The following is a 70,842-nucleotide window of genomic DNA, read 5'->3' on the forward strand; positions in this document are numbered from 1 at the left end:
TATTTCTGAAAAATTTAGAGACCAGATAAGACATAGTGATGACTTTGAAGAATATCCTGTTATTGGAATCAAAATTAAGGGAGCAACTGTTAGGCACAGCAAAGTTGTAAACAGGCAAGCCTTAATATCTTTCGCTATTAATGATGTACAGTATAACCAAGGATGCTTTGTAGTACCTGATCTCAATGAGAATATTTTGTTTGGAATGAATTGGATACAAGGAGTAAATGCAGATTTTGACTGGAATAACAAAAAGTTAAAGCTCACCAAGCCAAAGGCAGATGGAACACATGTGACTGAACTAATTATCCAAAATTGCCTAGAGAATAATTTTCAGATTAGAAGAGTGATTTTTACAGATGAGAAGATCGACATTAACAAGGAAGACAATGAAGAAGACTGCAGTGAAGACAAGTATGCCGAATTAGTGGCCACCAAACTAAAAGAAGCTGGTAATTTAAATGAAGAACAGACAGATCAACTAGGCAGTTTGTTGTGGGAATACAAAGATGTGTTTAGTGAGAAACCTGGGAAAGTGAAGAACAATGAATGTAGACTTAAACTAAAACCTCACGAACCATTTTTCATCAAACCCTATGGAGTACCCATTTCAAAAAGAAAAGCTGTGGAGGAAGAACTACAAAAGATGGAAGAGTGGAGAGTAATTGAAAGATGTAATAGTGCATACAATAACCCGTTGGTGGTGGTTTCCAAACGTGATGGTGGAGTAAGACTTGTGCTCGATTCAAGACATTTAAACAAATACCTTGAGAGGGAAACTGATCACCCTGAAAATATAGATGAGTTATTACATAAGTTTGAACATATGAAGTACATGTCTAGCTTAGACTTAACAGCTGGTTTCCATCAGATACCATTAGAGATTCAGTCTAGAAAATATACTGCGTTTTTATATAGAGGAAGATGTTATTGCTATTGTGTTGTACCATTTGGCCTTAATGTATCAATTGCAGAATTTATTCGAGCATTGGATTTTGTTCTAGGAAAAGAACTGTTAAGAAAACTAATCCTTTATGTTGATGACATACTTGTAACAGGAAAAAGTTGGGAAGAACATATACATTTGTTGGGTGAAGTGTGTTACAAATTAAGACAGGGAGGCATGTCATTAAAACTAGAGAAGTGCAAATTCGGAGTTAAACAGCTCAAATTTTTAGGCCATACCATATCAGAAGAAGGAATCTTACCTGATGAAGAAAAACTTGAAGCCATTGCAAAATTTCCTGCACCCAAGACTAAGAAACAACTTAAATCATTCTATGGAATTTGTGGCTACTACCGGAAGTTTGTTAGCAATCAAGCTTTAAATGTACCGTGTTTGAACAACTTGTTGAAGAAGAAGAACACCATTTGGGTATGGGACAAGGATTGTCAGGAAGCATTCGACAACATCAAGAAACAGATGTGCAACAGTAAAATGTTATACAGACCTGACCTTACAGAACCATTTTGTATCATGACCGACAGCAGTGACTATGGACTGGGAGCTCATTTGTTCCAAGAAAAGATTGTAGATGGTGTGACGGAGCACAGGTCAATAGCTTTTGCCAGTAGAACTTTACAGAAACATGAGAAGTCATACACTGTCACCGAAAAAGAATTGTTAGCAGTCTATTGGGCTTTCATCAAGTTCAAGAATTACCTATTAGGACATCAAGTGGTAGTATACACAGACCATAAGGCTTTGATCTACATACAAGAGTGTACTTTGCATCACAGCAGGATAACCAGGTGGGCACTATTCCTCCAGCAGTTCGACTATACAGTAAAATATATAAAAGGTGAAGAGAATCAAATCGCAGATGCTCTATCAAGGTTGCCAATGGGAGGAGAAGGTGAAAATAACAGTGATGAGTGTGAAAGGGAGTTTCGGATTATGTATCTAAAAGGGGTGAAAGATGAGAATGAAATCAGGAAAATTTGTAATGACATCCGTAGATATCAAAACCATGATTCCAACTGGAAGTTAGTTAAAAGTTATCTAGGTAAAAGAGGATATGAGAAAGTAGAGCAGTATTATAAAGTGCATAAGGGTATACTATTCAGAAGATACAGTGCAGACAGTGACACTTGGAGATTGTGTTGGCCAGAACAGTATATTGAAGTGTTGATAAAGTATGTACATGAAAGTTTCGGGCATTGTGGGACACTGAAATGTATCCAAAAGATTCAAGAAAATGTGTACTTCTACAACATTGCTAGGAGAGTGAGAAAGCAAATATCTACATGTGACAGGTGTCAGAGAGTAAAAGTTAGCAATCAAACTTGCAGAGGATATATGCAAAACATCTTGCCAAAGGAACAACTACAACTTGTAGCAGTTGACCTTTATGGATCATTGCCTAAGGCTAAAGGAGGATTTTGTTACATATTTGTCATGGTGGATCTTTTTTCAAAATTCATTAAACTATATCCATTGAAGAAAGCAACAAGTAAGAACATCATTTTGAAAATTAGAAGAGACTATTTCACAAAGGTGGGAAAACCAAAGAGCATGCTCTCTGACAATGGAGCACAATTTACTTCTAAAATTTGGAAAACATTTGTGGAGGATGAGAACATAAACCATATTCTGATCTCTGCGTATCACCCGTCCAGCAATCCGGCTGAACGTTACATGAGAGAAATAGGGAGATTATTTAGAACTTATTGCAACAAAAATCATGTGAGTTGGATAGAGTACGTAGACAGCTTTGAAGATATACTGAACAGCTTACAACATTCGTCTACTGGGTTCTGCCCATATGAAATACTGTATCATAAGAAACCGCCAAATCTGATCAACGAATTAATTGAATTCCCAGCATGTAAAGCTATGAGTCCACAGGAAAGAGAAGAAATAGTCAAGAAAGTAATGGAACAACAGGGGAAACTAAGAAAAAACAAACATGACAAGAAGTTGAAACCTACAAATTTTAAAATTGATGATCTGGTCCTGGTGAAAACACATGAAAAATCCAAAGCGATAAGCAATGAATTAAAGAAATTCTTTGACATCTATATTGGCCCATTCAAAATTCAGTCTATGCCACACCCAAATGCATATAGATTAGTGTACCCAAAGTCAGGAAGACTATTTGGTTTACGTAACATAACTGAACTGAAACCTTATAAACAAGTGTCAAATACCAAGAAAAAATAAGATAATGTAAAAGCCCTGAGGAGGATACATCCTGTATCAAGTGCGTGCCGAGTACTAGGTCTCCGAGCTATGTAGCATTCTATTTTCTTCTTTTCGTTTTCGGATGCTACATCTTTTACTCATCTATAAACCTATAACGAAGTTATCTCTCACTGAAAATACTAGCCATTCTTTTAGTATAAGTTTTTTTTGTATGTCATATGATTATTGAGTGACATTGTTTGAAAATAAATAAATAAATTTAACTGTGTATAAAATTTGAATCCTCCCTTGACTAATGACTAATAATTCTTTAAGCATTTCAGGCAATAGTTATTACTATAATTCCTGATTAATATGTGGTGTAAAACTTTTCCAGATCCATATGTGTGTGTACTCTATGTTATGTAATATTGTAAATAAATTACTGTTAGCATTTTCATTACAGAATAGAATCCAAGGGGATATAAGATAATGGAGGTCATTGTGGTTATGGTCTGTAGAGTATGTATTTGATTTGTGGGTGGTTCTTTGAAGATTATAGGCTTGGTCATGATTTTATTAGTTTGCCAATGAGATATACAAATGGACAATGTTAAGGATGTACACGTGTTACTAAATGGACAAGTTGTACTGTGAAAAATGAGTAAGTTTGTCATTACAAGGTGGTGTGCTAATGAACAATCAGTGAGTTTGTGTTTGATATGATAAAGAGCTAAAGGATATCTGGGACATTTAATATGCTGTATAGTGTATTATGCTGAAATATTAATCAAAAAGAAAGGATACATAAATAATTCATTTTTGTTCATTAACTTTAAGTTGTATATAGCTAAATCCTTACAGTTTAGAGATGCTTAATTTTGTGTGATTTTGTCTATAAATATACTAATAGTGTAGGATAGTATGTTAATGATTTTGATACATTTATACCTGATGTGACCTTAATTGTAACCTGCACGAGTACCTTGCGAAATGAGTTCATCCCTGTTCCTACCTAGAGAACTGTATCAAAGATCCTTACCTGACATGAAAAAAAAAAAAAAAAAAAAAAAAAAAAATTAAGAAACTGAAAAACTAATAGTGGACTGTGCTATTGCAGTGTAGAGACTGCCAGAAGCAGAGGGGCTGCAGACACAAGATGGACAGCGCATTGGGACGGATGATTGCGAGCTGCCAATTCATTAAGATATGCAACATGCACCAGTGACTGGAGTAACAGCTAAGAAAAAAGAAATTCTATTTTGGAGGGTATTTAGCAGCCATTCATACAAGTTACACTTGTAAGAGTGGCTGGGGGGGTGTATAACAATACAGCCCGACCCGTGGGTTAACTGAAATGACTGATACCAACTGTTTTTTGATATGTAACTGTGTAGTTATTGGACAATTCAGTGCCCTATGGATTTGTATGTGTACCTATGTGTATTTATATATTAGTCTGTCGCATTTACTAGTAATATTCTGTATTCGTTGTGAAAAGACTTTTATTGTCGTCATTGTTGTCATTAACGGAATTACATAATAAATGCCAAATTAAATGATTCATCAGCAGGGTGAGCTAAGAAATGTAAAGTAACGGATAATAAGATACTGTAGAAGTATTGGTATAAGTGGTCAGAGCCACTAATTACGATCATTTGGAACAAGAAATGTATTAGTATAGAAAAAGCTTCATTATCTTGAGAAACAGTTTTTTAAGTGATTACCAAGCAATGTATTCGTACTTGTTATTCATTTTATATCCTATTTTGAAATTAATGTACTTTGTAAACACATTTTGATTAACTCTCCAATTGTTTGCATCACACAATATTCAGATTTTTCGTATTTCAGGGCGTATTTGTAACTTCCTTGTATACAGTCTGATAGAAAGCAGAATTTGTGATGTCATTAAATGTTAGTATCTGAAACCGAACTGTAATTAATTAAATAACTCAAAATTCACAAAAGACATTATTGTAATTAGAACCATATCGATTTTTAATATTTAAACCTAGTGATGACACTACAAAAATTACGTCAATTAATATTGTTAATTTTTCCTTATTCGGATGTAATGTCTGTTCGCAAACATTTTGTACATTTTAATTGTAACTTTGAAATTCTTCAGAATTAATAATGCAATATTTTGTGAGTGATTGTTAAAATTCTATATAAGCAGAGATGATGCGAGGTCAGAGTCAGTCAGTTGTTTGTGATGATTTCGGCTGGAGAGTCTGTACAAGTGACGCCTGTAAATAAATAATGTGAAGTGTGAAGAATTCTCCGATTTCTTCATCTAAAAATGAACCCCCAAAAGTTAAGTTTATAAATATAAAGCTGCTCGACGAACAAGTAGCTTTATAAGCTGTTGTCATAGGAAATCTGGACAGGAACAGAAACGATTAACAACCCCCCCCCCCCCCCCCAATTCAACCATGCCCCACTCAGACCCTATGTCACAACGATTCTCAAAACACTATGAATAACGATGTTTTTCTGCCTGTTGTTAAAATAATAATTGTGAGCTACTCACCGTATTCCATTATGGTCAAACTTTCTAATGGCTTGGAGGACTTCAAGTGTTGAAGTATCTGCCTGTTGTTAAAATAATAATTGTGAGCTACTCACCGTATTCCATTATGGTCAAACTTTCTAATGGCTTGGAGGACTTCAAGTGTTGAAGTATGTATGCAAATTTCCACTTCTTTTCTGAGATGACTTACATGAGGTACATGCTCAACCCTCCTTGCTGGTTAGCCTGCTGCTGCAAACTCTCTTTCACTTATTTTCCGAAGTATGTTGCTAGGTACAGGAATTTGTAAAGACACTTTCTACTTATAGAAATAAGTAGACATGCCAAGTTTCATTTGCTTCAATTAATGATGTATATTTTAATTTCAGACATATTACAAATTGCACGGTTCACATAAATAAATACTGTTTTTTAAGCCTCTCATGTCTCCAAGCATTGGAAACAAAATAAGTTACATATGAGAGAAAGCTGGCTTAAAAACCATGCCCATTCTCAGCATGAAACGGAATATGTGTCTTCCCTTCACCAAGACTAAGACAAAATTTTTAATGGTTAATTAGAACAGAGTAGCATAAACACGCAATGGTTCTTCTGTCCACTTCCACTGAACTTCCATGGATCGATTGAGAAGTACTTGTGGGTGCAGTTACTCTGCTGCATCTACATTCTGCTTCCAACTCATTTCCAACCAGCTCACACAAACATGTGACACACAGTAGGTAGGATTCCATTCTCTTTCACTCATATCTAAAATATTGTGTGTTCAAGGTGGTAGAAGGTCGAGTGGTTATATGATTTACACAGAAATTCTTGAATCACTACAACTTCTGGAGCACTATTTTGTGATTCACAGAATCAAATGCCTTAGTTAAATGAAAAACAAAGCCTAGCATTCAAAACTTTTTGTTTAATCCATCTAGTACCTCACAGAGAAAAGAGAATATAGCAATTTCACTTATTTAACAACTTTTAAAACTTACCTGTACATCTGAGTGCAAATTATGTGACATGAAATTATCAATTACCCTCACAATCACAGCCCTTTCAATGACTTTAGCAAACACTGTTGGAATAGTAATAGGGCTAAAATTGTCTGCATTATACCTGTCTCCCCTTTTTATAAAGCGGCTTTACTATGGAGTAGTTGGATCATTCAGGAAACTGACTATTCGTCATGGAAAAATTACGAATATGCCTAAGTACAAGGCTAAAATGTGTAGCACAGAACTGTAATATTCTGCAAGGCACTACATCATATCTGTGAGAGTACTCAGTCTTCAGTGATTTAATTATTGACCCAAACTCCCTCTTGTCTGTGTCAGAATGGAGTGTTTTGGACATGAATCTCAGAAAGGCATTTTCCAAAAGAGTTATTTGAGTCCCTGTAGAAACTAAGTTTTTATTTAATCCACCAGCAATGCTCAGAAAGTGATTGTTAAATAGTGTACATATATCTGACTTATCAGTAACAGAAATATTTTTACTGTGAACTGATTTTATGTCATCGACCTTGTGCTGCTACCTAGACACTTCCTTCATGACAGACCATACAATATTAATTTTAACCTGTGAATTAACTGTTCTATTTGTGTAGCACATACACTTTGCCTTCCTAATAACATTTATAAGCACCTTACAATACTGTTTGTAATGGACTACTGTAGTTTGATTGTGACTACTTACAACATTCCCAATGTCCTACATGGAATCCTTAGGCTACTAGTCAGACACACAGGCTGCCTTTTATTGCTAGTACCCTATTTGAATGTTTTGAGGGAAAGGAACTATCAAAGATAATGAGAAATGAGTTAAGGAAAGCATTATAATTGTTCACATGGTTCAAATGGCTTTGACCACTATGGGACTTAACTTCTGAGGTCATCAGTATCCTATAACTTAGAACTACTCAAACCTAACTAACCTAAGGACATCACACACATCCATGACTGAGGCAAGATTTGAACCTGCGACTGCAGCGGTCTCGCGGTTCCAGACTGTATTGCTTAGAACCGCTCGGCCACCCAAACAGGCATTATATTTGTCATATACATTGTTGACACTCTAAACATCCTGCCAATCTTATTATGTAATGATGTTTAAGAAACCTTAAAGTACTGTTGCCTTAGCTTTTATACATAGTTTGTAATTATATATAATCTTTGTTTGAGTACAAAAACCCTTTAGTGTTAAAATTCATGCATCGTGGTCTGGAGAGATTTCCAGAACATCATGACCACCAGCTGAGAACTTTAGTTTCACTCTGCTACACATTCACCGTGATGCCTTATCAGGAGTTCCAGCCAAAAGCAATAGCCACATACAGTTATGCTTCTCCCCCAATGGATAGGCACCTAAATTTCAGCATCCATGGAGATGACAGTTTGGGTATCGGTTGCATTCTCCCTGTGTTGTCAGAATTGCCTTCCTAGCAGCATTAAGTGTAAGACTCCATTTTCAGAAGTTTTCTGTCATTGCAGAAACTGAGAGGGCAGGGTTTCTATCACTATTTCCAAAAACAAAAAACTGTGCCTTTTTTTCCTATGGCTCAATGGTCAACAAAACCAAATTTCTCACAAATTGTTTCTGGCTCCTCCAAAGTGAAAAGAGTGAAGAGCAGTGGCTCTGATATTGAGCCTTGGGGTAAACCATTTTAGGGGAATTACTTGCAGCTCATTTTATATAGGATGATGACCTGAAACCTGCTGTTAAGTCAGTTTTCAACAAGCTTTGTTACTTTCTGGCTGTAGATTGTCTTCATTGGTTTACAGAGTAGGCCTTGTATCCAGATGGTATCATGGGCCGATGAAAGCCTAAGACATTTACACTTTCTTCTGGAAACACAGTTATGCATGTGACATGAGGGCCTGTACTTGGTCTCCACAGCTTCATTTGGAGCAAAAGCTGGCTTGTTCTGTAGCATTGTTTGACTGATCCTTTTAAGGAGTACTAATTTCAAAAATTTGTTCAGGATGTCCCAGAAATGTTGTGTCAAACTTGGAGGGGCTGTAAAGGATGTCCAGAGGAACAAACGGAGGATAGGAACCTGTGTCCAGAAATATCTTTCAGTGATGCTACAGGACATCGAAGTTACAGGCACTGGAACCCGTCACTAGGCCACCCCTTATGGCAGCAAATAAGACTTTGTACACAGCCAAACCATACGTGGAATGCCCCACAATATTGTTTGTTATTCAGTGATTGCAACTGATTGCCACTATCGCTAGTGGATAAGATGGACTGGGCTGGTCCACAGACAGGCATCCTGAGACTGCAATCTGTGATTATCTTTTCCCTCAGTAGATGACAGTTTCAGACACTGGTTTCCATCTGTAGTTGAGATTTTAGAAGGTTCCAGAGAATAATGAACTACAGATGGATAATTGTGTCCAAAACAGTCACCCACTGAGGCAACAGATAGTTGCATTTGTAGGAAACTAGGCCATTCTATGTTGCACGTACCTCGACCTTCTCCACTGATGATCATGGCAATCGGACACAATCACTGAAAATGGTTGTCAGTGCACAGAATCTATATTAAATTGAATCGTAGCAACAAAGAAAGAAATAGCAAATGAGTGCAGTACTTGTTTAGCAACATAAGTGAACAATTAATCACTGAAATCGAACCTTGCAATACAAACTGCCCATTATCATCTGTAAGTACCATCATCCTCCTTCACTGTTTGTCTTTCCAACAACCCAGAAAGAAGCCCTGTCAGTTATCAGAACTTTAAAAATGAATTGTTCCACTGGAATAGACGGCATCCCAGACAGCCTTAGTAAAATATGTGGAGATCTCATTACTGACTAATTAGCTCACCTTTCTAATAGTTCCTTTCGAAACAGAATTTTCCCATCATGCCTAAAAACAGTTAAGCTCAAACCACTATTCAAAAAGGTAAAAAGAATGAAGCAGGTAACTACAGGCCACTATCTGTACCCTCAAAAATAAAAAAAAAATAAAAAAATTCAAGGAAGAATAGTAGATTTTCTGGAACAGCACAAAATACTATCCACAGCATGACATGGTTTCTGGAAAGGCCAATCAACTGATACAGCAATTTTTGAACTACACTCCTGGAAATTGAAATAAGAACACCATGAATATATTGTTCCAGGAAGGGGAAACTTTATTGACACATTCCTGGTGTCAGATACATCACATGATCACACTGACAGAACCACTGGCACATAGACACAGCCAACAGAGCATGCACAATGTCGGCACTAGTACAGTGTATATCCACCTTTTGCAGCAATGCAGGCTGCTATTCTCCCATGGATACGACCATACAGATGCTGGATGTAGTCCTGTGGAATGGCTTGCCATGCCATTTCCACCTGGTGCCTCAGTTGGACCAGCGTTCGTGCTGGACGTGCAGACCGCGTTAGACGATGCTTCATCCAGTTCCAAACGTGCTCAATGGGGGACAGATCCGGAGATCTTGCTGGCCAGGGTAGTTGACTTACACATTCCAGAGCACGTTGGGTGGCATGGGATACATGCGGACATGCATTGTCCTGGTGGAACAGCAAGTTCCCTTGCCGGTCTAGGAATGGTAGAACTATGGGTTCGAAGACGGTTTGGATGTACCGTGCACTATTCAGTGTCCCCTCGACGATCACCAGAGGTGTACGGCCAGTGTAGGAGATCGCTCCCCACACCATGATGCCGGGTGTTGGCCCTGTGTGCCTCGGTCGTATGCAGTCCTGATTGTGGCGCTCACCTGCATGGCGCCAAACACGCATACGACCATCATTGGCACCAAGGCAGAAGCGACTCTCATCGCTGAAGACGACACGTCTCCATTCGTCCCTCCATTCACGCCTGTTGCGACACTACTGGAGGCGGGCTGCACGATGTTGGGGCGTGAGCGGAAGACGGCCTAACGGTGTATGGGACCGTAGCCCAGCTTCATGGAGACGGTCGCGAATGGTCCTCGCCGATACCCCAGGAGCAACAGTGTCCCTAATTTGCTGGTAAGTGGCTGTGCGGTCCCCTACGGCACTTTGTAGGATCCTACGGTCTTGGCGTGCATCCGTGCGTCGCTGCGGTCCGGTCCCAGGTTGACGGGCATGTGCACCTTCCGCCGACCACTGGGGACAACATCGATGTACTGTGGAGACCTCACGCCCCACGTGTTGGGCAATTCAGCGGTTCGTCCACCCGGCCTCCCGCATGCCCACTATTTGCCCTTGCTCAAAGTCCGTCAACTGCACATATGGTTCACGTCCACGCTGTCGCGGCATGCTGTCAGTGTTAAAGACAGCGATGGAGCTCCGTATGCCACGGCAAACTGGCTGACACTAACGGCGGCGGTGCACAAATGCTGAGCAACTAGCGCCATTCGGCAGCCAACACCACGGTTCCTGGTGTGTCCGCTGTGCCGTGCGTGTGATCATTGCTTGTACAGCCCTCTCGCAGTGTCCGGAGCAAGTATGGTGGGTCTGACACACCGGTGTCAATGTGTTCTTTTTTCCATTTCCAGGAGTGTATTAAGTGAAGTACTTCAGAAACTAGATGAGGCGAAAATGTCATAGGAATATTGCAGATCTGTCTAAGACTTTGGATATCATATATCACACAAAACTATTGCCTAAGCTTGACAACATGTGTATTATAGGGACATCTAACAACTGGATGAAGTCATACATAAGTGGCAAAATCAAGTGGTTGAAGTGCAACATCAAACATCAGAATTATTCAGACAATGAAACTATTGAATATGGAGTGCCACAAGGTTCAGTTCTGTGACTTCTTCTATTTCTGTTAAATGTGAATGACCTAAACAAATTCTGCAAGAACGTCATCCAGTTTACTGATGATACAAGTGTGCTAGTGAGTGGGAATGAATTGGAAATGCTTCATAGGTCTACCACGGAGACACTAAACAATAATGAAAACTGGTTAAGTCATAACAAATTGGAAATAAATGGAAGTAATACAGTGGAACTATACTTCTATACTGTGAAGTAAGGTGAGCAAACTGTTCAGACTAAGATATCTGACAGACCTTCAGAATGTAGACAACATTAAGTTCTTGTGAGTATAGCTCCAAGATAATCTTTAATGGGGATGCATATTAAAAAAGTCTGTAAGAAATTAAGCACTGCATGCTACTTAATGAGAATATTGGAGGAATGCTGCAACAAAGATTCTATGAAAACTGTGTAGTATGCCTATAATTGCTCATAACTGAAATATGGAATTATTTTCTGGGGTAACTATTATTTTAGCCAAAAGCTGTTTAGGCTACAAAAAAGAATTTTAACAATAATGGAAGTGTAAAATGGAACAAAACCTGTAGACCACTCTTTAAATAGGTAGAAAACCTCACAGTGCCATGCATTTATGTGTATGAGATAACTGTGTTTGTGAAATACTACTCAATGGAAAATCTCACTCTCTTCCAGAAAAATGAAAATATTCACTCCTGTAACACCAGATATAAAGGAAACATTCATTTAGAGCCCACCAACACCACCCTGAATAAAAAAGCAACCTTGTGTTATGGGAAAGTTATTTATAATGAACTCCGCCTGCAAATTAAATCAATAAATTTACTGGTAAATTACAAGTCAACTCATCAACTACTAAGGCATACTTGACTCATCACTGATTCTATAGCCTCCACGAGTTCCTTCAGGAAGTTCGTTAATTATTTGTATCTTGGCCTTAAAAATACATCATACAAATGTTACTAGAACTGCTTTTTCCCTTACTGCTCTTTCCATTACTGCTCTTTCCCTGTACTGCTGTTTCCCTTACTGCTGTTTCCCTCTACTGCAGTTTCCCTGTCCTGCTGTTTCCCTGTCCTGCTGTTTCCCTGTCCCGCTGTCTCCCTGTACCGCTGTCTCCCTGTCCCGCTGTCTCCCTGTCCCGCTGTCTCCCCGTCCCGCTGTCTCCCGCTCTCGCTGTCTCTCCGTCCCACTGCCTCCCGGTCCCGCTGTCTCTCCGTCCCGCTGTCTACCCGTCCCGCTGTCTCAGCGTCCCGCTGTCTCCCCGTCCCGCTCTCTCCCAGTCCTGCTGTCTCCATGTCCTGCTGTCTCCCTGTATTGCTGTCTCCCTGTCCTGCTGTCTCCCTGTCCAACTGTCTGCCTGTCCTGCTGCCTGCCTGTCCTGCTGTCTGCCTGTCCTGCTGTCTGCCGGTCCCGCTGTCTCCCTGTCCTGCTGTCTCCCTGTCCCGCTGCCTCCCTGTCCCGCTGTCTCCCTGTACCGCTGTCTCCCTGTCCCGCTGTCTCCCTGTCCCGATGTCTCCCCGTCCCGCTGTCTCCCGCTCTCGCTGTCTCTCCGTCCCACTGCCTCCCGGTCCCGCTGTCTCTCCGTCCCGCTGTCTCCCCGTCCCGCTCTCTCAGCGTCCCGCTCTCTCCCCGTCCCGCTCTCTCCCAGTCCTGCTGTCTCCCAGTCTTGCTGTCTCCCTGTCGTGCTGTCTCCCTGTCCTGCTGTCTCCCTGTCCTGCTGTCTTCCTGTCCTGCTGGTTCCCTGTCCTGCTGTCTCCCTGTCCCGCTGTCTCCCCGTCCCGCTGTCTCCCGCTCTCACTGTCTCTCCGTCCCACTGTCTCCCGGTCCCGCTGTCTCCCCGTCCCTCTGTCTCCCCTTCCCCCTGTTTCCCAGTCTCGCTGTCTCCCCGTCCCGCTGTCTCCCCGTCCCGCTGTCTCCCTGTCCCGCAGTTTCCCCGTCCCTCTGTCTCCCCGTCCTGCTGCCTCCCTGTCATGCTGTCTCCCCGTCCCGCTGTCTCACCGTCCTGCTGTCTCCCTGTCCCGCTCTCTCCCAGTCCTGCTGTCTCCCCGTCCTGCTGTTTTCCTGTCGTGCTGTCTCCCTGTCCTGCTGTCTCCTTGTCCCGCTGTCTCCCTGTCCCGCTGTCTCCCTGTCCCGCTGTCTCCCGGTCCGCTGTCTCCCCCTCTCACTGTCTCCCCATCCCGCTGTCTCCCCATCCCGCTGTCACCCTGTCCCACTGTCTCCCGGTCTCGCAGTTTCCCCGTCCCGCTGTCTCCCCATCCCGTTGTCTCCCCGCCCTGCTAATTCCCTGTCCTGCTGTCTCCCCGTCCCGCTGTCTCCCCATCCCACCATCTCCCTGTACTGCTGTCTCCCTGTCCCACTATATGCCCGTCCCGCTGTCTCCCTGTCCCGCTGTCTCCCCGTCCTGCTGTCTCCCTGTCGTGCTGTCTCCCTGTCCTGCTGTCTCCCTGTCCTGCTGTCTTTCTGTCCTGCTGGATCCCTGTCCTGCTGTCTCCCTGTCCCGCTGTCTCCCCTTCCCCCTGTCTCACAGTCACGCTGTCTCCCCGTCCCGCTGTCTCCCCGTCCCACTGTCTCCCCGTCCCGCTGTCTCCCCGTCCCGCTGTCTCCCCGTTCCGCTGTCTCCCAGTCCCGCAGTCTCCCCGTCCCGCTGTCCCCCGTCCTGCTGTCTCCCTGTCCTGCTGTCTCCCTGTCCTGCTGGCTCCCTGTCCTGGTGTCTCCCTGTCCTGCTGTCTCCCTGTCCTGCTGTCTCTCTGTCCCCCTGTCTCCCTGTCCCGCTGTCCCGCTGTCTCCCTGTCCCGCTGTCTCCCGGTCCGCTGTCTCCCCCTCTCACTGTCTCCCCGTCCCGCTGTCTCCCCGTCCCGCTGTCACCCTGTCCCGCAGTCTCCCGGTCTCGCAGTTTCCCCGTCCGCTGTCTCCCCATCCCGTTGTCTCCCCGTCCTGCTGCTCCCCGTTGCTGTCTCCCTGTCCCGCTGTCCCCCTGTCCCTTGGATGCATGTCCTGCTCTCTCCCTGTCACGCTGTCTCCCCGTCCCGCTGTCGCCCCATCCCGCTGTCTCCCCGTCCCGCTGTCTCCCTGTCCTGCTGTCTCCTTGTCCTGCTGTCTTCCTGTCCTGCTGGTTCCCTGTCCTGCTGTCTCCCTGCCCAGCTGTCTCCCTGTCCTACTGTCTCCCTGTTCTGCTGTCTCCTGGTCCTGCTGTCTCCCTGTCCTGCTGTCTCCCTGCCCAGCTGTCTCACTAACCCGCTGTCTCCCTGTCCCACTGTCTCTTCGTCCCGCTGTCTCCCCGTCCCACAGTCTCACTGTCCTGCTGTCTCCCCGTCCCTCTGTCTCCCCATCCCGCCGTCTGCCTGTCCTGCTGTCTCCTTGTCGTGCTGTCTCCCTCTCCTGCTGGCTCACTGTCCTGCTGTCTCCCCGTCCTGATGTCTCTTTGTCCTGCTCTCTCTTTGTCCTGTTCTCTCCCTGTCCCGCTGTCCCCCTATCCCTTGGGTGAATGTCCTGCTGTCACCCTGTCCCGCTGTCTCCCCATCTGGCTGTCTCCCCTATCCTGCTGTCTCCCCGTCCCGCTGTCTCCCCGTCCTGCTCTCTCCCAGTCCTGCTGTCTCCCCGTCCTGCTGTCTCCTTGTCGTGCTGCCTCCCTGTCCTGCGGTCTCCCTGTCCTGCTGGCTCCCTGTCCTGCTGTCTCCATGCCCCGCTGTCTCCCGGTCCCACTATCTCCCCGACCCACTGTCTCCCTGTCCCGCTGTCTCCCCGTCCCGTTGTCTTCCCGTTCCCGCTGTCTCCTGGTCCTGCTGTCTCCCCGTCCCACTGGCTCCCCGTGCTGCTGTCTCCCCGTGCCGCTGTCTCCCTGTCCCGCTGTCCCCCTGACCCTTGTCTGCCTGTCCTGCTGTTTCCCTGCCCACTGTCTCCCCGTCCCGCTGTCTCCCCGTCCCACTCTCTCCCCGTCCCGCTGTCTCCCTGTCCTGCTGTCTCTCTGTCGTGCTGTCTCCCTGTCCTGCTGTCCCCATCCCTCTGTCTACCCGTCCCGCTGTCTCTCCGTCCCGCTGTCTCCCCGTCCCGCTGTCTCCCCGTCCCGCTGTCTCCCCTTTCCGCTATCTCACCGTCCCTCTGTCTCCCCGTCCTGCCGTCTCCCCGTCCTGCTGTCTCCCCTTCCTGCTGTCTCCCTGTCCTGCTGTCTCCCTGTCCTGCTGTCTTCCTGTCCTGCTGGTTCCCTGTCCTGCTGTCTCCCTGTCCTGCTGTCTCTCTGTCCTGCTGGCTCCCTGTCCTTATGTCTCCATGTCCCGCTATCTCCCTGTCCCGCTGTCTCCCCGTCCAACTGTCTCCCCGTCTTGCTGTCTCCCCGTCCCGCTGTCTCCCCGTCCCGCTGTCTCCCCGGTCCCGCCGTCTACCAGTCCTGCTGTTCCTGGTCCCGCTTTCTCCCCGTCCCGCTGGCTCCCCGTGCTGCTGTCTCCCCATACCGCTGTCTCCCTGTCCCGCTGTCCCCCTGTCCCTTGTCTGCCTGTCCTGCTGTCTCCCTGTCCCACAGTCTCCCTGTCCCGCTGTCTCCCCGTCCCACTGTCTCCCTGTCCCGCTGTCTCCCCGTCCCGCTGTCTCCGCGTCCCGCTGTCTCCCTGGTCCTGCTGTCTCCTGGTCCCGCAATTCCTGGTCCCTCTGTCTCCCCGTCCCGCTGTCTCCCCATGCTGCTGTCTCCCCGTCCCGCTGTCTCCCTGTCCCCCTGTCACCCTGTCCCTTCTCTGCCTGTCCTGCTGTCTCCCTGTCCCACTGTCTCCCTGTCCCGCTGTCTCCCCATCCCATTGTCTCCCCGTCCCGCTGTCTCCCCGTTCCGCTGTCTACCCGTCCCGCTGTCTCCCCTTCCCGCTATCTCCCCGTCAAGCTGTATCCCCGTCCCGCTGTCTCCCCGTCCTGCTGTCTCCCTGTCCTGCTGTCTCTCTGTCCTGCTGGCTCCCTGTCCTGCTGTCTCCTTGTCCCGCTGTCTCCCTGTCCTGCTTTCCCCCTGTCCCGCTGTCTCCCGGTCCGCTGTCTCCCCCTCTCACTGTCTCTCCGTCCCGCTGTCTCCCCGTCCCGCTGTCACCCTGTCCCGCTGTCTCCCGGTCTCGCTGTTTCCCCGTCCCGCTGTCTCACCATCCCGTTGTCTCCCCGTCCTGCTTATTCCCTGTCATGCTGTCTCCCCGTCCTGCCGTCTCACTGTCCTGCTGTCTACCCGTCCCGCTGTCTCCCCATCCCACCGTCTCCCTGTACTGCTGTCTCCCTGTCCCACTATATGCCCGTCCCGCTGTCTCCCTGTCCCGCTGTCTCCCCGTCCCGCTGTCTCCCCATCCCGCTCTCTCCCAGTCCTGCTGTCTCCCCGTTTTGCCGTCTCCCTGTCGTGCTGTCTCCCTGTCCTGCTGTCTCCCTGTCCTGCTGTCTCCCTGTCCCGCTGTCTCCCCTTCCCCCTGTCTCCCAGTCACGCTGTCTCCCCGTCCCGCTGTCTCCCCGTCCCGCTGTCTCCCCGTCACGCTGTCTCCCCGTCCCGCTGTCTCCCCGTTCCGCTGTCTCCCAGTCCCGCAGTCTCCCCGTCCCGCTGTCTCCCCGTCCTGCTGTCTCCCTGTCCTGCTGTCTCCCTGTCCTGCTGGCTTCCTGTCCTGCTGTATCCCTGTCCTGCTGTCTCCCTGTCCTGCTGTCTCTCTGTCCCCCTGTCTCCCTGTCCCGCTGTCCCGCTGTCTCCCTGTCCCGCTGTCTCCCGGTCCGCTGTCTCCCCCTCTCACTGTCTCCCCGTCCCGCAGTCTCCCCGTCCCGCTGTCACCCTGTCCCGCTGTCTCCCGGTCTCGCAGTTTCCCCGTCCGCTGTCTCCCCATCCTGTTGTCTCCCCGTCCTGCTGCCTCCCTGTCATGCTGCCTTTCCGTCCTGCCCTCAGCCTGTCCGGCTGTCTCCCTGTCGTGCTGTCTCCCTCTCCTGCTGGCTCACTGTCCTGCTGTCTCCCCGTCCTGATGTCTCTTTGTCCTGCTGTCTCTTTGTACTGCTGTCTCCCTGTCCCACTGTCTCCCCGTCCCTCTGTCTCCCCATCCCGCTGTCTCCCAATCCTGCTGTCTCCCCATTGCCGTCCTCCTGTCCCGCTGTCCCCCTGTCCCTTGGGTGCATGTCCTGCTCTTTCCCTGTCCCGCTGTCTCCCCGTCCTGCTGTCTCCCCATCCCGCTGTCTCCCCGTCCCGCTGTCTCCCCGGTCCCGCCGTCTCCCGGTCCTGCTGTTCCTGGTCCCGCTGTCTCCCCGTCTCGCTGTCTCCCCGTGCTGCTGTCTCCCCGTCCCGCCGTCTCCCTGTCCTGCTGTCCATCTGTCCCTTGTCTGCCTGTCCTGCTGTCTCCCGGTGCCACTGTCTCCCTGTCCCTCTGTCTCCCCGTCCTGCCGTCTCACTGTCCTGCTGTCTCCCTGTCCTGCTGTCTCCCTGTCCTGCTGTCTTCCTGTCCTGCTGGTTCCCTGTCCTGCTGTCTCCCTGTCCTGCTGTCTCTCTGTCCTGCTGGCTCCCTGTCCTTATGTCTCCATGTCCCGCTATCTCCCTGTCCCGCTGTCTCCCCGTCCAACTGTCTCCCCGTCTTGCTGTCTCCCCGTCCCGCTGTCTCCCCGTCCCGCTGTCTCCCCGGTCCCGCCGTCTACCAGTCCTGCTGTTCCTGGTCCCGCTGTCTCCCCGTCCCGCTGGCTCCCCGTGCTGCTGTCTCCCCATCCCGCTGTCTCCCTGTCCCGCTGTCCCCCTGTCCCTTGTCTGCCTGTCCTGCTGTCTCCCTGTCCCACAGTCTCCCTGTCCCGCTGTCTCCCCGTCCCACTGTCTCCCTGTCCCGCTGTCTCCCCGTCCCGCTGTCTCCGCGTCCCGCTGTCTCCCTGGTCCTGCTGTCTCCTGGTCCTGCAATTCCTGGTCCCTCTGTCTCCCCGTCCCGCTGTCTCCCCATGCTGCTGTCTCCCCGTCCCGCTGTCTCCCTGTCCCCCTGTCCCCCTGTCCCTTCTCTGCCTGTCCTGCTGTCTCCCTGTCCCACTGTCTCCCTGTCCCGCTGTCTCCCCATCCCATTGTCTCCCCGTCCCACTGTCTCCCTGTCCTGCTGTCTCCCTGTCCTGCTGTCTCCCCATCCCATTTTCTACCCATCCCGCTGTCTCTCCGTCCTGCTGTCTCCAAGTTCCGCTGTCTCCCCGTCCCGCTGTCTCCCCTTCCCGCTATCTCCCCGTCAAGCTGTATCCCCGTCCCGCTGTCTCCCCGTCCTGCTGTCTCCCTGTCCTGCTGTCTCCCTGTCCTGCTGTCTTCCTGTCCTGCTGGTTCCCTGTCCTGCTGTCTCCCTCTCCTGCTGTCTCTCTGTCCTGCTGGCTCCCTGTCCTGCTGTCTCCTTGTCCCGCTGTCTCCCTGTCCTGCTTTCTCCCTGTCCCGCTGTCTCCCGGTCCGCTGTCTCCCCCTCTCACTGTCTCTCCGTCCCGCTGTCTCCCCGTCCCGCTGTCACCCTGTCCCACTGTCTCCCGGTCTCGCAGTTTCCCCGTCCCGCTGTCTCACCATCCCGTTGTCTCCCCGTCCTGCTTATTCCCTGTCATGCTGTCTCCCCGTCCTGCGGTCTCCCTGTCCTGCTGTCTACCCGTCCCGCTGTCTCCCCATCCCACCGTCTCCCTGTACTGCTGTCTCCCTGTCCCACTATATGCCCGTCCCGCTGTCTCCCTGTCCCGCTGTCTCCCCGTCCCGCTGTCTCCCCATCCCGCTCTCTCCCAGTCCTACTGTCTCCCCGTTCTGCCGTCTCCCTGTCGTGCTGTCTCCCTGTCCTGCTGTCTCCCTGTCCTGCTGTCTTTCTGTCCTGCTGGATCCTTGTCCTGCTGTCTCCCTGTCCCGCTGTCTCCCCTTCCCCCTGTCTCCCAGTCACGCTGTCTCCCCGTCCCGCTGTCTCCCCGTCCCGCTGTCTCCCCGTCACGCTGTCTCCCCGTCCCGCTGTCTCCCCGTTCCGCTGTCTCCCAGTCCCGCAGTCTCCCCGTCCCGCTGTCTCCCCGTCCTGCTGTCTCCCTGTCCTGATGTCTCCCTGTCCTGCTGGCTTCCTGTCCTGCTGTCTCCCTGTCCTGCTGTCTCCCTGTCCTGCTGTCTCTCTGTCCCCCTGTCTCCCTGTCCCGCTGTCCCGCTGTCTCCCTGTCCCGCTGTCTCCCGGTCCGCTGTCTCCCCCTCTCACTGTCTCCCCGTCCCGCAGTCTCCCCGTCCCGCTGTCACCCTGTCCCGCTGTCTCCCGGTCTCGCAGTTTCCCCGTCCGCTGTCTCCCCATCCTGTTGTCTCCCCGTCCTGCTGCCACCCTGTCATGCTGCCTTTCCGTCCTGCCCTCAGCCTGTCCGGCTGTCTCCCTGTCGTGCTGTCTCCCTCTCCTGCTGACTCACTGTCCTGCTGTCTCCCCGTCCTGATGTCTCTTTGTCCTGCTGTCTCTTTGTCCTGCTGTCTCCCTGTCCCACTGTCTCCCCGTCCCTCTGTCTCCCCATCCCGCTCTCTCCCAATCCTGCTGTCTCCCCATTGCCGTCCTCCTGTCCCGCTTTCCCCCTGTCCCTTGGGTGCATGTCCTGCTCTCTCCCTGTCCCGCTGTCTCCCCGTCCTGCTGTCTCCCCGTCCCGCTGTCTCCCCGTCCTGCTGTCTCCCCGTCCCGCTGTCTCCCAGTCCTGCTGTTCCTGCTCCCGCTGTCTCACCGGTCCCGCCGTCTCCCGGTCCTGCTGTTCCTGGTCCCGCTGTCTCCCCGTCTCGCTGTCTCCCCGTGCTGCTGTCTCCCCGTCCCGCCGTCTCCCTGTCCTGCTGTCCATCTGTCCCTTGTCTGCCTGTCCTGCTGTCTCCCTGTGCCACTGTCTCCCTGTCCCGCTGTCTCCCCGTCCCACTGTCTCCCCGTCCCGCTGTCTCCCTGTCCTGCTGTCTCCCTGTCCTTCTGTCTCCCTGTCCTGCTGTCTTCCTGTCCTGCTGGTTCCCTGTCCTGCTGTCTCCCTGTCCTGGTGTCTCTCTGTCCTGCTGGCTCCCTGTCTTATGTCCCCATGTCCCGCTATCTCCCGGTCCCGCTGTCTCCCCATCCCACTGTCTCCCCATCCTGCTGTCTCCCCGTTTCGCTCTCTCCCCGTCCCGCTGTCTCCCCGGTCCCGCCGTCTCCCAGTCCTGCTGTTCCTGCTCCCGCTGTCTCCCCGTCCCGCTGTCTCCCCGTGCTGCTGTCTCCCCGTCCCGCTGTCTCCCTGTCCCGCTGTCCCCCTGTCCCTTGTCTGCCTGTCCTGCTGTCTCCCTGTCCCACTGTCTCCCTGTCCCGCTGTCTCCCCATCCCATTGTCTCCCCGTCCCACTGTCTCCCTGTCCTGCTGTCTCCCTGTCCTGCTGTCTCCCCATCCCACTTTCTACCCATCCCGCTGTCTCTCCGTCCTGCTGTCTCCAAGTTCCGCTGTCTCCCCGTCCCGCTGTCTCCCCTTCCCGCTATCTCCCCGTCAAGCTGTATCCCCGTCCCGCTGTCTCCCCGTCCTGCTGTCTCCCTGTCCTGCTGTCTCCCTGTCCTGCTGTCTTCCTGTCCTGCTGGTTCCCTGTCCTGCTGTCTCCCTCTCCTGCTGTCTCTCTGTCCTGCTGGCTCCCTGTCCTGCTGTCTCCCTGTCCTGCTGTCTCCCTGTCCTGCTGTCTCCCTGTCCCGCTGTCCCCCTATCCCTTGTCTGCCTTTCCCGCTGTCTCCCCATCCTGCTGTCTCCCCGTCCCGCTGTCTCCCCGTCCCGCTGTCTCCCCGGTCCCACCGTCTCCCTGTCCTGCTGTTCCTGGTCCCGCTGTCTCCCCGTCTCGCTGTCTCCCCGTGCTGCTGTCCCCCCGTCCCGCTGTCTCCCTGTCCCACTGTCCCCCTGTCCCTTGTCTGCCTGTCCTGCTGTCTCCCTGTCCCGCTGTCTCCCCGTCCCACAGTCTCCCCGTCCCGTTGTCTCCCTGTCCCGCTGTCCTCCTGTCCCTTGTCTGCCTGTCCTGCTGTCTCCCTGTCCCACTGTCTCCCTGTCCCGCTGTCTCCCCGTTCCACTGTCTCCCCGTCCTGCTGTCTCCCAGTCCTGCTGTCTTCCTGTCCTGCTGGTTCCCTGTCCTGCTGTCTCCCTGTCCTGCTGTCTCTCTGTCCTGCTGGCTCCCTGTCCTTATGTCTCCATGTCCTGCTATCTCCCGGTCCCGCTGTCTCCCCATCCCACTGTCTCCCAATCCTGCTGTCTCCCCGTCCGCTGTCTCCCCGTCCCGCTGTCTCCCTGGTCCCGCCGTCTCCCAGTCCTGTTCCTGGTCCCGCTGTCTCCCCGTCCCGCTGCCTCCCTGTCTTGCTGTCTCCCCGTCCCGCTGTCTCACCGTCCTGCTGTCTCCCTGTCCCGCTCTCTCTCAGTCCTGCTGTCTCCCCGTCCTGCTGTTTTCCTGTCGTGCTGTCTCCCTGTCCTGCTGTCTCCTTGTCCCGCTGTCTCCCTGTCCTGCTTTCTCCCTGTCCCACTGTCTCCCGGTCCGCTGTCTCCCCCTCTCACTGTCTCTCCGTCCCGCTGTCTCCCCGTCCCGCTGTCACCCTGTCCCGCTGTCTCCCGGTCTCGCAGTTTCCCCGTCCCGCTGTCTCCCCATCCCGTTGTCTCCCCGTCCTGCTGATTCCCTGTCATGCTGTCTCCCCGTCCTGCCGTCTCCCTGTCCTGCTGTCTCCTCGTCCTGCTGTCTCCCCATCCCACCGTCTCCCTGTACTGCTGTCTCCCTGTCCCACTATATGCCCGTCCCGCTGTCTCCTTGTCCCGCTGCCTCCCCGTCCCGCTGTCTCCCCGTCCCGCACTCTCCCAGTCCTGCTGTCTCCCCGTCCTGCCGTCTCCCTGTCGTGCTGTCTCCCTGTCCTGCTGTCTCCCCGTCCTGCTGTCTTTCTGTCCTGCTGGATCCCTGTCCTGCTGTCTCCCTGTCCCTCTGTCTCTCCTTCCCCCTGTCTCCCAGTCACGCTGTCTCCCCTTCCCGCTGTCTCCCCATCCCGCTGTCTCCCCGAACCCGCTGTCTCCCCGTCCCGCTGTCTCCCCGTTCCGCTGTCTCCCATTCCCGCAGTCTCCCCGTCCCGCTGTCTCCCCGTCCTGCTGTCTCCCTGTCCTGCTGTCTCCCTGTCCTGCTGGCTCCCTGTCCTGCTGTCTCCCTGTCCTGCTGTCTCCCTGTCCTGCTGTCTCTCTGTCCCCCTGTCTCCCTGTCCCGCTGCCCGCTGTCTCCCTGTCCCGCTGTCTCCCCGTCCGCTGTCTCCCCCTCTCACTGTCTCCCCGTCCCGCTGTCTCCCCGTCCCGCTGTCACCCTGTCCCGCTGTCTCCCGGTCTCGCAGTTTCCCCGTCCGCTGTCTCCCCATCCTGTTGCCTCCCCGTCCTGCTGCCTCCGTGTCATGCTGCCTTTCCGTCCTGCCCTCTGCCTGTCCTGCTGTCTCCCTGTCGTGCTGTCTCCCTCTCCTGCTGGCTCACTGTCCTGCTGTCTCCCCGTCCTGATGTCTCTTTGTCCTGCTGTCTCTTTGTCCTGCTGTCTCCCTGTCCCGCTGTCTCCCCGTCCCTCTGTCTCCCCATCCCGCTGTCTCCCAATCCTGCTGTCTCCCCATTGCCGTCCTCCTGTCCCGCTGTCCCCCTGTCCCTTGGGTGCATGTCCTGCTCTCTCCCTGTCACGCTGTCTCCCCGTCCCGCTGTCTCCCCATCCCGCTGTCTCCCCGTCCCGCTGTCTCCCTGTCCTGCTGTCTTCCTGTCCTGCTGGTTCCCTGTCCTGCTGTTTCCCTGCCCAGGTGTCTCCCTGTCCTACTGTCTCCCTGTTCTGCTGTCTCCTGGTCCTGCTGTCTCCCTGTTCTGCTGTCTCCCTGCCCAGCTGTCTCCCTAACCCGCTGTCTCCCTGTCCCGCTGTTTCTCGGTCCCGCTGCCTCCCCGTCCCACAGTCTCACTGTCCTGCTGTCTCCCCGTCCCTCTGTCTCCCCATCCCGCCGTCTCCCTGTCCTGCTGCCTCCCTGTCATGCTGTCTCCCCATCCTGCTGTCTCCCTCTCCTGCTGTATCCCTGTCGTGCTGTCTCCCTGTCGTGCTGTCTCCCCGTCTCGCTGTCTCCCCGTCCCATTGTCTCCCCGTCCTGCTGGCTCCCTGTCCTGCTGTCTCCCCGTCCTGCTGTCTCTTTGTCCTGCTGTTTGTTTGTCCTGCTGTCTGCCTGTCCCGCTGTCCCCCCTCCCGCTGTCTCCCCATCCTGCTGCCTCCCCGTTGCTGTCTCCCTGTTCCGCTGTCCCCTTGTCCCTTGGGTGCATGTCCTGCTGTCTTCCTTTCCCGCTGTCTCCCCGTCCCACTGTCTCCTCATCCCACTGTCTCCCCGTCCCGCTGTCACCCCGTCCCGCTCTCTCCCAGTTCTGCTGTCTACCCGTGCTGCTGTCTCCCTGTCGTGCTGGCTCCCCGTCCTGCTGTCCCCCTGTCCTGCTGTCTCCCTTTTCTGCTGTCTAGTTGTCCTGCTGTCTCCCAGTCCTGCTGTATCTCTGTCGAGCTGTCTCCCTTTCCTTCTGTCTTCCTGTCCTGCTGCCTTCCTGTCCTGCTGGTTCCCTGTCCTGCTGTCTCCCTGTCCTGCTGTCTCCCTGTCCTGCTGTCTCCCTGTCCTGCTGTCTCCCTGTCCTGCTGTCTCCATGTCCCACTGTCTCCCGGTCCCTCTGTCTCCCCGACCCGCTGTCTCCCCGTTCCGCTGTCTCCCCGTACCCGAAGTCTCTTTGTCCCGCCGTTCCTGATCCCGCTGTCTCCCCGTCCCGCCGTCTCCCCACGCTGCTGTCTCCAAGTGCCGCTCTCTCCCTGTCCCACTGTCCCCCTGTCCCTTGTCTGATTGTCCTGCTGTCTCCCTGTCCCACTGTCTCCCTGTCCCGCTGTCTCCCCGTCCCACTGTCTCCCTGTCCTGCGGTCTCCCCAACCTGCTGTCTTCCCGTTCCCGCTGTCTCCCTGTCCTGCTGTCTCCCCATCCCTCTGTCTACCCGTCCCGCTGTCTCTCCGTCCCGCTGTCTCCCCGCCCCGCTGTCTCCCCGTCCTGCTGTCTCCCCGTCCTGCTGTCTCCCTGTCCTGCTGTCTCCCTGTCCTGCTGTCTTCCTGTCCTGCTGGTTCCCTGTCCTGCTGTCTCCCTGTCCTGCTGTCTCTCTGTCCTGCTGGCTCCCTGTCCTTATGTCTCCATGTCCTGCTATCTCCCTGTCCCGCTGTCTCCCCGTCCCACTGTCTCCCCGTCTCGCTGTCTCCCCGTCCCGCCGTCTCCCCACCCCTCTGTCTCCCCGGTCCCGCCGTCTCCCAGTCCTGCTGTTCCTGGTCCCGCTGTCTCCCCGTCCCTCTGGCTCCCCGTGCTGCTGTCTCCCCGTCCCGCTGTCTCCCTGTCCCGCTGTCCCCCTGTCCCTTGTCTGCCTGTCCTGCTGTCTCCCTGTCCCACAGTCTCCCTGTCCCGCTGTCTCCCCGTCCCACTGTCTCCCCGTCCCGCTGTCTCCCCGTCCCGCTGTCTCTGCGTCCCGCTGTCTCCCTGGTCCTCCAGTCTCCTGGTCCCGCAGTTCCTGGTCCCGCTGTCTCCCCGTCCCGCTGTCTCCCCGTGCTGCTGTCTCCCCGTCCCGCTGTCTCCCTGTCCCGCTGTCCCCCTGTCCCTTCTCTGCCTTTCCTGCTGTCTCCCTGTCCCACTGTCTCCCTGTCCCGCTGTCTCCCCGTCCCATTGTCTCCCCGTCCCACTGTCTCCCTGTCCTGCTGTCTCCCTGTCCTGCTGTCTCCCCATCCCACTGTCTACCCATCCCGCTGTCTCTCCGTCCCGATGTCTTCCCGTTCCGCTGTCTCCCCGTCCCGCTGTCTCCCCTTCCCGCTACCTCCCCGTCACGCTGTCTCCCCGTCCCGCTGTCTCCCCGTCCTGCTGTCTTCCTGTCCTGCTGTCTTCCTGTCCTGCTGGTTCCCTGTCCTGCTGTCTCCCTGTCCTGCTGTCTCCCTGTCCTGCTGTCTCCCTGTCCCGCTGTCCCCCTATCCCTTGTCTGCCTTTCCCGCTGTCTCCCCATCCTGCTGTCTCCCCGTCCCGCTGTCTCCCCGTCCCGCTGTCTCCCCGGTCCCACCGTCTCCCTGTCCTGCTGTTCCTGGTCCCGCTGTCTCCCCGTCTCGCTGTCTCCCCGTGCTGCTGTCCCCCCGTCCCGCTGTCTCCCTGTCCCACTGTCCCCCTGTCCCTTGTCTGCCTGTCCTGCTGTCTCCCCATCCCACTGTCTCCCAATCCTGCTGTCTCCCCGTCCGCTGTCTCCCCGTCCCGCTGTCTCCCTGGTCCCGCCGTCTCCCAGTCCTGTTCCTGGTCCCGCTGTCTCCCCGTCCCGCTGCCTCCCTGTCTTGCTGTCTCCCCGTCCCGCTGTCTCACCGTCCTGCTGTCTCCCTGTCCCGCTCTCTCTCAGTCCTGCTGTCTCCCCGTCCTGCTGTTTTCCTGTCGTGCTGTCTCCCTGTCCTGCTGTCTCCTTGTCCCGCTGTCTCCCTGTCCTGCTTTCTCCCTGTCCCACTGTCTCCCGGTCCGCTGTCTCCCCCTCTCACTGTCTCTCCTTCCCGCTGTCTCCCCGTCCCGCTGTCACCCTGTCCCGCTGTCTCCCGGTCTCGCAGTTTCCCCGTCCCGCTGTCTCCCCATCCCGTTGTCTCCCCGTCCTGCTGATTCCCTGTCATGCTGTCTCCCCGTCCTGCCGTCTCCCTGTCCTGCTGTCTCCTCGTCCTGCTGTCTCCCCATCCCACCGTCTCCCTGTACTGCTGTCTCTCTGTCCCACTATATGCCCGTCCCGCTGTCTCCCTGTCCCGCTGCCTCCCCGTCCCGCTGTCTCCCCGTCCCGCACTCTCCCAGTCCTGCTGTCTCCCCGTCCTGCCGTCTCCCTGTCGTGCTGTCTCCCTGTCCTGCTGTCTCCACGTCCTGCTCTCTTTCTGTCCTGCTGGATCCCTGTCCTGCTGTCTCCCTGTCCCTCTGTCTCTCCTTCCCCCTGTCTCCCAGTCACGCTGTCTCCCCTTCCCGCTGTCTCCGCATCCCGCTGTCTCCCCGTCCCGCTGTCTCCCCGTCCCGCTGTCTCCCCGTTCTGCTGTCTCCCATTCCCGCAGTCTCCCCGTCCCGCTGTCTCCCCGTCCTGCTGTCTCCCTGTCCTGCTGTCTCCCTGTCCTGCTGGCTCCCTGTCCTGCTGTCTCCCTGTCCTGCTGTCTCCCTGTCCTGCTGTCTCTCTGTCCCCCTGTCTCCCTGTCCCGCTGCCCGCTGTCTCCCTGTCCCGCTGTCTCCCCGTCCGCTGTCTCCCCCTCTCACTGTCTCCCCGTCCCGCTGTCTCCCCGTCCCGCTGTCACCCTGTCCCGCTGTCTCCCGGTCTCGCAGTTTCCCCGTCCGCTGTCTCCCCATCCTGTTGCCTCCCCGTCCTGCTGCCTCCGTGTCATGCTGCCTTTCCGTCCTGCCCTCTGCCTGTCCTGCTGTCTCCCTGTCGTGCTGTCTCCCTCTCCTGCTGGCTCACTGTCCTGCTGTCTCCCCGTCCTGATGTCTCTTTGTCCTGCTGTCTCTTTGTCCTGCTGTCTCCCTGTCCCGCTGTCTCCCCGTCCCTCTGTCTCCCCATCCCGCTGTCTCCCAATCCTGCTGTCTCCCCATTGCCGTCCTCCTGTCCCGCTGTCCCCCTGTCCCTTGGGTGCATGTCCTGCTCTCTCCCTGTCACGCTGTCTCCCCGTCCCGCTGTCTCCCCATCCCGCTGTCTCCCCGTCCCGCTGTCTCCCTGTCCTGCTGTCTTCCTGTCCTGCTGGTTCCCTGTCCTGCTGTTTCCCTGCCCAGGTGTCTCCCTGTCCTACTGTCTCCCTTTTCTGCTGTCTCCTGGTCCTGCTGTCTCCCTGTTCTGCTGTCTCCCTGCCCAGCTGTCTCCCTAACCCGCTGTCTCCCTGTCCCGCTGTTTCTCGGTCCCGCTGCCTCCCCGTCCCACAGTCTCACTGTCCTGCTGTCTCCCCGTCCCTCTGTCTCCCCATCCCGCCGTCTCCCTGTCCTTCTGCCTCCCTGTCATGCTGTCTCCCCATCCTGCTGTCTCCCTCTCCTGCTGTATCCCTGTCGTGCTGTCTCCCTGTCGTGCTGTCTCCCCGTCTCGCTGTCTCCCCGTCCCATTGTCTCCCCGTCCTGCTGGCTCCCTGTCCTGCTGTCTCCCCGTCCTGCTGTCTCTTTGTCCTGCTGTTTGTTTGTCCTGCTGTCTGCCTGTCCCGCTGTCCCCCCTCCCGCTGTCTCCCCATCCTGCTGCCTCCCCGTTGCTGTCTCCCTGTTCCGCTGTCCTCTTGTCCCTTAGGTGCATGTCCTGCTGTCTTCCTTTCCCGCTGTCTCCCCGTCCCACTGTCTCCCCATCCCACTGTCTCCCCGTCCCGCTGTCACCCCGTCCCGCTCTCTCCCAGTTCTGCTGTCTACCCGTGCTGCTGTCTCCCTGTCGTGCTGGCTCCCCGTCCTGCTGTCCCCCTGTCCTGCTGTCTCCCTTTTCTGCTGTCTAGTTGTCCTGCTGTCTCCCAGTCCTGCTGTATCTCTGTCGAGCTGTCTCCCTTTCCTGCTGTCTTCCTGTCCTGCTGCCTTCCTGTCCTGCTGGTTCCCTGTCCTGCTGTCTCCCTGTCCTGCTGTCTCCCTGTCCTGCTGTCTCCCTGTCCTGCTGTCTCCCTGTCCTGCTGTCTCCATGTCCCACTGTCTCCCGGTCCCTCTGTCTCCCCGACCCGCTGTCTCCCCGTTCCGCTGTCTCCCCGTACCCGAAGTCTCTTTGTCCCGCCGTTCCTGATCCCGCTGTCTCCCCGTCCCGCCGTCTCCCCACGCTGCTGTCTCCAAGTGCCGCTCTCTCCCTGTCCCACTGTCCCCCTGTCCCTTGTCTGATTGTCCTGCTGTCTCCCTGTCCCACTGTCTCCCTGTCCCGCTGTCTCCCCGTCCCACTGTCTCCCTGTCCTGCGGTCTCCCCAACCTGCTGTCTTCCCGTTCCCGCTGTCTCCCTGTCCTGCTGTCTCCCCATCCCTCTGTCTACCCGTCCCGCTGTCTCTCCGTCCCGCTGTCTCCCCGCCCCGCTGTCTCCCCGTCCTGCTGTCTCCCCGTCCTGCTGTCTCCCTGTCCTGCTGTCTCCCTGTCCTGCTGTCTTCCTGTCCTGCTGGTTCCCTGTCCTGCTGTCTCCCTGTCCTGCTGTCTCTCTGTCCTGCTGGCTCCCTGTCCTTATGTCTCCATGTCCTGCTATCTCCCTGTCCCGCTGTCTCCCCGTCCCACTGTCTCCCCGTCTCGCTGTCTCCCCGTCCCGCCGTCTCCCCACCCCTCTGTCTCCCCGGTCCCGCCGTCTCCCAGTCCTGCTGTTCCTGGTCCCGCTGTCTCCCCGTCCCTCTGGCTCCCCGTGCTGCTGTCTCCCCGTCCCGCTGTCTCCCTGTCCCGCTGTCCCCCTGTCCCTTGTCTGCCTGTCCTGCTGTCTCCCTGTCCCACAGTCTCCCTGTCCCGCTGTCTCCCCGTCCCACTGTCTCCCCGTCCCACTGTCTCCCCGTCCCGCTGTCTCTGCGTCCCGCTGTCTCCCTGGTCCTCCAGTCTCCTGGTCCCGCAGTTCCTGGTCCCGCTGTCTCCCCGTCCCGCTGTCTCCCCGTCCCGCTGTCTCCCCGTGCTGCTGTCTCCCCGTCCCGCTGTCTCCCTGTCCCGCTGTCCCCCTGTCCCTTCTCTGCCTTTCCTGCTGTCTCCCTGTCCCACTGTCTCCCTGTCCCGCTGTCTCCCCGTCCCATTGTCTCCCCGTCCCACTGTCTCCCTGTCCTGCTGTCTCCCTGTCCTGCTGTCTCCCCATCCCACTGTCTACCCATCCCGCTGTCTCTCCGTCCCGATGTCTCCCCGTTCCGCTGTCTCCCCGTCCCGCTGTCTCCCCTTCCCGCTACCTCCCCGTCCCGCTGTCTCCCCGTCCCGCTGTCTCCCCGTCCTGCTGTCTTCCTGTCCTGCTGTCTTCCTGTCCTGCTGGTTCCCTGTCCTGCAGTCTCCCTGTCCTGCTGTCTCTCTGTCCTGCTGGCTCCCTGTCCTTATGTCTCCATGTCCCCCTATCTCCCGGTTTTGCTGTCTCCCCATCCCACTGTCTCCCCGTCCTGCTGTCTCCCCGTCCCGCTGTCTCCCCGTCCCGCTGTCTCCCCGTCCCGCTGTCCCCCCGGTCCCGCCGTCTCCCGGTCCTGCTGTTCCTGGTCCCGCTGTCTCCCCGTCCCGCTGTCTCCCCGTGCTGCTGTCTCCCCGTACCGCTTTCTCCCTGTCCCGCTGTCCTCCTGTCCCTTGTCTGCCTGTCCTGCTGTCTCCCTGTCCCAATGTCTCCCTATCCCGCTGTCTCCCCGTCCCACTGTCTCCCCGTCCCGCTGTCTCCCTGTCCTGCTGTCTCCCTGTCCCGCTGTCTCCCTGTCCCGCTGTCCCCCTGTCCCTTGTCTGCCTGTCCTGCTGTCTCCCTGTCCCACCGTCTCCCTGTCCCGCTGTCTCCCCGTCCCACTGTCTCCCCGTCCCGCTGTCTCCCTGTCCCGCTGTCCTCCTGTCCCTTGTCTGCCTGTCCTGCTGTCTCCCTGTCCCACTGTCTCCCTGTCTCGCTGTCTCCCCGTCCCACTGTCTCCCCGTCCCGCTGTCTCCCTGTCCTGCTGTCTACCTGTCCCGCTGTCTCCCTGTCCCGCTGTCCCCCTATCCCTTGTCTGCCTGTCCAGCTGTCTCCCCATCCTGCTGTCACCCCGCACCCCTGTCTCCCCGTACCGCTGTCTCCCTGTACCACTGTCTCCCCGTACCGCTGTTTCCCCTTCCCGTTGTCTCCCCGTACCGCTGTCTCCCCGTACCGCTCTGCCGTTTCCCCGTACCACTCTGCCGTTTCCCCGTGCTGCTCTGCCATGTCCCCGTACCGCTCTGCCATTTTCCAGTACCGGTTTGCCGTTTCCCCGTACCGGTCTGCCGTTTCCCTGTACCGCTCTGCCGTTTCCCCGTACTGCACTGCCGTTTCCCCATACCGCTGTGCAATGTCCCCGTACCGCCCTGCCGTCTACTCATACTGCTCTGCCGTCTCTACGTACCACTCTGCCGTCTCCCCGTACCGCTCTGCCGTCTCCCTGTACTGTTCTGCCGTTTCCCCTCCCCCCTGTACTGTGATGATCTATCAGATCAGGGCGTTACTGCTGTTCATAGAGTTATGAAGGAGGAAACTGACACTTTGGTGCCCACTCGCATGTGTTCCTGACTTTCAATTGGTTAATGCGTCCTACTAAGAAAAAAGCAGGCTATGAATTCAGCTCTGTACACCCTTAAATTCCCAATCGATTGCCTTGTAACAAATGTCACCAGTTCAATCATACCAGCACATCATGTAAAAATGCAGCCAAATGTGTCACTTGCAGTGGGGATGCACATGAGGGTACCTGTACACCTCCTTCCTCCTGCTGTGTTAATTAATGTGGAGAACATGTTGCTTCTTCTCTTTCTTGTCCCATCTATCAAGACGAGTAGGCAGTTGCCTGGAACTGTTGGCAAGCCATAAACTTAATGCCCCTTCATCTGGAGGCTACAGCACTGTGTTAGCCTCTCCCTATCCGACAAAAAACATGGCTATGCAAACTTGTGAATTACAGTTCAGTTTGATGGTGTCAAAGTCATCGTGCCTTCTAGCTGACACTCCATCTCCCACTTCCTGGGCTGTAGATTCTGCTACCTGTTCTTTGCCCTCATCAGCGAAGACGGTTGCTATGCAGCCAGCAAACCATCAGTTGAAAAAGGATTATTCCCAGGAAGATTTCTTGCATACCTCGACTTCTCAGCCATCTGGCTTGTCTGCCAATCCGCAAAAGTCAAAACAATCATGGAAAGGCACACAGTGTTCCCCCTCTCTGACTCACCAGTCCTCTTCAACTTGTCAGTCCCTTTCAACTGACCTGCACTGGGGAAGCTCTTTAGATCCCACTGAGTTGATGACTTAAGATCCTCCACTTTTAGATTCCAGTGGCCATCCTCCCGCGACAGCTCACCCTAAGCAGCCATCAAGGTGAATATTTCTTCTTCATTCTCTGGTGTTCCAAAATTGTATGGCCCTTTTACAATGGAATATCCGTGGCCTTTGGTCTAACAGGGCAGACCTCCAGCTGCTCCTGTGATCTCAATTTCCACTTGTAGTCTGTCTCCAAAAAACGAAGCTATGCCCTCAAGACCATTTTGCTCTTTCCTATCTTATTTCGCTATGGATGGACCTGTTCATGGTGGTGTCACATTGCTTCTACAAGTTGATGCTTGCCATCACTCTTATACCCTTGTGCACACACCTGCAAGCAGTTGCTGCTCGTGTTTTCCTTCCCAAATTTACCTTTTCCCTCTGCACCCTTTTATATCCCTTCGTCTCTGCTGTCAGTAGGGCCCGATGCAGCTTTTTGCTCAGCTTCCTCCACCCTTTCTGCTCCTCAGTGACACCAGTGCCCATCATCCTCTTTGGGGCTCACCTGTCGCCTGCCCTAGAGGTTCCCTTCTGGTGGGTCTACTTAATCATCTTAATTTTGTGTGCCTTAACAATGGTGATGCCACATTTCTATCTGATACCCTGCACACTTACTCCCACTTAGGCACTTCGATCTGGTCTGCCCAGCTCACTCATCACCTCGAGTGGTGTGCTCTTTCTAATACTTACTCGACTGACCACTTCCCTTGTGTAACTCACCTGTTCAATCATACCCCATCCTGCTCACTGGAAATTCTTTCTTGCTGACTGGATGCTATATTCCTCTTTGGCAGACTTTGACAAATGGCCGTTTCCCATATACAATGATCAGGTTGAGCACCTTGTGGACGTTATTCTCTTGGCTGCCGAATCATATATCCCTCATACTACTACTTCTCCCAGTTAGGTCTCAGTCCCTTGGTGGACTGTGGAGTGTGGCAATGCAGTTGGTACCTAACGATGTACACTTTGTGTCTTTCACCGTCATCCTATGTTAACAAACTGCATCTGCTACAAGCAACTACGTGTGCAGATCCATCAAACTGCTAAGAAAAGCAAGAAAGTATGCTGGGTTTCCTTCACCAGCTCATTCAACAGCTTTACCCTGTCCCCTCTTGTTTGGGGTGGCCTGCGCCCGCTTTCCGGGACTACTGCACACTCCCCGATCACTGGTCTGACTGTGGCGGAAAACATCATAGTCAGCCCTGTCGATGTTTCCAACACTTTGGGCTGATACTTTACAGAGGTTTCAAGCTCCACCCACTACCATCTTGCATTCCTTTGTCGGAAACAGGTGGAGGAGGCTCATGCAATCTCTTTTCTCTCTTTGAATTGAGAGTGCTACAATACTCCTTCACACTGAGCGAGCTCAAGCATTCACTGCTCCTGGGCCTGATACAATCCATGTCCTCATGCTGCAGAATCTTCCCTCTGCGGGACAGCACTTTCTCCTCAATACCTACAATCATATTTGGATGGATAGTGTATTTCCCACACTTTGGCGTGAAGCTATTATTGTTCCCCTACCTAAGCCTGGTAAAGATAAATCTCTTACTTCCAGCTATCATCCAATTTCCCTTACCAGCAGCATTTGTAAGGTGATGGAACGAATGATCAATGGTCAATTAGTGTGGTGGTTGGAGTCACACCGTCTTCTCACTAATGCTCAGTGTCGATCCCAATGGTTCGTTATCTTGTCACCCAGTAGATTTTCATCATTAACAATTTTTTGCAGAAGCGACAAACAGTGGCCTTTTTCTTTGATTCTGAGAAAGTCTATGATAGCTGTTGGCAGACAGGTATTCTACATACTATGCACACATGGGGCGTTCATGGTCATCTTGCCACTTTCATCCAGGAATTTTTAACAGACCAATGTTTCCGGGTATGTGTAGGTTCCTCCTTATCTCACACCTTCTCACATGAGATTGTGGTGTCTCAGGGCTCTGTACTGAGTGTCATCCTGTTTGCCAGATCTATCAACCCAATTATGGACTGCCTTTCAGCTGGCATTTCTGGCTCTCCTTTCATTGACGACTTGGCTATTTGTTGCAGCTCCCAGCGGACGTGTCTCCTGCAATGCTGTCTTCAGCGTTGTCTGCACCATCTCTATTTGTGGAGTGTCACTAATGGTTTCTGCTCTTCTGCCACCAAATCCGTTTGCGTAAACTTCTGGCGGTACAGGGTGTTTCTTCCACCGTGCTTGCAACAGGGGCAAAATGCTCTCCCATTTGTGGATGCAACGAAGTTCTTAGCACTTACATTCAATAGGAAACTCAGTTGGTCTGCTCACACCTCCTACCTGGCTGCACGCTGCACGCAGTCCCTCAATGTCCTTCGTGTATTGGGTGGTACCTCTTGGGCAGCTGAGTGGACTGTCTTCCTCTGCCTCTGTCAACCTCTTGTCCACTCCAAGTTGGGTTATGGATGCATTGTCCACTCCTCTGCACAGCCATCTATCTTATGCCATCTAAATACAATACACCATTTAAGGACCTGTCTCACCACTGGTGCATTCTGTACTAGCCTCGTTGAGAGTCTCTGCGCAAAAGCCGGTGAAGTACAACTGCCATACCAGTGTGACATCCGACCCAGTAGGTATGTGTTTCCACTTTCTTCCATGGCAGGCCACCCAACCTTTTTTTTATGACGTTCTTGACTGCCAATACAAGATGTATGTTTCTTCTCTGCAGGCTCCTGGTGTCCACTTTAGTCACCTGCTTCAGGAGCTGCAGTTGACACTTTCTTCCACTTTCCGAACGGGTGAGAGCCCTTCACCACCTTGGCTTCTGGCAAATGTTTCTGTTCATTTTGACCTCAGCTCATTCCTGAAGGATTTGAATCCTGAGCTGACCTATCAGTGCAAATTTCTCGAACTTCATTCACAACTTTCTTACTGCATATTTTTGTACACTGATGGTTCAAGTGCACCCACAGTGTTGGGTGTGCTTTTGTCATCAGGGATGATAAGTTTCAATACCGGCTTCTCGACCAGTGCACAATTTTAACCACAGAGCTTTTTGCCCTCTATCAGGCTGTTCACTACATCTGGATGCACTAGCTCACTCACTGTGTGATCTGCTCTGACTCCCTCTGTGCCCTTCAGGGTCTAGATGATCCAGATCCAGTCCACCCCATAATTTGACAGATCCAGGGCTGCCTCCATTTGTTCCCAGATTGGGGAGCCCAAGTGATGTTCATGTGGGTTCCTGGCCATGTTCGTGTGCCTGGGAATAATGCTGCTGATGCTGCAACCAAGGCCGCTGTCCATCTCGGTCAGACCCCTTCCTACTCTGTTCCCTCGCAAGATATTTGTACTTTTCTCTATTTGCGTATCACATCACTTTGGCATTGCCATTGGTGCTTCCTTCATGGGAACAAACTCAGAGTAGTCGAACCTCTCCCAACAGCCTGGACGACTCCCTCCCAGCCATCTCGCCATGAGGAAGTAATGTTAGCTCGATTGCGAACAGGGCATTGCCGCTTTAGTCACCGCCACTTGTTGAGTAGCAACCCTGCACCCAGCTGTCATTTCTGTAGCCAGCCATTAACAGTGAGACATTTCCTGATCCTCTGCCCCTGTTTTAGCCACTTATATCTCATGGTTGGGCCACCGCCCACTTTGCCGGACATTTTAGTAGGTGACGTCCGAACTGTGGCTCACTTTTTAAGTTTCTTAAAAAGCAGTAATATGAAAAAAAGAGATTTGATTTCTACCTGGGGACTCTGGTCTTGTCAAAGTCTTTTATATACTCTTCCATAACGTCTTGATGTTTTAGATTTGTTGTTTCTTCCTTTCTGTATTTGACCTCGCAACAGTTTTTTAGCCTGGTGATCCCAGCATTGTATAGTTCTATACTGGGTGCTTATAACCTTATCTGTTTTGTGCCCTAAGACCCTCCCCCCTCCACCCTCCTGAAAAAAAAGAAAACAAATGTAAATGTTGCTGTAATACAAATACTAATCTGCCAGTACAGTACATGATCTTTCTCCTTTTATAATGTCTACTCTTTTTTTCTTCTTTCTTTTTTTATCATTTAATGTAAAAATAATGAAATTAATGCAAATTTAATATATTTTGTTATACACTGACTTGTCGTACATCAGAATCTACTATTTTTGTGCTATATGATTACCAGGACCAATAAAACTCTACTCTACTCTACTCAAAGGGATGGCTCCAGTGTTCTGGAGCATCATTGGATGACGTTTCCAGAGACAGGTTCCTACCCTCAATCTGTTCCTTCTAACACCCCCTACAACTCCTCAAAGTTTGTTCCTAAATTCCTGGGACACACTGTGTATCACAATAGCAGTGTAGTGATAAGAAAAATTTTGTAGGGAGATATCCCACTAGATCTGGTTTCAGAGAGCATTTATCTCAGCATGTTTAAATTCTTGGGGAACATTTCTCATCTTTAGAAGTGAAGCAAAGAATTTTGCTAACCATTTCTTCATATAGTTGCCAGATGCAAAGGGAATCTCCGATGTCAGAGCCTAAAGCTCTACCAGATTTTATGTTTATTATTGATGCTTCAACCTCTTCAGGAATCATGTAGCACAAATATTCAGTGCTGTAACCAGCTGCTTTTCTTTACATTTTTGTGTTCCTGTTTAATAACTATTATCCTATCTCAGTGATTTGCTGCTTTATATGGTCCGAAAATGTGCGAAGCAGTCTCGATAAATGTTGTGCTCTAATGTGATACTGCTGTCTGCTCTTAATCAGGGTCTATATTTTTCTGCTGTATACTTTGAAATCCATTTTCTGGGTAGATTCCATTCACTTCTGACATCATGCAGTATCCAGGTTGTATCAGTTCATCATATATTTTGGCTTATGTCTTTTTCTCTATTCTGATAACTGCTGCTACAAAACTGTTACAGTAATAAACAGATGGAAGAATCCAGTTCACGCATTTATTAAAGTTTCAGAGAAATTGTCCCAATCATATTTTTGTAGGTGTCATCTGCAAAGATGAATTAAGGTTATCATTAGGTTACTTGAACCAATTTCTAATAGTGTGATACATTGTAAGCAATGGGGGAAATCTGACAGAGTATTTTTAGTTGTTGTGACTAAACAGTGGTTTCTGTCATTAGTGACAAATAACAAGTCAGGGTCATAATCTCCTTTCCAGTCTGCTGAACTGAAGGAACTATCACTATCTTTGGCAATGAAAATAAATATGATGTTGCTTCCTTCTGCATAGTCTACTATCACTTCAGGTTTGTTGTCAGTTATTCTATATTTTCATTGTGTGCGATGGCAGGGTGTCAGTATGTTTGAAGACAATGAATCAGCCAGGAGGCACTTAGTGGTTTATAGATATTTATTTTGGTTCCTTACCAAATGTGGATTGTCACTTAAAGAATAGTGACATTTGTGGAAGTGGGTAGCAGGTGAGCATTTACATTTTACTTGAGACTAGTGTCAATAATCCATTGGCTCGGTTGTACATTGCACTTACAGTGTTGTACTTGCATTAAATGTATTTCTAACTGCAATTATGGACAACTGTCAGCTGTAGAATGAAATGACAATGAAAACTTGAGCCAAATTGGGACTCAAAACCAGATTTACGGGTATTGTGAGTGGTCATCTTACCATATGGCTATCCACATATGACTTGCAGCCAGATCCAAACTTCCATATGTCATCAGTCATGCATCTCAACCTGCACTCATAGGTCCATTATGTATATTCCTGTACAGATGAGATATTTATACTTGAAAGTTTCTTGCCCCATGTTGGCTGATAAATATGATATCACTGTGCCTATGTTATTCTGAATTACAATGCAAAGGTCCTTTGGGTATCCATCATAATTCAGAGTAATGCAGGTTATACAATGTCATATTTATCTGTGAAACTGGGCAAGCAACTTTGAAGTCAAAATGTCTCATATGTTTGGGAATATGTAATGGAATGACGAGTACAGGATGTAGACACACGGTTCATAAGACACGGAAGTTTCGGTCTCGTTATGAGTCTTAAGTGGATAGCCCCATGTTAAGAGGACAGCTCATGATAAGGGGGAATCTGGATTCGAGTCTTCATCTGGCACAAATTCACAATGTCATCATTTGAGTCTATGGCTGATGGTTGTCCATATCCACATTTTTGAATATACAAAGTGTGTTTCATAATGCCTGTTCTACATCTACATCTACATACATACTCTGCAATCCACCATACGGTGCATTGCAGAGGGTACCACATACCATAACCAGCATCTTCTCTCCCTGTTCCACTCCCAAACAGAACGAGGGAAAAATGACTGCCTATATGCCTCTGTATGAGCCATAATCACTCTTATCTTATCTTTGTGATCTTTCCGCAAAATGTAAGTTGGTAAAAGTAAAATTGTACTGCAATCAGCCTCAAATGTTGGTTCTCTAAATTTCCTCATTAGCGATTCACAAAAAGAACACCCCCTTTCCTTTAGAGACTCCCACCCAAGTTCCTGAAGCATTTCCATAACAATCGCAAGATGATCAAACCTACCAGTAACAAATACAGCAGCCTGACTCTGAATTGCTTCTATGTCCTCCCTCAATCCAACCTGATAGGGATCCCAAATGCCCAAGCAGAACCCAAGAATAGGTTGTATTGGTGTATTATAAGTGGTCTCCTTTACAGATGAACCACATCTTCCAAAAATTCTACCAGTGAACTGAAGATGACTGTCCGCCTTCACCACAACTGCCATTACATACTTGTCCAACCTCCTATCACTCTGCAATGTTACGACCAAATATTTGACGTGACTGTGTCAAGTGCTACACTACTGATGGAGTATTCAAACATTACAGGATTCTTTTTCTTATTCATCTGCATTAATTTACATTTGTCTATATTTAGAGTTAGCTGCCATTATTTACACCAATCACAAATCATGTCAAAGTCATCTTGTATCCTCCTACAGTCACTCAATGATGACACCTTCCCATACACCACAGAATCATCAGCAAACAGCCGCACATTGCTATCCAAAAGATCATTTATGTAGATAGAAAACAACAGCAGACCTACCACACATCCCTGTGGCACTCCAGATTATACCCTCAACTCTGATGAACACTCACCATCGAGGACAACATACTGGGTTCTATTACTTAAGAAGCCTTTGAGCTGCTCACATACTTGGGAACCAATCACATATGCTTGTACCTTAGTTAGGAGTCGGCAGTCCAAAAAAAATTTTCAATCCTTATTCATAATAAAACAGGCACTGCAATATTATATAATCGTTTTAGGGTTTTTTGACCTCTGTATCATAGCAGATGACTTCCCTTTATGACTACTGCAACAAAGTTGTGCATAAACTAAATATTTTTCAGAAGTTGACATTTGGTTCTAGCAATGTCTCACTGTTCAGGTGATGCTTTGTAACAGTTGCTCTCACATCTCTGGATGTCTGACCCTGGAAAAGAACTGTTTGTTGCATGTATCTCGTATAGTCAGTAGGTCTAAAACTATTGTCTGGCAGCCATCTGGTTGCTTTCATAGTGTGTAGGGTCTTTTGATAGTAATGCCTACTGAAGTGAATCAGTAATGTCCCCTGAAGTACTTACATTAACATATGTCAATTTTGAAACTATCTAGTTGTCTCACCTTAGATGAGCTGTCTATTTGTCTGTTACTCAACAAAGTAGAATGGGTGATTCAACAGAAAATTGTGTAGTTCAGAATAGTCAGTATCTCTTGGCAGATAATGTAACTGACAGTGAAAATGATTCTTCTGTTTAGCATCATATACGTGAACTGCGGAGTTTTGTTCAAAGAGAATGGAACCCTTGACAACAAAACAGACCTATGTATTCTCAGCTGGCTAAATAATATATTACAGGACATTCTTGGCTGTCATCATATGACTCTAATCACTTTTGTGAGCTAGAGAAGAGTTCCACCAGAAGATAATTCCATATGACACTACAGTCCCCATAAGCAAAATAAGGTGCATTTGTGATCATTTCATCTTGATCCAAAAACTGCTCATCTTAAGGGGACCTGGACATCATGATTACAAAAAAATGAGGGGGGGGGGGGGGGGGAGAGAGAGAGAGAGAGAGAGAATTTTTATGTAATGAAACTCTGTGATTCTTTCCAATTCTATATTATATACTTTCTGTGTATAATGTAAATGGATAGTTAACAAACCGACTCTCCAAGTGGTGACAGGAGACACACACACACACACACACACACACAAACACACACACACACACACAAGGATTTAACTTTTACAAGCTTTTGGAGCCAGTAGCTCCTTCTTCTGGAAGAAGAGTTGAAGGAGTGAAGGAAAAGGGCTAGAGAGGTTTATGGAAAGGGTACAGCCCAGAAAAGTCACCCAGAACTCCAGGACATAGGAGACTTCCAGATGGGATCCAAAAGCTTGTAAAAACATGTAAAAGTTTAAAAAGTATGTGTGTGTGTGTGTGTGTGTGTGTGTGTGTGTGTGTGTGTGTGTGTGCGTGTGTGTGTGTGTGTGTGTGTGTGTGTCAGTTTCATGTTTAAATGTCTTTCTGAAGCAGATGCATTGCATGAATGCCTAGCTGTCATACTATTGTCAAACACAAAATCTTTTCAATGTCTCCTCATTTAATTTTTTCACCACTATTACTATAACAACTCATTTGTGTAATTTCCTTGAAGAAGGTACTGATTGCACTCTGAGCAGGGATTTATTGCAATCTATCTTTGTGTTGATTGAAATAGATTTCTTCAGTTTACTTATTTTTTGCATGTGTACATCTTGTAAACTTGGTGTGACTGCATATTTCAACCATTTTCGATCATGAAATGCCAGAACTGAAGAATTTTAATCGTGGCCATAAATTATACAGTAATCAAAACCGTTGTGTTTTTAGTAATCTTAAAAATGAAGTAGTTGTTACACCACACTGAAGGGAGTTCAAGCCTGAGTTTAAGCCTATAAGATACCCAGGCAGTGCATCAAAATGCAAGATTGAAACATCTTCCCAAGAATGAACAAGATGTTGGTAGTGTAAATTATGAAAATTGAGTTTACATTTTAATTAGCAAGAACAAGCATTGAAAATTACTATTGCAAATACTGTCAATACTATAAAAGTGAAAAACTCTTTATGTTTAGTGAGGACATAACTAAGAGGAGGCACCTGTGCAGCAAAATTGTATTGGAGTGTCAAGTGCTTGCAAAATATAGTGAAATAAATTATCACCTTGCTTACACCACGAGGTATGTCGGTGTGGGAAGAAAAGTAGAAGCAGCCCAGATAATCCATACTATATCAGAGTTTCCCACTGCCACCTGTAAAATCTGAGAGTTGAGATACAGGAAAGCTCCTGGACTAAGACACTGCCAAGATTGTGTCAGTGAGGTAAATGAACACAGATCTGACAAAAAATTGGAAGGTTTCAGTGGTGATGCGAAAAGTAAGGGGGATGTCTATGTTGCCAGTAGGTCAGTTGCTAGACATAGTGTGCATTACACTAGAGACCTTGGTGATGACTCTTAGGCTTCTGTAGTGTTGTGGCTCTTAAGCCAAATGGTAAAACTGAAATTAAAGAAATGGAATGTACAGGATATGTGATCAAGAGAATAGGGGCAAGACTTAAGGAACTCCCCAAGGATGTGACAGTAAAAATATCTGGTGTCAAAGCAGTTGGTGAAAAATTCAGACTTGCCAAATAAGAAACAGGAAACCTCTTAGAATATTAAGTTCTAGTCATCACGAGAAACAGCAAAATTGTCAGTGAGATGAGGAAAACAATTTGGGCACATTGGTTTACAGATTATCCACTGATGAGCATCCACAGTGTGGCATTTGCCCAAAGGAAACACTTTATGTTGCAAGCATAATATGTGTGAAGCCAATGGACAGAAACATACATGTGCACACCCCTTGCCAGAGACCTTTAAGATTCTAAACTTCTAGAAAAAAGTTGTGTGGCAAAACACAGAATCTGAATGACAGCTTCAAAACTTGCATTTGGGTACACTTGTCAAAAACTGTTTTTTTTTTTGTATGTGAGCTTTTCAGATGGGTGGACTGGCCACCATAATATGTTCTAATGCTGGAGTAACTAAAAGATTAAAAACTATGAGTGGACTAGGTGTAATTACTGGGGACGACACGAAAGGTGGACTTCTACAAGTACACAGGTGACGTCTCACCAATGCTGGAAAAATTGCGAAAAGCTTGACAGTGGACACAATAAAAAAGAAAAGAAAGAAAACTACAGGTGATGGTAAGGACACTCACAATGGACAAGATTAATGAGCTGGAATATTTTGACGTGTTTATTGAGAAGAAGATAACATGCAAATCTTTAGTCTCAATTCCCCCTTTATGAGTGTTTTTGCTTACTTAGGTATCATTATCTCATCCAGTATTAAAGCTACAAAAACAAAATTAAGCATGAACAATACCTTAGCGCTTTCCTACACAGTGAACTACATTATTCAACAATGTATTAAATTATTTTAACTTGGAGCATGTCATATTTTCTTCAGCTTTTAGGAGAAAAAAGTTCACTTTCGGAAACAACTTTTTAAATTGCAATGAACAACAAATTGGCAAATATTCCTTGTTTACTGCTTCAATAAGGTAATATTATTTCAAAAAAATAAAAAATATTTTTGACTTTTTGTTTTGAATAATGTGGAAGTACAGTGTTCCTGAAGTAAAAATTACTTGTAATCCAGTGTGTAAGATAAAAATCAATATTCATTCCACCCTGTAAGCCACAATTTAAAATTAAAGTTTTTATAGTGTATAGATTACAAGATAAAGATCAGTTTTTCTCCACGGAGGTTATAGTACTCTTACTATTTGATTAAAATTTCATTCCAGTATCTATTAAAGTTTTTGAGTTATTAAACTTCAAAATACTAGTAAAAGTGCAGCCCACAACATCCAGGTTCCTTTAATCGCTTCTAGTTTAATGAATGTAATGTTCTCCTTTCCATCCTCAGTCTAAATGAATGTCCAGGAACTTGATGATCCCATATCATTCATCTGATGCTCATTGAGTTTCACTAAGTATTTCTCTGTCTTTTTGTGTCTTGCAAAATGCACAAAATTTATTTTGCTTAGTTTGGCACAAAGTGTGTTAACAGCAAACCAGTTGAGACTTTTGGCAAAATGCTGCTGGTAACTGTTTGCAGATGACTCTTGCCTTATAATACAATATCTATCAAATAAGGTAAATTTTTGTACTACACCATTCATTACTGCAGGCAGATCATTAGCATAAATCAGAGGTGATGCAGGACACAGAACAGAAGGTATCTTTCCCAAAAAAAGAACACTACTCCATCAGTATTACAAAACAACTAATCCTATTAATGAGACCCAGTACCATTTGCATGTTGTCTGTCCAACAACTTCCAGAGAAGATAAAAATTTTATTCTCAACATTTCATGTCATTTTTTGTTTAGATTCAACTCTTGTCATAATCTTTTCATTAAGAGTAAGTGTGTTACATGAAAGGTTCAGCACAGTACGGAAAGTTGAGAGCACTTAGTGGGCTCTGACAAACTTTAAATAAAATTTCAAATCCTCTTGCATTTTTGTTAAACTTAAATGTTGAACATCAAATATTTAACTTGTTAATGCTCTTCTGAGGGAACTACATTTCTTACTGTTTACCGATTGGTTTCTAATATCTGTTATTGCTTCTACTGACATAAATATATATTAATTTGGCTTGGTCATAGTATTTACCACAGTTGCTTGAGCTCTAATACATTCTAGCCTGTGAGATCATCATCATCATCATTACTATATGTGAGACTTTAGCACATTCTCTTTGCTACCCTGTAGCTTGTGTTTTAATTCCATCATACAAATTTGAAGTTAATGACAAGACAAAACACTACAAACATATTATATTTTTGTTTTTGAGTCTTTTTAGCCCAAGCCTTTTTGTTATCCATGATGTCTATTGCATACTGCATAAACTTTGTTTCTATGTTCTTACACAACCATAATGTCAAGGTATGACTCCTGTTCTTTTGTCATATCAGGGGAAGGGTATTAGTTAAGTTCAGGACATGGTATTTTGAACATAGCTTTCCATCAATTATTGTATGATGTGTTCAGTGTAATCTTAACTTTGTGTTGGTACACAAAAACATTGTTACTCTTGTACTTTTGAACACTCCTGTTTCTTTTTTCACTGTGCATAAGAGTTTGTTTCACAAATTTATTGGTTTTGTACAATATAGAGCATGAGTCAGGAGGAAAGGTACATGCTTTGAGATGTGATAGTATTAGTGATTATGAACAAAAACTTCATATGGACATATGCCCTCTTCAGAATGGTTTCTGAGATAGAACACATTTAATACCACTTTTGTACATGTTTCTTTAATAACTCGAAAACCACACACTCTGTCGAAAATGTAGCTCGGTACACAATTAAACTAAAATAAATTTACTACGAAAAAAGTACTGTCTATTTTTTGTCTACGAGTAACAGTTTGCATGGAGAGATCATGAGAATATTGAAAATCTCATGTGATGTGCATGCACTGTAGCTTAGGTACTACTTGTAGGCAGTTTGAGGTACTTTTCCAACTTGATAGACCATGAGTGACCTGTGCCAAATTGTTTGTCTCAACTTCCTCTATATTAATGTGGTCCATTGTAAACAATGACAGTGAATAATACAGAAAATAAATAGAAATGCACATTAAAAGTGTTTTATCTTGGAAACCATTTGCAATAGGCCATGTCCACATAAAGTTTTTTGTTCAGAATCAGTAATTCTATCACCTGTCAATACATGTACCTTTCCTCCTAACTCACCCTGTATTTGATCTACATTAATTTTTGTGTAAAATATTATGGTTCATTTGTGAGTAGTTGCATTTAAAATTGATCATTTTGCACATAGAATAATCACAACCATTCTCAGTAGTGTTTTTAGTACTTGCCTGTTCATATTCAAATCCATCCCTTGCCCTCTTGTAATCCTGTTGTTTCATTACACTGCAAAGCTCATCATATTATTTTGATGTATTGTCTTGCAATTTAATGTGATTGTGCATATACTTCTTGATGGTTGGTTAATTGAAATGGGTATTTCTTGATTCACATATTGCTATCTCTTCCTAGTGTTTAATTTTTAAGAAGTGTTGGTAACACACATTTGTAATGTGTTGCTATATCCGTTAACATGACTTCATTGTATTGGACATCAGTAGCCATAATGGTTGAGCTTCTTTTGACATTTGAGTTAGTGTCTTTTACTTACATTTGGGTTTCTGAATAGTTTCTAGTATTAAAAATGTGTAGCATATGTATGCAAAAGAATGGGTGCATATTGTATATATAGTTTGGTCAGGGGGGTGGAAAATATTAAAAATTAAAGGGAAGGGTCTCTATACTGAGCTGGGCCATTTTACTGTAAAACTTTTATACTAACTTATGACATAATATTAGGTAGAAATGGTTCTAAGTGACTATCCACATGTGAGCTCATTGTTTGTGTGATTGTTGGCCTATTGTCTTGTTGAAGTCTTGATGGTGTTAACATACTATACGTGACATTGATATTCATGTATAACTTGCAATAAATCTCTGTAACATGTGTTTACATTGTAAAATTTTAATTTGTTGAATAGTATTGTTGTTATTGTGTAAGTGGTTACTTTATGCACTCACATGAAAGTGCTGTTAAATATTATTTATTAAATTTGACAAATAGTGTAAGAAATATCTAATCCTTAATACAACAGTGTTTCTTCTCTTCATGCCAAATAGGAGACTATAACATGTATGACTGCTGGTACGTTCTCAGCTGTTTGACATGGCATCCACTCAGTTACATTAGACTTGTATTTCCTTTTCTGTTGCTCTCTCTTGGCCTGCTCTCATTTCTTTCAACCCCAGCACTACTAGACTGTGAGGCCCAAGGGTGTCTTTCATTTACTAATCTTATGTACCACCTACCATAAGGGACGGGGGGTGGTAGAGGGGCAGTGTGAAGCCATCTCTTGTAGAGGAGCAAACTCTTCAGACAAATACTAATCTTCCTCGTGGTGCAGGTTATCTGAAGGCTGGTAACTGATCTTTGTAAAATGTTTTCATACTCACAGGCCTGAAAATAACCTCTTGCTCAGCTTTCATATCTGGGGATTGTGAGGCCAGAACAGGCTATAAGAAATAGTCCATACCGGACAGGTGGACAGCAGTGTTTGTGTGATAGCACACTCTCTCAGAATACCTCCAGTTTTAGAACAAAATGTGACCCTCAGTAAGAGACATCTGTCTGTGTCTAAATAAACATCCTTACTAGAAAGATGTAAGCAGAATTAAATGTTAAATGCTGCTGCTTTTTTAAGTGTCATTGACAAAAAGTAATGGGGAATATTGGAAACAGTAAACCCATGTTGCTGCCATTACTACAGAGGGAACCCTGGAGAAAAGCATAGTACTGAAGTGACCTCACTGGCTTGTGAAAAACTGCAAGCAATACTGTGGAGATTACTGTTTCAGAATTCCAGTGACATAAAACACTGGGCTGGAGATGATATTTGAACAAAGTAATTTTCTGGATTCCATATGTCAAGAGAACACCAATGGAGAAATGGGGACAAAGTGCTGTGGTGGAGCATTGCTGGAACTATCGGAGATAGCACTCTACTCAGTCGCTAAACAACCCCTCTTCAGCACATTCCACATTCTGAGTTGTCAGTCATCACAGACCTCATACACATCTGTAGTTGTCCTTGTCATTTGTTGTTTGTTGACTACTGCTGGAAGAATGGTGACTGTCACTGTAGAAGGTAATTCTTTGCCTGTCAGCAGGGAGATGACGTGAAGTCCATCCAAATCTACATCTACAGTCCATCACTTGGGGAGAGTGTGGGTGTGGTCGTGGACGTGGGCATGGGCGTGTGCGTGCGCGCGGTGTTTTATCCATTTCTGATTATGGTCTTAAGGACCTAAGGTGTTATTTGTGACAGTCATTTTGTTGTGCCTATCTGCAACTCAGTGTCTCCAGTGTATGTTGAGTGACAACTTTTCTTCTCGTAATGTTGTTACATTCTGTCCTGGATTTTCCATTGTTTGATTCAGTTTAGGTATTGTTAATTTTTGCACAAGTTCAGTGACAACACAATTCAGAGGCAATGCATCTTTTGTAACTACATTATTTGTGACTTAAGATGATTCTGAGAGATCATACATACTATTCCTGACATCTTTTACATAATTACTATGCAACACCATTTACCTGTTATACTAAAAAAACTGAGAGGAAGGGTCTGAGTCATGCTCGGGTAGCTCAGCTGTAGAGCACCTGGCCGTGCAAAAGGTAAAAGTCCCAAGATTGAGTCTCAGTCCGACACACTGTTCTAACCTGCCAGGAAGTTTTGTATTGGTGCACAGTCCGCTCTAGGGTGATAATTTGTTCTATTCTTGCTGGTGTACATGTTAAATTTAATTGTAAGCAAAGCACCAGTTCCATTGCTTTTTTATAGGATTGTGTTTTTCACCTTTATTTGTATCTATTTTTGAATTGTTTTCATTAATTGGGTAGTGTTTTTGTTACTCTTTAATCTAAGTTCTGTACTTGAGGCTTTGTCATTCCTTCTAATTATTGGGCGCCTAGTCACTGTTCTTCCACCAGGTGGTCAGCAGAATGACTGTAATTATTGTTTTTGGGTTGGTCTTTAACATTACATATGACAACCAGACATTTTATGTCATTACATTTGCACCAATTGGTGACAGTATAGTATGATGGTTGCCAGTGTGTGTTCCTTATTCATTCATTAAGATTCTGTAGTTTAAGCCTAATTTCCTGGTTTGGCAGGCAAACTGAACATGTTATAAGAATAAAATTCGTTATAGCAAAGTAAAAGAGTTGTTCTACAGCTGAGCTGGTATACAGTAAACAATAAAATTTGACAGCTGTAGTGCTGAATATTAACAGAAACTTGTTTGACTGCATGTACTAAAAAAATGTAATAGGTGATAATCTTTTTCTTTCATCATGTTGTGGAAGCTGTCAGTGATAGAATGTTTTGTAAAAGTTTTTAGGAAGTTGCTAAGGGGTCTCATTGTCAGGTACTGGATGAATATGATGCACATATTTGCATGCTATCAGTAACACTGCCTCGAGACCAAAACACTGTTCCTAACTGGTACACTTATTTGTTTGTATTGTGATAGACCTTTAAAATAAGGTTGTTCCTCTTAGTGAGTAGATCATGACAGTATTTTACATTTTTTAAATCAAGTCAATAGCCATGCAAAATAATGAAACTGAAATTTTTGTCACATCCGAAAGCTATTAAATAGCTTTTAAACACTTCACCAGGTCATTCTGACAGTAGTAATATGGTAATAATTTAGGTGGAAAACAATTGCTCCAGCATTTTATGTTCACATCTTGGGTATCTACACAACCATGTGCCCCTATTCTATGAGATGAAAATAGTATTATGAACAGCCATTTGGAAAATATATAAAAATCTAGTGTTTTCTTCATTTATGTTCAGCCTGGGGCAACCAGATTTAAAACCAATGGTAACTGACTTAGAATATTTATTTTGTTGAAATAAAACATGCCAGTAACACTGAGGGGAGAAAAGTGATTTTAACATTTACTGTTGACATATAAATGAAATATAAACAAAATAAATGACATATAAAAAATGTTAAATAATATTTAAATTTTCAAATTCCTTATTCACATTTCTAAAAAAGTAAGTCTGATTTACTAACTTGACATCAGTACAGTCCTGCGCCTTAGTCCTCTTCATTCGTAGATAAATGATTTTCTTTTCTCCTTTTATCCACTCTTCTCTGTGTTCTAGCTTCATTTGTTAGTTTTAACAGCAATTTTCTCTTAAAATATTATTTCAATCTTCCCAAAAACTTCATTTCTGATTACTGTTCCATTGTTGAAACATGGTATGTAATTGAGTACACTAATTCATAAGATAATTATTCCAACAAGTACATTTTTTTTATCATTCCCAGATTATATACTTCTGTCATGCTTGAATTCAATAAATAAAGTGTAACATGCGCTAAAGTATTTAAAGTTAAATTATGTTAGCAACTTCTTTTCCCAAATAAACTGTAACAAGTATGAACAGATTTCCATATAGTAAGTTTGTTGGCCCGTTTAAGTTGATATAGAACTCCTGGATACAAAAGCAAGATCACATACGAATGTAGTTATATAGCTACATAATGCACACTTCTCCCATGTTTTCATTATGGATGTGCAAGAAAATGCTGTCAAGTATGACAGCTGTTGACCCACCAACTCCAAATACATTCTGTTCACACTTTTTGCATACCTAGTTCTGAAATTTGAGTTACTTGAAGTGTGCATACTCCAATGTATTCCTAGCATTATAGATCTTTGCAGCTGCTGAAATGTTTAAACTGGATATTATTAATTTTGATTAGGACCACATCAGATGTCTGAGTACCACATTTAAATTTTGCTTACTTGCAGTGAATTGCCACACTTCTGATACCACTCATGAACAAGCATCAAAGCGTTCCTTTTCTACTTCAGATTTTAAAAAATTGGTACTATCTTGAACTCACTTTCTGACGATTTGCCCACCACGGCAATTTTGTCGTCATTGGCATTGAGTCTGTACAAGAGATTGATCAGCTTGCTCTATACAACTAACATTTAGAATTAACTTTTGAAATGTGACATGTTCAGTCCTGCAGAGTGGAGCCTTTAGGTGAGTTGTAAGGGAGGGTCAGTAACGTGTACAGCAGCTGTTGTCTTCTTTTATCTGCTCTAGTAATTGCCCATTTGTTCCAGAAAGTAGCTGCATTTTCAGTACCCAGATGGGTTGTTTTCTTTGCACTCCTTGTACTTGGCTGGAGCACCTAGAGAGGCTTCACAGTTAAACAATGACCATCATACTTCATATATGTTGGATTAACTGCACAATTTCTGAAGCCTTGGAAAATGCCAAGGAAAATACCCCTGCTGTGGGAACCACAGGTTTGGCTCCAAAACTCTCCTTCAGAACGTGCCCTTTGTTTTCATATTAAGTGTTATGGTGTAAGGTCAAGCACCAGCATGCCAGTCGGCAATGGTAAAGACAATACAGCTGCGGGAAGACGTCAGCCGATCACACGCTGACTGACCCCTCTCTGGTACGAGGATGTGATGGCAGCAATGCCTATGTGAAGGGGATGTTATTGCAGCAACTGATTGGTGTTGGGCCAGTCGACTAGCAGCTTACAGACTAGTGACTCGGATAGGAGTGTCAATTCCAGTCATTCGCTCATACTATGTAGCACAGACTTAGGATTGTCTATACTGATGAAGATTGCTTATATTGTATGTCACCCTTTGCATGTGACTCCTCTGTGTCATTGCAAAATTAAGTATTGTATCTTTTCATTTTGTAACAAAACCCATTAATAAGAATTGTTCAAGTGTCTTGTCTAGTGTACTAAGCATGCAGGTTTCCTAGACACCACACATTTGACTACAACTGTGGGGACACATTAGGTAGGGTCTGCAACTGATAGATATCCCCCGCATTTAAGACACTCTACTATAGTATCTGGGAGAAGTCATTAGTTATTAACTCATTGCTTTTCTGCTGACATGCTGTTTTCAATTGGACTACACTGTGGATTTTCCTTGGCAGACGGGTTTGCAGTGGCTTCTGCCTGTGACTTGTTGGCTCCAGATCATGGTTATGGTACAGCAGTTTCTTCTGTGTGAGGACTTCAGCTAGTTTGACACTAATATGTTGTGCATACACAGCCATTCACCAGAGAGGTGAATCCAACACACACATGATCTATCTGGTGGAAATGCTTCCCCTTGGCTTGAGCATCTAATGGCTCAACAAGGACTGTTCATGGTGTGGCACTGTGATTACATGAAAAATGCTCTGTGCCACAGATACTGTGGCATATGAACCATTAATTTTACTTCATGACTTGACAAACCAAATAAGTCTCACATCTGAAGTGTTACAGCTCTGGGCAAATAAGTCAGCGATCTAATGCAGTGAAGACTGCTGTTAGTCCAGCGTGCTCCAGACTCTGCTGGGATTTACCATATGCAGATGAGATCCAGAGCTGCCACGTTCTCCTCACTCATTCCCCTGTGGCTTCCAACTTAGTTTTTTGACTGAAATATTTAATTCTTATAAATGTTGTTGAGCTGATGTAAAGGGCAATAGCAGTGCGAAGAACAATGGGAAATTTAGTTTGATTTTTTTGCATACTCTGTCCCAATGATAAGCAGCAAATTCTGCTTCAGTCATACTTTTTTTTTTTTTCCCCGGCTGGAGTGGCTGAGCAGTTCTAGGTGCTACAGTCTGGAACTGTGCGACTGCTACAGTTGCAGATTTGAATCCTGCCTTCGACATGTATGTGTGTGATGTCTTAGGTTAGTTAGGTTTAAGTAGTTCTAAGTTCTAGGGGACTGATGACCTCAGAAGTTAAGTCCCATAGTGCTCAGAGCCATTTGTTTGTGACATTTGAAACATCAGAGTTCAGGGACATTGAATGTGGTTACCACAAGTCAGTTTATTATTCTAGCATTTCTTGTGCTTATGATTGATCAACAATATTTACATAGACCTCACAGGTATAAAACTTAAGGATGCAAAAATGTGAGCTGACATCACTTTGCATTTTTATCTCTCCAGTAACAGGTGTGTTTGCAGACAAATACCACTTGCATTACAGTCTTAATTTCTTACTAATAGCTAGTACATGGAACTATAAATAAACCCAAACTACTACTTCCTACCTACATTTTTTGGGTGACCCATATGTTGGAGAATTGTTGAAATAAATCCTTCACTGTACCATCTTCCCAGTGAATGCTGGTATTCCTGTGTTCCTCAATCTAGATATTCTCTCTTACTTTTGTAATGTCTTCTATTCATTGCCTTTATCAGCCTTGTCTCAGTATTTGGTGTTCCATAAGCCCTGATTAAAATGATTGACATAGTCCCAAGATGTGTCCTCAATGACACACATCTGTTTATGATATAAACAATCATTTTATAAGTTCCGCATTTTCCCCTCAATAATTCAGGTGGGTGGCATTTTGTAGGCTTTTGGGAATGAACGCTTATAAATCTGCTCTCTTCACCCTATCTGTTGCATCAGTTACCACCTGTATTGTTATTGTTGTTGTTATGATCACCCGCTAGGACTATGTCCTAAGTTTGTGGATCTAAACTCCACAAAACTTTTCTGGTTGTGACTGTTTCTAATGAACCTGCTCACACAATTGTAATGCATTTGTGGGTTCCTGAATATTGCTTAGTTATGAAATTTACCCTTAGGTTGGCATTTATTTTTCCTGTATTGCTGAGGCAGGACCTGTGGTAATTTCATCCATAGGCTGAAGAACCAAGACTAGGAATTATATTTATCCTAGTGTAGTTGTTGTACAAAGCTCTGCAATGCATAAATATTCTGCTTACAATGTCTCTATAGAATAATAAGCCTTAATTGTACATGTAACTTTGTTGAAAATATGCTTATCAGCTCTGCAGGATTACATACAGTATCCGAAAACTGATACTTCTGAAAAACCGTGTGTTTGAAGAAGCTGGGATGCCTGTGAAAGTCAGGCAGTTGGAAATTTCTGAGTGTGATGCTGTTGTTTGACACAAGCTTGCTTTGCTTGTGACTTGTAGAGTGAAAGCAATGCATTAAAGAAATCTCCATAGTTTTGACACTTGTATGCAGGAGGCTCAATATGAGTAGCCAGCTCCTCTTCTAAAGACCTGCACACCAAAACTTAACTTTTGTCCAAAACAGCATGAGGGGTCACTGAGTAATGAAACTGTAATATCCCAATGAGAGTATGTTTATTGTTCCATCATTTGTGAACACTTGATACTCAGAGATGAGGGAGTGAGTTTGTAGTAATAGCTTTTGGTCTTCTTCCTGACAGGTTTTCATTAAAATTAATTGTCTGGTATGTAACAGTCATTTCCTCAGTAAATAACAGTTGTAATTTCAGAAGAGTTGTCTGCTGAGATTGTTATATAGGTCTCCAGTCGCCAAATTTTACAAGCATTAAATAACAAAATAGCACAGGCTGGTATTTCCTGCAGTCCATTTAAGGCATTTAATTGTTTAAATCACAATATTCTCCTAGAAAAACTAAGGCTTTATCAAACTGAATGTCATAGCAGAATGAGATGTCACATCTGACCAAAAAGTGCAGAAATCAGTACATAATTATTCAACCCGTGTAAGCAGTGGAGATTCTTCTGACTGGGGAGAAATCAAAATGTGTTCTAAGAATAATATATGATGCTCATACGTATCATCTTCTGAAATATCTTTATAAGGCATTGGGCATTCCAATTACTGCTTCATTGTATATTTCATTCCTTGTGGAGTTCTTTGTGAATAATCCAAAGTACAATAAGGGATGAAATAAAGTAACACCCATTACTCCACACATAGGTTGTCCTTAGCACTGAAAGTGGTGCACAATGCTGCAGCAAAACAATTACCTTTGTTACTCAGTGATATAAAATGTCTTACAGACAACAGAATAAAATTTTAAAGTAATGTGAAAAAGCTTCTCCTTGACAATTCCTTCTATTCCACAAACATTTTCTGTTATTGTAATGTACAGAAAGTGGTGGACAGGAGTTAATAACACAGATCTGCACATTAAAAAAGTCTTAAGAAAGTTCTGCATGTAACTATATTTACAAATTAAATTTTGATGTGACTCTAATATGACAAGCTCCACCTTTTAGTGATTTATCATGCAAAAGATCTATAGAAAATGAAACTAATGAGCAATTAACTGTTTAAATGAATTGTTGAATCCAAATAAGATTCCCAGAATATTTTTCCTACCATAATCCTTTAGAAAAGATACTTTCAAAATGACTACTGTCTATGGCTACTGAGGCCATACTGTGAGTAATGCTGCAGGATGGGAGAAATGATCTGGATGGTGGGAGCAACAAGGTGGCTGGGAGGGGGAGGGGGAGGGGGAGGGGGAGGGGGAGGGACAGCAGGTTTGGAGTGGGAGATGGTAAAATGCTCTGTGTGGACGTACACGGGAACGAGGTGGAGAAAGGCTAGGGTAGGTAAGTGGAGTTAACGGGTTAGACGGATGGCAGTTGGTGTTGTGGAGGGGGGAGGGGGGTGAAATTCTGAAAAGCAGAGAAGTAAAGAGACTAGGGATGCATTGGTGGAGTAGGAAGCTGTGTAGTGGTGGAATGGGACCAGGGAAGTGGATAGGTGGGTAAAGGACAATGATTAACAAAGGTTGTAGCCAGAATGGTTATGGAATGTACAATATATTGCAGGGTGTCTCCCACCTGCACAGTTCAGAAAAGCTGGGGTTTGTAGGAAGGATCCAAATGACAGATGTTGTGCAGCAGTCATTCTACAAGAACTTTTCTACAAGATAATTTTCAGTGTTGCTTCACTAGCATGCACTCATGTGTGCTAATTATCACAAAATCAACTTGTCTCAGTGTCTCTAATTGTATTTTCTGTGTTCATGCCCGTAACAACTAATTCTTTTCCCACATTAGTTTTACTTGAATAAGATGCTAGAATGTAATTGTAAAGTATTTAATTCATCCAACCCTGTGTTGGGTTGGTACTGAGATACATGCAGGACATCATTATTTTTAGAGGTCACTAAATTTCCAAAGAGATAAAGAAGATGATTCATCTTGTTACTCTATCCTCTAATATTCTGATGAAAAAAGCTAGCCTTACTTTCCTGTGCATACTTGCATATTTTGTGGGTCTGTTCAGTTGTTTTGAGTTCTTTCAAAACATGGTGCCTGTATCATAATTCTAAACTAACACAGGTACCTCTATGGCACCAGTAAACACACAGATGGTGAATGGTGTGATGGTATCTCGTGCTACATTTTCTGTAAGGAGATCAGGCTATCTATCTTACCCTCTCTTGTTCAGGTGTTGACTGTGTTTAGTAGAACACTGTGTTCCATTTTGGACAAGGTGGTTTTACATACATTTTTAGTTTCGTTATAACAAGCTTAAACCACAATTCAAACAGGATAAATTTGCAACTCATGTGTAGTTTTCTCTGGTATACCCTACTGTCAGTTTGAAACTGTCCCCCAGATTGGCACCTTGCCATCTGATTGCACAGCTCCAGTCAGGGCTGGCTGAAGCAGGCTGTGAATAGCCATGAGGACATTATGAACTGCCCATAAATTTCTTCATACTGCTAGTGCAGTTGAGGCTGGGCAATGTTGCTGATGATGTTCGGCACTTCACGGTCATTAACTCACTTTTGGGATCAGTACTGAGTGAGTGCGCTAAATTCTTTTAAGATTCTCCTTTTGTACTGATGAAGAAATTTGAATAGTTATCACATCTGTGTGAGATCGAGATCATAAATTTCAGTTTTTGGTGTTAGGAAGGTAATGATTTGCTTACATTTCCACTCGTTTGGTGTTTCATGTCGTGAACTGTCTGCATTAACCAAGACCAGAGCAATGGCAGAGAGCTGAATGAAAAAGTGTCATGTCTGCTCCATGGCATTATGATCATCTCATCATCTAAGGCAAGATCAGTTGCCAGTTCAGATTGCAAAGTACTGCCAATGTGTATCACTTCAGCTTATTTTCTTTCTTTCTCTGGAAATAACCAGAACAGAATTCAGTAACAAAATGCCAAGAAAACCTTTTCATTGCACAACTGTTCATCAGGATACTTTTATTTTTAGTTTAAACATTTGTAATGCAATAAACTTAATTCATTGTTAGTTTTTATTGTTACTATTGAGTTGTTATCTGTTCAATCATAAGAGGTTTTCTATCACTATTTGGTATCGTTGCATGTAACTGTCAAATACGGGAAATTACAAAGTATCAGGAGATGACACAGCATATAAAACTAAATGAATTTGCATGTTACCTCATACCATCTGTATAAGATGATCGTCACAAACATTTGGCTAAGTAGCTGTCCCTAGATCAGCTAAGAATTTGCAACATAATTGCAAGTATTTGGCAGTGCTGTGATAGTGTACTTACTTCTGTATGTGGTCCTGAATCATTTCGTTAAATTCTCTTGGAATTCTCTTTGAATTTGATGTCTTGTGCTATATATTCTCATGTAAGATGACAGGGTGGACAGGAAATTTAATTTTTTGACTCTGGGAATGCTGTACTTCACATACGTAACAATAACAACTCTAACTTTGCATTATGAGATTGAGTGATCAATATTGGAATGAGAAAAACTAGTCTTCGAGCAGCATCTCGTTGGCTCAGTTGTTGCACATGAGTCCTACTGTGCAACAGCACTGTGAGTTTCTGCTCCAATTGTGGTTCAGGCCACTGCACACTACATTATTATCTTCCATTTTGTTTAAAACTAGAATGACCTAAGAGGGGGAACATTGCTACTACATCATCATCAGCATTAGGGAAAATAGGAGCAGAATGGAAAGGTTATGGTTATCATTAAATAAAGTGGACACCAGTGTTATTTCTTTCAAATAATTGTTTTTCAGGCTTCTGAGACATCATTTGTGTAATTTGAGAAAGAATAAATAAGTAACAATATAATGATAAGGGTAGTTGCACCTCACCATACAGTGGAGATGCTTAGTCCCATTACTGCTGTAGAGTGAGTAGCATTTGTCCTTTTCATTATGTTGTTACATTCCATCTTCAGTTTTCCATTATTTTACAAGCAACTTTAACAAATGTGCACATTTTCAATATTGCCTGCTTGTAGGGGCCATGATATATAGCTCATAAGGGCATAATGCAAATGGTTTTTTTATCACCAATAATATTTAAAGTGTAAGGGAAAGTAATACTCTGAAGTCTGGACAGGATTCAAAAAGCTAATTATTTCTTACTAAGCATAAACACAAGTTTAAGAAATTACTATTGTCATATAAAGGGTGAGACAAATAAAAGGGCCTGGAGAACAGAGTCCCAGCGTACAAACAAACACTGGAGAAAAGGAAATACTGTACCAACTGAACTACAGCAGATGCTGAAAGTGACCACTGTTCATCCCATGGCACAGAACCTGGATTTCTGGAATTTCATCCGAAATGTTCTGCTACAATTTCTTAAGACTATGAAGGTTGTTATGGTACACCTTACACTTGTGGTCTCCTCACACAAAATAATGACACACTCACAGATCAGATGAACTGAGTAGCCAGCTAGGGCCATGACCAGACTGACCTCTGCTAACAACTCTGTCAGGCATGAAGACTGTGCAGATGTGATCCGAGGTTCAACCAGCTGTGTGAGCAGTTGCTCAGTCCTGTTGGAAGTAACTGTAGGTCTTTTCCTCCTCTATTAATGCTGCCACAAATGGCTTAAAAATGTTCACAGTGCAATGCACAATTGTCAGTGTCTGATGAAAGGAGATTGGACAACCTCCTTATCATGCAATAGTGTTTCATGGAAGCTACACAGACTCTTCACTGCCCATAATGTATGATACTGTGAGTTTACATTACCACTCAGGTGAAACCAAGCTTAAACAGAAGTAAAGAACAGATCCATGTCCAAGTTGTTAATTGTTCTCAGTGAACAGCCACTTACAAAACTGGAGGTGCTCAGTAGCATCTGCTGGTTGTAATGCAAGAACAGCACACAATTAGGCAGGGATGTGTGTGCAGGTCCAGGCAGAGTATTTTTCTGCATGATTGGTGTGATACACATTGTTTCCATGACTATCTTGTCACATAACTTTCCATAACAAACACTCACTACTCCACTGTGAATACCATTATCTCCTTTGCACTGCTCCACTCACACTGACACAGCCTGCACTCACTGTGAATGTGTGTGGATCACATGGAGGGCATACATGTGGTGTGCACATCACAGAGCATGTATAAGATGAGGCATTAGTAATGACTGCACATTTTTACTATTTGCTATCATCTTTGAGCACAGCTGGACTTTGAGAACAATTTACATGTAGCTTTCTTCTCTTAGCTCCCTTTTCTGGCAATTTGCTTTTATCACCAGTATTTATGCCAGTAAATCAAGTCATGAGCTCTCAGTCCTGTTTATGGTTTATTTTTTCTTCGTTCCCTCTTACTAAATTATGCTTCAGTTCTAGATGTTAGGATTTCATTAGTGCTGTAAAATATTTGATAATATCCTCCACTGTATCTCGTTTCAGGGAGCCTATTGTTTGTTGCTGCCTTTGTAACATGTTATTTGCTTTGCATTCCGTACTGGTAGCATGTAAAATTGATTAGCAGCATGTACACTGGCCTTAATCATTCACATTTTTCAGGTTTACCTCGATACATTTGTTGGAACAGTAATTGAAGTTGACACCTAGAATACCTCCTCTAACATTTTTTGAGCAGATGATACAGAAGTTCGGGTTGAATTTCATCAAAACTATGGGATCATTATTTTCTACACTTTTACCCAGTGGCTTTACCATCAAATGAGAAAAATTGACCAGTAGATTTGTTCCACTGAAATTTCAAACCACAATCTACACACAGCACTTCCTGTCAACCCAACGGGCAACATTTACACTTACCGAACACTGCAACACAATTAACTGCTGAAAAATAGAATTCAGTCACTTAACACACAGTACAAAAACAAATTTTCATAATTTAAGAGCCACAAAAATTTTGCCTGCAGGTTAGCATATCAAATATGTGCCAATACATCAAAAGAACACACCAGAAGGATGTAGTCAAAAATTAGCTTGAAAGATTACCAGCCTGGCTCCTGCCTCATGTGTTTATTCTTCTTGGTAAGGCATAAGTCCATAGTCTCTCCACTGAAGTCTTTACAATTCTGAATGTTATACAATAATTGGCGCAACACAATTGTCTTATAGTTTCAGTTGGCCACACTTTCATAGCCCCCCCTCCCCCCCAAGGGGTCCACAACTCTTTTGTGGACACATGCATAGTGAGCATAGGACCTCGAGATAATGTGGCTCTCCTTCCTTCCGGGCTGCAGACCTTCCTTTTCCGCATCCTTCCCCATCCCCCATCATGCCCCCCCCCCCATTGCCTCCTTCTTTCCCTCTCTCCCCCTCTGGGAGTGTGTTTTTGTGCCTACGTCTGGAGACGGATGCTCGAAAATGTAAAAGAGTCTCTCTTCTTCGCTTTCGCTGCTGGCAAGTCTTTGTCCTTCCCTTGTCGTTCTCATTTCCTTACCTCTTCTCTTTACCCTTTTCTCCACTCCTGTGTTTGGGACTTCTCTTCTTTCCCTTCCCTTTCTTTGTATTTCCTTTTCTCTTTTCTCCTCCCTGTGTGTGTCTGAAGGCCGACCCACACATTCCCATGCATAGCCAGTGGCGAGGTAACGTATAGTTCCCTGCCCCAGGTAGACAGGTAGGTCATGAACATACCCTCTGGTAACGGCCATGCCAAGGGAGGGGTGATTACCCAAGCTGATACCTTCCGAATGTGCCGAATGGTCTCTCAATCCATTTCTCAGCAGGTGTGACCTCAGGTGTGAACAATCACCTAAGGCGGGAGTGCCCTCAGCAAGGGCCCCCACAATGCTTTCCTCATCATCTACTATGTCTGCTCACAAGCATAAGTTCAATGAGTCTCAGCCACTGACTATTCTGCCTTCGTTACCACCGTTCCTTGTTGTTTCTTGGTCTGACGAAGGTCATGACTATTCCCTGGTCAATCCTTTCATTATTCAGAAAGGTGTTGACACAATTGCAGGTCCTGTAAATTCTTGTCCCAGATTACGAAATGGTACCTTGTTAAAAACAGTCAATGCCCTCCAGGCACAAATATTGCTGCATACTTCACTGCTACAAACATTCCCTGTCTGGGTGGAAGCGCACCGCACTTAAACAATTCCTCACATGGGGTCATTTATACACCCTCCCTCGGCGGATTGTCTGACAAGGAAATTCAACACTACCTGTCTGACCAGGGTGTCATGGCTGTTCATCGAGTCACAAAAAGGTTTTACAAGTACATCATTCCTACCCAAACTGTCTTGTTGACATCTGACAGAGCTCAACTCCTATCCAACATAAAAGTGGGCTATGAGATAATTTCCGTTTGCCCTTACCTCCCGAGCCCCCACATTGCTATCGGAGTCAGCGGTTCAATCATACCAGCCACTCCTGCTCCAATCTGGCCAAATGCGTTGTGTGTCAATGAGTCCCATGAGGGTGGTTCTCCACCTCCATCCCCTCATTGCATCAACTGTATGGGTGACCATGCTGCTTCCTCTAGAGATTGCCGTATTTTATTAGACGAATAGATCATTCAGGAAATCAGAGTGAAGGAAAAGGTGTCGACCTTTCCTGCTCGAAAATTATTCACCAATCAAAAGCCCACTGTTCCTCACACAGGTAAATACAGCACTGTCCTTGCCTCTCCATGGCCAACAAAGGAGGCAGCCACTCAGACTTGTGATCTCACATTTAGTGCCATGGTCATCAGATCTCACAGCACAAAGATCACCCGTTCAACCTCCCCACTCTCACATGCTCACTCTATGGCTCACCCTTCATCGGGTTCTGCTCAATCTCAAGCCCCAAAATCAGACACCCGGACTTCCAAAAAAGAGCCTAGTCTTGAAGATTTTTAAGTACCCCAATTTCACAACCATTGGTTCCTCCTTCATCTGACCATCCTGTTTCCAAGAAGGCTAATAAGAAACCCAGTTCCTCTCCTTCTCTGCCACAGCATGTCTCATCTACAGCACCACCTGACGGTAACTGCCCTCGTCCATCTTCTGTGTCGCTGAGGCGCACTGCTGCCGGCCAATCAACCGGCTGATCGCTGGTGGCAGGAGCTGCTCCCGAACAACCTATGGATCAATATCTTCAGCCTTCGGCTGAAAGCCATTTCACGCTGTCAGTTGCTAGCTCTGAGCAGTCGTTGAGTTGAGGGTAACCTTGATCACATTCTTCCATTTACTGTCCACCCTATGTCCATTATCCATTGGAATATTTGTGGCATTTGAGCCAATCGGGATGAATCATCAATCCTCTTATGATCCTACACGCCAGTCATCTTCTGTCTTCAGGAAACAAAAATGCGTCCCCATGCCTGTTTTTTATCCCCCATTTTCAGTAAGTCCAATTTGATCATCCCTGTGTTGAAGGCACTCCAGCACAGGGAGGACTCATGATTCTTCTCCATGATACTGTCAATTATCACCCAATCCCCTTAAACTCCTCCTGCCAAGCTGTCGCTGTCCGTCTTTCACTTTCTGGATACACCTTCTCTCTTTGTACTGTCTACATTCCATCATCCACACCAATGGCATGAGGCATGCTTCACCCAGTTCCTTCCTCTTCTTGGTCAACTTCCACCGCTCTATTTGCTGGTTGGGGACTTCAATGCCCACCACCCACTTTGGGGATCTTCGCATCCTAGTCCACGCGGATCACTATTGATAGACGCCTTCCACCAAGCGGATCTTGTTTGCCGCAACAATGGGGACCCTACCTTTATGTCTGCCCCCACGACAAATTTGTCTCATTTGCACCTTTCAGTCAGTATAGTTCCGATAGCCCGACACTTCAAATGGTTCGGTCTTGTTGATACACACTTGAGTGACCACTTTCCATGTGTCCTTCGATTGAAACCACAACTGCCATATATGTGCCTGAGACACTGGAAGTTTGCCCAAGCCGATTGGACACTTTTTTCGTCTCTAGCAACATTTGATGACCATCACTTTCCTAGCATTGACAATGAGGTCACTCATATTTCAGAAGTTATTCATACAGCTGTGGAATGTTCAATACCTTGGACCTCTGGAATGCCCCGGTGCCCCCCAGTTCCTTGGTGGAATGAGGCATGCCGTAACGCAATACATGAGCCGCGACATGCTCTTCGCATTTTCAGACACCATCCTACTTTGGCCAACTGTATCCACTAGAAGCAGCTCCGTGCATGATGTCGTCACGTCATCTATGATAGCAAGAAGGCAAGCTGGGACTTCTTTGCTAGGTTTTTTAACATGTACACTCCCTCCTCGGAAGTTTGTAGTCAGATTCGGTGGTTATCTGGAGCTCCTAGTTTCTCCCCGGTCTCTGGACTCAATGTCATGTATGATAAATTAGTGGACCCCATTGCAATTTCTAATTCATTGGGTCAACACTTCGCTGAGATTTCGAGCTCTTCAAATTACCCACCAGCGTTTCTCCCTAAGAAACATGCAGCGGAAGTGCAACCTCTTGCCTTCTCCTCTCAAAATTGCGAAATCTACAATACTGTTTCCTCCACGCAGGAACTGCAACATGCACTCTCTTATTCTCGATCTTCCACCCCAGGACTGGATGGTATCCACATCCAAATGTTTCTGCATTTATGATACCATAGTCTCCGCTACCTCCTTTACCTTTATAATCGAATTTGGACCGACCGTACTTTTCCCAGAGGATGGCAGGAAGCTATCATTGTTCCTGTTCCAAAACCTGGATATGACAAACATTTCCCCTCTAGCTATCGCCCCATTTTCCTCACGAGGAGTGTATGTAAGGTTTTAGAGCGTATGGTGCATTGCCGTTTAGCCTGGTGGCTGGAGTCCCACAGTTTTTTAACACCTGCCCAATGTGGTTTCCAAAAGCATTATTCTGCAGTTGACCATTTGTTGCTCTCTCCACGTATATCATGAACAATTTTCTCTGGAAACGCCAAACAGTAGCAGTATTTTTTGATCTGGAGAGAGCATATGATACCTGTTGGAGGACGGGCATCCTCCACACACTGTTCTCTTGGGGCTTTCGATGTTGGCTGCCCCTTTTTGTTTGCGAATTTATGGCAGAGCACACATTTAGAGTGTGGGTGAACACCACTCTCTCCCTTACTTTCTCCCAAGAGAACGGGGTACCCAGGGCTCCATGCTAAGTGCTTTACTGTTTGCAATTGCCATAATTCCAATTATGGACTGTCTCCTTCCTGATGTCTCGGGCTCCCTCTTTGTGGGCGATTTTGCGATCTACTACAGCTCTCAACGGACCAGCCTTCTTGAATGACGTCTTCAAGGATGTCTCAATCGCCTCCACTCTTGGAGCATCATAACAGGCTACCGCTTTTCTCCCAGTAAGACCGTTTGTGTTAATTTTTGTCATCATACGGAGTTTCTGCTACCTTCCTTACATCTAGGACCTGTCAACCCTCTGTTTTTGGATCTCACTAAATTCTTGGGTCTTATGTTTGACAGAAAGCTGTGCTGGTCCTCCCACATTTCCTATCTTTCGGCTCGCTGTCTGTGACCCCTCAACACCCTCCATGTCCTGAATTGCCCCTCCTGCGGAGCAGACTGAGTGGTCCTTCTCTGCCTTGTTGGCAACACCCCAAATCAATTTTGGCTTCCTAACCAGTGTTCAGATTATACTGCGGAGCTTTATGCTGTTCTCCAGGCTGTCCAGTACATCCATCGCCATCAGCGGATACAGTATGTTATGTGCTCAGACTCCCTCAGATCTCTCCTCAGTCTCCAAGCTCTCAACCCTGTCCATTCTCTGGTCTACCAGATTCTGGACTGCCTCCACTTGCTCCACTTGGGGTGTCGTCTCTGTGGCCTTCCTCTGTATCCCAGGATATGTTGGTATCTGCGGAAATAAGGCAGCCAATATAGCGACCAAAGGATGCAGTCTCTCTTCATTGGCCAGCTATATGCATGATTCACTTCACGGATCTACAGTGTGTTTTATGTCACCATGTTGCTCTTTTATGGCACCCACATTGGTTGACATTTCCAATAATAAATTGCTGGATGAGAAAGCTCTTCCTTGTGCTTGGACCTCTTCCTCCTGAACTCATGGTCGGGAGTTTTGTGCCCTAAAACCATAACAAAAGATAACTTTCATTAACTTTAAATAGACTGTTTGGATGATGACTAGTCACCTAACACTCGTACACTGAAATGCCAAAGAAATTGGTTTAGGCATGTGTATTCAAATACGGAGATACATAAACAGGAGAATATGGTGCTGCAGTCGGCAATGCCTATGTAAGACAAGAAGTGTCTGGCACAGTTTCTAGATCAGTTACTGTTATTACAATGGCACATTTTCAAGATTTGAGTGAGTCTGAATCTGGTGTTCTAGTTGGTGCACAAATGATGGAACACAGCATCTCCAAGGTAGCAATGAAGTGCGATTTTCCCATACGGCCATTTCTGAGTGTACTGTGAATATTAAGAATCCGCTAAAACACCAGTTCTGTGGCTTGAAAAAGATTCTGGAAAAACTGGGCTAATGACATCTGAAGAGAATCTTTCATCATGACAGAAATGTGACCCTTCCACAAATTGCTGCAGATTTCAATGCTGGGCCATCAAGTGTCAGCGTGTGAACCATTCCTCAAAACATCATCAGTATGGGCTTTTGGAGCCAAAGGCCCACTCATGTACCGTTGATGAATGCACAACACAAAGCCTTACACAATTCCTGGTGTTGTCAACACTGACATTGGAGAGTTGGTGACTGGAGACATCGTGCCTGGTCAGACAAGCCTCAGTTCAAATTGCATCAAGCCGCTGGACATGTATGGGTATGAATGTAACCTCATGAATCCATTGACTATGCATGTCATGAAGGGACTCTTCAAGCTGATGGGGGCTCTGTAATGGTGTGTGGTGGATGAAGTTGGAGTGATTTGGGACCCCTGATATGTCCAAATATGATCTGACAGGTGACACATACATAAGCATCCTGTCTGATTACCTGCATTCACTCATGTACATTGTGTGTTTTTATGGAATTGGGCAATTACAGGTAGACAACATGATGCCCCACATGTCTGAAATTGCTATAGTGTGGCTCCAGAAATGCTCTGTCTGCCAAACTCCTCAGACATGAAGATTATAGAGCATATCTGTGATACCTTGCAATGTGCTGTTCACAAGTATCTCCAGCCCCTCACACTTTTACAAATTTATGGACAGCACTGCAGGATTCATGGTGTCAATTCCCTCACGTTGAGTCCATGCCATGTTGTGTTGTAGTATTTCTGCATGCTTGCATGGGGCCCTAAATGGTATAATGGTATTAGGCAGGTGTATCAGTTTGTCTCTTCAGTGCATTAGTAGATCAAAAGAACCAGGTTGGACAACCCATCCAGTGACAGTTTCAGTGACAACATAAGTCACCTCATAATTTACTTTCTATAGAAACACTAAGTTGAACACTGTTCATTATTACAGTTATCATAAATATTTAATGTTGCACTAATTCTCAAAACACATCCACTAATTTTAAGTAGGTAAACACTGTTTATGTTCTCACAGATATATTATAAGCCATTTTGTTGGCCAGAAAAATGACACTGGAATATTCAATTGTGCCAAAAATTGTAGTGGTCAGTGTTTTATATTCTTTTTGCCTAAATTGGTCAGTTAGAACAGAAACTTGCATCAACATCTTAATTGTGTACTCTCTAGGTACGAATGTTACTATATAACAACATATACCCACAAAATGACTGGAGACTCAATACATAGATGTTGCAAGTGTTACTGATGATGGCACTCTGAAGATTTTTCTTTTTAGGAAATACATATTTATAAACTCATGTAAAGATATTTTGTGTAACTACGTATTTGTTTATAAAATAACTAGGTTGAAATTTGTGGAATTTGAGGGTTTATATGTTCAGGCAATGATTTGGTTTATGCAATGAATGCATAGTTGGCAAAGTAATAAGGTTTATGTAACTAATTTGTACATGTAAACTGTGAATTATCTGTGTACAAGTTCCATAATTTGAGTTTAATTAGAACACAAAATAAAGTTTTCAGTGGGAATTGTCTAAATACTGAACTACAACTGCGAAATCTCAAGTACATTATTTTCAGCTCATCTTATATCAGTGTTTTGCAATGATGAAAATTCTCTACCAGAACTCTTCCTTAAATTTAAATCCAAACTGTGTTCATAATCACAGCAGGATCGGGGACTATTTGGAAACACTGAATATTTTGAATAATAATTGCGTTTAAAATATGTGTGGAGGTGAATTGGAACACATTAAACACATCTAACAGCATTTTACTAAGAAAACTACACTTATATTAATTCAGCTGTTAGCCAATTACTGTTTTTTTATTCCCAAAATGCTTTATTAATATTCAACCTCTGAATGTACTAATGCTTTATTAAGACAGTACGATGTTCCTCAAAACAAATCTCGATACTCGTTATTAAATACCATATGTTAGTTCATGAGGTGTCAGTGCCTTAGACTTTTAAATATCATCCTTACTCATCTAAAAACATCTTCTTTCAACTTCATTGTAGGCTTGCTTGGTTTGGATGTATCTGTGATTCTGTGTCAGTATTGACATGTGCTCTTGACCAACACTATGACATTGCCTAGGTCATCGGTGAAGTTGGCCATGGGACTCAGTGGAACACCTCTTACAGTCCCCTCCAAATATTTGAAATAGTCTGTCATAACATCTCTGTTCACTTCAGCTTTCCATTTTTACTCTAATGTACAGAAAGGTCATTGTTACTTGACAGCAGATTCTTTACCCTCTCCTATCTAGGGCTATCGTCTACTGACCTCTCCTCCAATTTACCACTTTGGTTTAAGTAACACTTCACAATGCCCTTCACTTCACCATTCGTAATTAGCTGATATCATTCTGCACATTTAAATAAGCCACTGATTTTTACCAAAAAGCCATTTTGTCCCTGTATTTTCAAAGGATTTGTATGATATAACCTCCCTGATAGTGTACAATTGGGTATTTGATGTAGTTTAGATGCATTTGTTAGAGAGATTTTACATACCTTGACTTAATTAACTGCCTACTGGGGATTTCCTCGCTGTATCTTTGATAGCCAGCTGTCCAGATCTTATACTAAAACTATGATACTAGCATCTATTGTCTTCATAATACTGTAAATTTTAGAAATTCTAAATTGTAGAAGCTAGTGTTGGTCATCATACCTCATTATGAAAGTGTGTGACAATTTTATATAATCCTTTATCTGTCCATATACAACAGTTGTTGAACAAACAAATTGATATTCGTATCATGAATCTCACAGAGGTTCACTGGGCGTAGGTTTAGATTCAAACTTGGCACATTGTTCAATATATGATAAGTTTTATAACTTACATACAATGTACTATACAGATTTAGAATGCACACTCTGATTTGGACTTTGAACATTGATATCCCTCCTCCCACCCTTCAAAAAATCTCTCTCACTCTCACTCTCACTCTCACTCTCTCACTCTCACTCTAGCACTCCACTCTCACTCTCACTCTCTCACTCTCTCACTCTCTCACTCCCTCACTCTCTCACTCTCTCACTCCCATACCCCCCTCTCATCCCCCTCTCACCCCCTCTCAACCCCCCTCTCACCCCCTCTCTCGCCCCCCTCTCTCCCCCCTCTCACCACCCCTCTCACCCCCCTCACCCCCTCTCACCCCTCTAATACCCCCCTCTCACTCTCCCTCTCACCCCCCTTTGACCAACCCTCTCACCCCCCTCTCACCCCCCTTTCATCCCCCTCTCACCGCCTCTCACCCCCCTCTCAGCCCCCCTCTCACAACCTCTCAACCCCCCTCTCACCCCACTCACCACCCTCTCACCCCCTCTCATCCCCCCTCTCACACCCTCTCTCACCCACCTCTCACCCCCCTCTCACCCTCTCTCTCTTACACTCTCTCTCTCTCTCACACACTCTCTCTCTCTCTCTCTCTCTCTCTCTCTCTCTCACCCCCCTCTCTCTCTCAAACTCTCTCTCTCACACACACTCTCTCTCACACACTCTCTCTCTCTCTCTCTCACACACTCTCTCTCACACACACTCTCTCTCACACTCTCTCTCTCTCACACCCTCTCTCTCACACACTCTCTCTCTCTCACTCACTTTTTTCAGAGTCTATGGTTGTAATAAATTACAGTTTCAGATAATGGAAAATTAAAAAATGCTATATATTAGCAAAACAAAATGTACTCTTAACACAATACAAATTTATACTCCTCATTGATGGAATATGGGAATGGGAGCTATTCCTGATCATTACTTTATTACTAAAGAACACATTCTTGTTGTTCTTCTGGTTGGAATACTAAGCATTTAATTCATATGTTGGAAGTGATGAGTAATTAATTGCTTTTTGAAGTTGGGTACTTGTGCCTCAACTGCATAAATAATTTGATCATTACATTACTTTGAAAACAGTATGTGCAAGCAACAATATACGTTTTATTACCTGTTCAGTGAGTTATAATTTCGTTATATCTTTTACTTACACTACCACAAATAATATATATTACTCAAGTTACATAGGTGTTATATGTCAACAAACAACATAGTTCCTTATATGTAGTTTTTTGTCAGCTACTTCATCAAATTCTTTCCATACAACCATGTTGACTGTAGCAGTGCATCTGCAAAAGAAATAACTACAAAGATGGGTTTCTAACCATAACAATTTCATGTAACACTTCTCCTTATCCACATTATTAACTTTCTTACTACACATTCATTTTACTCATGTGCTTCATACTCCTCACTACACTTCGATGATTCTGATGCACACACTCATTTAAAAAAGACTAGTATCACCCCACATACACAAAAAATACCATTATTAACACATCTATCTTATCATAAACATGACAAACATCATCTAATGTACTTCAGTGCTCTAGCAAGGATATTATTTTACTTTAAACCACATATTTTTCTCTAGTTTCTCTGACAGGAGTATCACATCACAAGTATACCTCTTCATTGACATCATTAAAGGCATCAGTATTTACACTCCTTCTCCTCACTTAACTCCAGCCTGAACAGCAATATGATAAAAGCTTTTAACGAAACTGCACATTACAGGTGCCATTAAAAACCCTGCCACTGCAGCTGATGTACCAACTGCTCCAACTGTCTGCACAAATGGTGGGCCCAGTCCACTGCCTGACTGTTCCAACATACCACCACATCTCATGGGCCTGGCCAACTGCGCCCCCTCACTGCTGTGCTGGTGTAAATGGCTGACTGCTCACCTCACAGCTCAACCTCGCATCCTCACCGCCGCACCTGACATGAGTGGATTTATGCTACAGTCCTCATTCAAAATTTCAGCCAAGTAGTGAAAAAGACTAGTAGAAACTCATAAATTTCTCTCAAAAAATGTGCCAGCAAATTAGAAGACAGAGTAATTGTTTTTTTCTGTGTGTTGCATAGTTATCACTCATTCTTATGAAACCTGCACAATGGTGAAGCAGTCACCAAATTGCATCATATCCTCCATCATTACTCAAGGAAAAGCAACAGTCTGCTGACTCTGCACTCTGCAGACTGCCGTGAATCAAATTTGTCACTCTGATACCAACTGAAACACAAGTTTGAAGCTTCTGTACTCTACAAATCTGTATGCAAACCCATTAACTGTCATGTGCTGCCATTAACTGATGAAGTCTTGCATACACCAAGGTAGTGAGTAGATTGATTGTTGCTTGCTCTGAAGATGACAGGTTAAGCTAGAGACAGACACAACTAAACCACACTTGCACAATAGCTTTCAGGGAAATAAACAGAGATTTTGGACACTAGTTGGACACTTAGTTGTGCATATGTGTAACTTAACATGTCATCTTAATGGTAAGTAGCAAACTATCTTTCCCATTACATTACTGATTTTCCAACAGAATCATATATATATATATATATATATATTAAAAACAAAGATTCCAAGACTTACCAAGCAGGAAAGCGCCAGTAGATAGGCATAATGAATAAAACACAAACACACAACAGAATTTGAGCTTTCGCAACCGGCGGCTGCTTCGTCAGGAAACAGGGAAGGAAAAGAAAAGATGAAAGGATGTTGGTTTTAAGGGAGAGGGTAAGGAGTCATTCCAATCCCGGGAGCAGAAAGACTTACCTTAGGGGGAAGAAAGGACTGGTGTACATTCGTTAGCGCACGTGCGCGCGCCACACACACACACACACACACACACACACACACACACACACACACACACATCTGTAAAGGCAAAGAGTTCGGGCAGAGAGGTGGAAGTACAGAGGCAAAGAAGTTGTTGAAAGACAGGTGAGGTATGAGCAGCGGCAGCTTGAAATTAGCACAGGTTGAGGCCTGGCGGATATCAAGAAGAGAGGATATACTGAAGGGCAAGTTCCCATCTCCGGAGTTCGGATAGGTTGGTGTTGGTGGGAAGTATCCAGATAACCCGGACAGTGTTACACTGTGCCAAGATGTGCTGGCTGTGCACCAAGGCATGTTTAGCCACAGTGTGATCCTCATTACCAACAAACACTGTCTGCCTGTGTCCATTCATGTGAATGGACAGTTTGTTGCTGGTCATTCCCACATAGAAAGCGTCACACTGTAGGCAGGTCAGTTGGTAAATCGTGTGGGTGCTTTCACATGTGGCTCAGCCTTTGATCGTGTACACCTTCTGGGTTACATGACTGGAGTAGGTGGTGGTGGGAGGGTGCATAGGACAGGTTTTACACCAGGGGTGGTTACAAGTGTAGGAGCCAGAGAGTAGGGAAGGTGGTTTGGGGATTTCATAGGGATGAACCAAGAGGTTACGAAGGTTAGGTGGATGGCTGAAAGACACTCTTGATGGAGTGGGGAGGATTTCATGAAGGATGGATCTCATTTCGGAGCAGGATTTTAGGAAGTCGTATCCCTGCTGGAGAGCCACATTCAGAGTCTGATCCAGTCCCGGGAAGTATCCTGTCACAAGTGGGGCACTTTTAGGGTTCTTTTGTGAGAGGTTCTGGGTTTGAGGGGATGAGGAAGTGGCTCTGGTAATTTGCTTCTGTACCAGTTTGGGAGGGTAGTTGTGGGATGCGAAAGCTCTTTTCCAGTTGTTGATGTAATTATTCAGGGATTCAGGACTGGAGCAGATACGTTTGCCACGTAGGCCTAAGCTGTAGGGAAGGGACCGTTGATATGGAATGGGTGGCAGCTGTCATAATGGAGGTACTGTTGCTTGTTGGTGGGTTTGATGTGGACGGATGTGTGAAGCTGGCCATTGGACAGATGGAGGTCAACGTCAAGGAAAGTGGCATGGGATTTGGAGTAGGACCAGGTGAATCTGATGGAACCAAAGGAGTTGAGGTTGGAGAGGAAATTCAGGAGTTGTTCTTCACTGTGAGTCCAGATCATGAAGATGTCGTCAATAAATCTGTACCAAACTTTGGGTTGGCAGGCTTGGGTAACCAAGAAGGCTTCCTTTAAGCAGCCCATAAATAGGTTGGCATACGAGGGGGCCATCCTGGTACCCATGGCTGTTCGTTTTAATTGTTGGTATGTCTGGCCTTCATAAGTGAAGAAGTTGTGGGTCAGGATGCACGTGGCTAAGGTGATGAGGAAAGAGGTTTTAGGTAGGGTGGCAGGTGATGGGCGTGAAAGGAAGTGCTCCATTGCAGTGAGGCCCTGGACGTGTGGGATATTTGTGTATAGGGAAGTGGCATCAATGGTTACAAGGATGGTTTCCGGGGCTAACAGACTTCAAGAAAGTGGTTGGTGTCCTTGATGAAGGATGGGAGACTGCATGTAAAGGGTTGAAGGTGTTGATCTACGTAGGCAGAGATACGTTCTGTGGGAGCTTGGTAACCAGCTACAATGGGGCGGCCGGGATGTTTGGGTTTGTGAATTTTAGGAAGTAG

At 46.4% G+C, this 70,842-nt stretch overlaps 6 protein-coding genes across 6 annotated transcripts; all 6 read right to left on the bottom strand.

Annotated features, from left to right (window-relative positions):
* Positions 1–12,627: 12,627 nt before the first annotated feature.
* LOC126295396 (ice nucleation protein InaU-like) lies at positions 12,628–13,374 on the bottom strand. Its single transcript, XM_049987877.1, has one exon. The coding sequence runs from the start codon at positions 13,372–13,374 to the stop codon at positions 12,628–12,630; it is 747 nt and encodes a 248-aa protein (XP_049843834.1).
* A 1,523-nt stretch (positions 13,375–14,897) lies between these two features.
* Positions 14,898–16,187, bottom strand: LOC126295398 (golgin subfamily A member 6-like protein 2). The gene has a single exon (XM_049987878.1). The coding sequence runs from the start codon at positions 16,185–16,187 to the stop codon at positions 14,898–14,900; it is 1,290 nt and encodes a 429-aa protein (XP_049843835.1).
* Positions 16,188–17,133: 946 nt separating this feature from the next.
* Positions 17,134–18,501, bottom strand: LOC126295399 (ice nucleation protein InaU-like). Its single transcript, XM_049987879.1, has one exon. The coding sequence runs from the start codon at positions 18,499–18,501 to the stop codon at positions 17,134–17,136; it is 1,368 nt and encodes a 455-aa protein (XP_049843836.1).
* Positions 18,502–19,697: 1,196 nt separating this feature from the next.
* On the bottom strand, positions 19,698–20,723 carry LOC126295400 (ice nucleation protein-like). The gene has a single exon (XM_049987880.1). The coding sequence runs from the start codon at positions 20,721–20,723 to the stop codon at positions 19,698–19,700; it is 1,026 nt and encodes a 341-aa protein (XP_049843837.1).
* A 3,071-nt stretch (positions 20,724–23,794) lies between these two features.
* Positions 23,795–25,096, bottom strand: LOC126295401 (ice nucleation protein-like). Its single transcript, XM_049987881.1, has one exon. The coding sequence runs from the start codon at positions 25,094–25,096 to the stop codon at positions 23,795–23,797; it is 1,302 nt and encodes a 433-aa protein (XP_049843838.1).
* Positions 25,097–27,719: 2,623 nt separating this feature from the next.
* On the bottom strand, positions 27,720–29,117 carry LOC126295402 (ice nucleation protein InaU-like). Its single transcript, XM_049987882.1, has one exon. The coding sequence runs from the start codon at positions 29,115–29,117 to the stop codon at positions 27,720–27,722; it is 1,398 nt and encodes a 465-aa protein (XP_049843839.1).
* Between the last annotated feature and the right edge of the window lie 41,725 nt (positions 29,118–70,842).

The sequence above is a fragment of the Schistocerca gregaria genome, chromosome 11 (assembly GCF_023897955.1).
Source record: "Schistocerca gregaria isolate iqSchGreg1 chromosome 11, iqSchGreg1.2, whole genome shotgun sequence".
NCBI classification, from domain to species: Eukaryota; Metazoa; Arthropoda; class Insecta; order Orthoptera; family Acrididae; genus Schistocerca; species Schistocerca gregaria.

Excerpts from the sequence above, each read along its gene's own strand:
- LOC126295400 (XM_049987880.1), bottom strand. The coding sequence starts at position 20,723 with ATGGGGAGACAGCAGGACAGGGAGACAGCAGGACAGGGAGACAGTGGG.
- LOC126295401 (XM_049987881.1), bottom strand. The coding sequence starts at position 25,096 with ATGGGTAGACAGTGGGATGGGGAGACAGCAGGACAGGGAGACAGCAGG.
- LOC126295399 (XM_049987879.1), bottom strand. The coding sequence starts at position 18,501 with ATGGGTAGAAAATGGGATGGGGAGACAGCAGGACAGGGAGACAGCAGG.
- LOC126295402 (XM_049987882.1), bottom strand. The coding sequence starts at position 29,117 with ATGGGTAGACAGTGGGATGGGGAGACAGCAGGACAGGGAGACAGCAGG.
- LOC126295396 (XM_049987877.1), bottom strand. The coding sequence starts at position 13,374 with ATGACAGGGAGGCAGCAGGACGGGGAGACAGAGGGACGGGGAAACTGC.
- LOC126295398 (XM_049987878.1), bottom strand. The coding sequence starts at position 16,187 with ATGGGATGGGGAGACAGCGGGACAGGGAGACAGTGGGACAGGGAGACA.